At 46.6% G+C, this 50,772-nt stretch overlaps 5 protein-coding genes and 1 pseudogene across 7 annotated transcripts; 4 read left to right on the top strand and 2 right to left on the bottom strand.

The window, feature by feature from the left end:
- Nucleotides 1-4,311: 4,311 nt before the first annotated feature.
- Nucleotides 4,312-7,431, top strand: LOC127763323 (F-box/kelch-repeat protein At1g74510-like). The gene is made up of 2 exons (XM_052287986.1): nt 4,312-4,675; nt 5,660-7,431. Exon 2 carries the CDS (start codon nt 5,740-5,742, stop codon nt 7,018-7,020), a length of 1,281 nt encoding a protein of 426 aa, XP_052143946.1. The 5' UTR covers nt 4,312-4,675; nt 5,660-5,739; the 3' UTR covers nt 7,021-7,431.
- Nucleotides 7,432-13,789: 6,358 nt separating this feature from the next.
- LOC127763734 (RINT1-like protein MAG2) lies at nt 13,790-19,058 on the top strand. Of its 3 annotated transcripts, XM_052288527.1 has the most exons (5): nt 14,292-14,352; nt 15,111-15,192; nt 15,898-15,953; nt 16,908-17,005; nt 17,080-19,058. In XM_052288527.1, the coding sequence occupies exons 2-5, from the start codon at nt 15,185-15,187 to the stop codon at nt 18,943-18,945; spliced, it is 2,028 nt and encodes a 675-aa protein (XP_052144487.1). In that variant the 5' UTR covers nt 14,292-14,352; nt 15,111-15,184; the 3' UTR covers nt 18,946-19,058. The 3 variants fall into 3 exon arrangements, with proteins under 3 accessions (XP_052144486.1, XP_052144484.1, XP_052144487.1); XM_052288526.1 differs by lacking the exons at nt 15,111-15,192; nt 15,898-15,953 and adding an exon at nt 13,790-14,156 and having other exon boundaries at nt 14,257-14,352; XM_052288524.1 differs by lacking the exons at nt 15,111-15,192; nt 15,898-15,953 and adding an exon at nt 13,790-14,156 and having other exon boundaries at nt 14,248-14,352.
- Nucleotides 19,059-26,545: 7,487 nt separating this feature from the next.
- On the top strand, nt 26,546-27,834 carry LOC127761466 (transcription factor ILI5). Its single transcript, XM_052285760.1, has 2 exons — nt 26,546-26,931; nt 27,158-27,834. The coding sequence occupies exons 1-2, from the start codon at nt 26,821-26,823 to the stop codon at nt 27,311-27,313; spliced, it is 267 nt and encodes an 88-aa protein (XP_052141720.1). The 5' UTR covers nt 26,546-26,820; the 3' UTR covers nt 27,314-27,834.
- Nucleotides 27,835-35,526: 7,692 nt separating this feature from the next.
- Nucleotides 35,527-36,474, bottom strand: LOC127762653 (classical arabinogalactan protein 9-like; annotated as a pseudogene).
- Nucleotides 36,475-38,102: 1,628 nt separating this feature from the next.
- On the top strand, nt 38,103-41,720 carry LOC127762369 (AP2-like ethylene-responsive transcription factor PLT1). The gene is made up of 8 exons (XM_052286859.1): nt 38,103-38,686; nt 38,839-38,921; nt 40,534-40,542; nt 40,630-40,718; nt 40,788-40,861; nt 40,938-40,988; nt 41,085-41,161; nt 41,249-41,720. The coding sequence occupies exons 1-8, from the start codon at nt 38,124-38,126 to the stop codon at nt 41,404-41,406; spliced, it is 1,104 nt and encodes a 367-aa protein (XP_052142819.1). The 5' UTR covers nt 38,103-38,123; the 3' UTR covers nt 41,407-41,720.
- Nucleotides 41,721-42,099: 379 nt separating this feature from the next.
- LOC127762368 (HVA22-like protein a) lies at nt 42,100-44,597 on the bottom strand. Its single transcript, XM_052286858.1, has 6 exons — nt 44,393-44,597; nt 43,481-43,507; nt 43,278-43,400; nt 42,748-42,988; nt 42,453-42,585; nt 42,100-42,369 (listed from the first exon to the last, which is right to left on the bottom strand). The coding sequence occupies exons 1-5, from the start codon at nt 44,452-44,454 to the stop codon at nt 42,460-42,462; spliced, it is 579 nt and encodes a 192-aa protein (XP_052142818.1). The 5' UTR covers nt 44,455-44,597; the 3' UTR covers nt 42,100-42,369; nt 42,453-42,459.
- Nucleotides 44,598-50,772: the final 6,175 nt, after the last annotated feature.

Here is a 50,772-nt window from a genome sequence, read left to right as displayed (position 1 = left end):
CAAATTCGCCTCTCTTTTGTATATATGGTACGTTTTCCTTCAATGACACGGTCAACTTGTCCGGCCGGCGTGAGCGTTGGCTAGTAGCTATATTTAATTTGCGTGAAAGGAGATAAGAGTCCTCTAATTTAATCGCACCAACTGTAATCTTCTAGGTTTATTCTATCGAACAAGTAAAATCTGTTAGCTGCACGTCTATGCTGACAAATCACCACCTCAACATCTAACGAGACACTAAACAATGAGACGTCAAACAAGGTGGATACCACGGCACGCACCTTGCCATTTTGCCAAGCCAAAGATAAGAAATGCAACACAACACAACAAACAAAGGAGAACAATGATACAAATATCACCTTTCGCTCTTTAATTATATTTTTACATACCACACTCACAGCTTCTGGAACAAACAGTTTAAATAGACGGAGATCAGCCCTCCCTAATTCTTAAAGAAACGGATGAAAATATTGACAATACGTATATTTTGAAATTTCTTTAGGCCCGTTAAAAACCTAAAGGTACACGTTTATGCATAATATTCCAAGAAAATTCCAAAAAACTCTAGGCTCATTAAATTTCTATTCAAAACACACACATATGTATGTAATATTTATAGTCATCAAGATTGAACTCTATCAAGTCGAGCCATGTACCCATGACTTTATCATTGAATCAACATGTTTCCCTGTGTTTACTAATTTGTTCCTGAGATTAGCAGTGTTTATATATATGAAGTAAAATCTATGTGCTTGATATTCAAATTTTGATCTCCTCCAAACCCCGTACAAAGCACAGCCTAAAGAATTGGATCAGATATCAGTAGGTTAATATTTTTTTTTCAAGTGGTCCCTTTTTGTAAGTTTTGTATCATAACCAAGTTTTCTTCTTAATTATGTCCCAATCAGGAGACGGATGGATCCATGGGCGCTTACTTCGTCGTTCGGGTTTGCAAAAATTACAATGCATTTCCATCGATCGCGATCACGGTAGCTTATTTAATTTTCCCCTTTGGAGTAAGCAGTGGGTCCCATTACCACTAGGCCTCATAAAGCAAAACAGAAATGTGTTAATTTTTGTCTTAGTTGGTTGTATTGGACGGTTATTAATTCCTTCAAGAGAAGATGATGTTTTCTTCTGGAACAATCTAACAAATAATAACCAAATGTCATACTCCTGGAACAATTTAAAAAAGGGACAGTGGTAACAAATTATATTTGGGCGATATCAATTGAACCATCGATTATTACCTATTGAAAAAATGGATTATGGTAATTGGTAGGGGTGGGCAAAATAAGACCGAACCGAAGAACCGAACCGAAAAGACCGAGACCGAAACCGAAAAGACCGAGACCGAGAAATTTGGGTAGTAATTCGGTCTCAACATGTCAAAGACCGAAATTTGTTCGGGTAATTCGGTTATTGGGCTCGATTAACCGAATTAACCAAGAAAATCGAATTGTGGCTCAATAGATCCAGGAGGCCCAGTACACCACTAAACCCTAGAGACAACCCACATGCTGCATCCCCATCCATCCAGCCATCGCGCCGCCCTCCCTTCCATCCCGCGTGAGCACGCTTCCTCTGCCTCTATCGCATCGCGCCGCGCCGCCGCCTCCACATCGTCGGCGCCGTCTCCGCCCTCCGCCTCCATGCCGCCTCGCCGGTCGCGCCGGGCCACCGGATTCATCACGCCGCGCCACCACCTCCGCCCTCCGCCCTCCACATCGTCGGCGCCGTGTCCGCCTTCACGCTGCCTCGCCGGTCGCGTGGGCCGCTGGTCGGCAGATCCATCGCGCCACGCTGCCACCTCCGCCCTCCGCCTCCACATCGCCGGCGACGTCTTCGCCCTCCGCCTCCACGCCGCCTCACCGGTCGTGTGGGCCGCCGACTGCCGGATCCATCGGGCCGCACCGCCACCTCCGCCCTCCTCCTCCACATCGCCGGTGTCGTCTCCGCCCTCCGCCTCCACGCCGCCTCGCCGGTCGCGCGGGCCGCCGGCCGCCGGATCCATCACGCCGCGCCGCCACCTCCGCCCTCCGCCTCGACGTCGCCAGCGTCGTCTCCGCCCTCCGGCTCGGCTCCTCCGAATTCGGTCTGACCGAGACCGAGACCGAAAAAACCGAGACCGAATTTATCGGTCTTGATTTTTTTGGATGAAATTCGGTCCTGACTTTTCAAAAACCGAATTGACCGAAAAACCGAAGACCGAGACTGAAATTTTCGGGTAGACTGAACGCCCACCTCTAGTAATTGGCATGTGAACATTCATCAGGGAGGCGACTTACAGATGAACTTGGCATATATAAACAGTGCTGCTCTGTTTTGATTTCTTTGTAAAAGCCACATGCCTCTGCTGCTCTATGTGTATTGTTTCATACGCTAAAACCTCTTTGATGCTCACTCAACACAATCAGCCCTATTTGGCTACCAAACCGTGCAATCCCTTCTTTTACAGCAATTGCTTCTTTATATAGTCGGTATATGCCAAACTAAAGATCCACATCCTAGTTCTTACCTAACAAACAATTCCTTTAAAAACCATTGGAATCTACTTTTGCACCGTTTTATTTTAATGCTTGGTTAAGCTATTTATTGCAGGACACAAAAAATTGTTTAAATGACTACTATCTACTCCCGTTTCAGGTTATAATACGTTTTGACTTTAGTCAAAGTCAAACTGCTTTAAGTTTGACCAAGTTTATAGAAAAATAGTAATATTTTCAAACCAAGAAAAATTTATTATGAAAATATATTCAATTAGTGATTTGATGAAACTAATTTGTTAGTATAAATATTACTATATTTGTCTATAAACTTAATCAAACTCGAAACAATTTGACTTTTATCAAAGTCAAAACGTCTTATAATCTAAAACGGAGGGAGTATATTTCTATATATTAATAAGTATGATATCTATTTCTCTCCTCTTTCTTTATACTTCACATAATCATGAGAAAAAAAACATTATGTAGCATTCTCTCTGAAATGGTGATGTGCACCATTGTTTACGACCCTGGTGCTTAGAATAAGGGGTACATTCATGGTTTCATGATGCGCATAAATATGATGTGCATGTATGGCTAAAAGAACCCCCACCATATGACAGGTAATATAAAGATCTCTTAAATCTTTAATTATACAGTAATTTTTAGACCTTAAAAAAACTGAGTTTAGAGTTGTCTTTGTGATCTCCTGAGTAAAACATCGCAGTAGCACGTGCAAAGACGGCCGTGTTCATTTCCAAAAGGGCGCAGCAGGGTACGATTGATCTTTGAGCTATTGCTTGACAGTGTACGAGTACGACCGTTGCCCGCCCGTCGAACTGACGGATAACCATAATATCCACCATCGAAACGATATTGACCCAACTGCTGCCGTCAACTTTTTCTTTTCGAAAAAACGAAAGTGCTGGAGTCTAATAAGGGAAAAAAGAACCAAAACGAAGCAAGAATAAAGCAGGCAGGGAAGCGAGGTAGAGAGAGAGAAGAGGTGCATGTACTCCATGCATGTCCGTCCAAAAAGTACAGCTCATAGTGTGCGTGCAGAAAACGAACTCTAGAACGTGACCTTGTTCGCCTCTAAAATAACCCGGGGACTGTGCAATCAACGAGCACCCGAAGCCCCAGAGAAAGAAAAGGAGAGGAGATGGGTGGAAAGAAAAGGGAGACGCCCACTACATCTAGTGAAATGCTTTGATCTTAACCACAGTGCCGTTCTCTAGCCACCATCTCAGCAGCACCAGCAGCAATTTGCAAAACGGCATAGTGCTTAGCCCATGTCTACTTGGCACCACCACATCGATGCGAGCTAACTAAACAAAAGAGAGGGCGGTTTGGTTAGTGATTTCATTAGGCGGAGCTAACTAACTAACAAAACCGGTTCGCACGCCCAATGATCGTTAGGACGATTGGGCATTTTTAAAAACCGTGAAGTCAATCTGATGCAGACGTGGTAGCGGAGGAGCTCGCAGAAGCGGACGAAAGCGGCAGTAAACTGGCATTTCTTGTGCTCTGCTGGTTAACCGCGTCCTTCCTTGACGGGGACTCCAACCCCAACCCCCGTTTTTTTAAAAAAAAAAAATCATAGAGGAACCTAAAATGCTCCATGACAAGTACGGCGAGTTTATTTAATTTTCTCATTCTCGTGTTTTCGTGACAGGTGCATTTAAATCTCAATCATCTGCGTGATTTGATTGAGCGATGCAGGGGTGTGGAGGAAAAGTCTGAAACGGGCGTGACCGGCCAAACGACCGAGGGTCGGGACGCAAGCAAAGCCGCCGCGTCAAAATCCGACGCGCCCCCATAAACTCCACGCCTCCACCCCCACCCTCTCCGCCCCCGTAACCGCGCATCCTCCTCCTCTTCCACCTCTCCCCACCCTCCCTCTCCGCTCCTCCGCCTCCGCCTCCGCCTCCGCGTGCTCCCGTAACCGCGCCGCCGCAGCCTCCGCCTCCGCGCGGTTCCTCCCGCAAGCGGCTTCTCCGCCGCGCGCGTCCGTTTCTCTCCCGATCCCCGCCGCCCGGGGGGGTGCCGTGCACTCGTCGCCGTCGCTGGGCGCCTGCCGTGTCGGCGGCGGCGGGTGGGCGAACCGGAGGAGGTGTGGGGGGGTGGGCGAGATTTTGTCGCCGCGCGCGGGGCGGGGGCACGGTTGGTTTTGAGGCGCGATTGATTGCCAGGTAGCTGGCGTATTGTCTTATCTACGTTTGTCCTCGCTTCTCATCTCACCTAATTTACATGGTTTGTTTCGGTTGAATTGTTCATCCTTTGTTCTTGTATAATGGGCGACTTGGAGAATTTAGGTCAAATCAGTCGGATGAGCAATCCGTGGTTAATACCGGTTTGATGGCACTAATTGTAGCTTACTTGGAGGGGTGGAGTTTTGGGACTAAAGCATCTTAGGCATCAGATTTGCCGTCGAACTTTCAACCATGGAGAATTATATGGAGCAACATTAATTTTCCTCAGGCATACTGTTGCTGCACGATAGGATTTTTGTTCTCCGCGACCTGTTAGGCATCATGCTAATTTTATTTATTTTATAATTGCTTAGTTAGAACCGCCAGCCCTTGTTCATCTAGGAAGGGATACATCGCGAGACAGAAAAAAAAGCTAATTACACAGATAAGTTGATTTGCCCTGTAACTTGATTTGGTTTGGTGATAAAATAACCCGTACAAGAAGTATACGAACCATTTAGGACCCAATGAGAGCACCACTTTGTTCAACTTCAATTTCTATATCTTTAATCGCTATCCTCAATGATTAATGGCAACTCCTAAAAATGATTGGTTGCAGTGGTTCACATTTTAGTTCCGAAAGATCTGTGCTGAAGTGGTACCGTGGAGTAGCTTTGGGCATTTTCTGTGGTTTATCAGTTTCATGAGTTAAGTTAAGACCTAGGTTTGATTTAATGAATGCCATGTTCTATTTATTCACAAAAATGATGTTTCATTAATCGTTTGGCCAAGCCTTCATTATTAATCAGTTTTTGTAAAATTTAATTTGTCTTGTTCTTGGATTGTAAATTTTAATTATATAGATCTCATTCGACTGACCTTGGTGAAGCTCTTCACAATATCTTGCAAATTGAGTTATGTATACAAATGTGATCATCAATTTTTCCACACAGTAGAATGATATTAATTTATGATCTCTTGCAGGTTCACAATGAATACAGAAGGCCTGGATTCTTGTGTATAGGTTCTCTCTTCTGAGAGACATCACTGAAAATTCTCACAGAATGTTGGAGGGTCAATCTTGCTTGATCTCAAGGTCTTTGCCAAGCTCCTGTGATCAAGAATCCAGATTAGCATACATGACCTACCACCTCCTTGAGATAACGAGGAGTAAGCGCGTATCAGGTACTCCGAGGATTGAACCTGATAGTGTTGCTGCAGTAGCAGTACTGACCAAACGACCTAAATCTGCCAGGAACCATGAGTGTGAGCAGCTGGATTTTCAAGGCAGCAATGATCAGGGTTTTTCGGATTCAAGTACCCTAATAAGTTCTATCGGTCGAGATAACTCAATCAGTTGCCTCGCCCGTTGCTCTCGTTCAGATTATGGCTCCATTGCATCAGTCAATCGGAACTTCCACTCACTTGTCCGCAGTGGGGAGCTTTACAAGGAACGGCGTCAGTTGGGGATTGCAGAACATTGGGTCTATTTCTCCTGCAACGTGCAGGAGTGGGAAGCTTATGACCCTTACCGTTCGCGGTGGATGACACTCCCAAAGATGCCACACAATGAGTGTTTCATGTGCTCAGACAAGGAGTCACTTGCAGTGGGCACCGAACTCCTGGTTTTTGGCAAGGAGATTCTTTCCCACATTGTTCTGAGTTACAGTATTCTGACAAACTCGTGGTCGCCTGGTGTTGATATGAATGCCCCTAGATGCTTGTTTGGATCAGCTAGCTTTGGAGAGAAAGCAATTGTAGCTGGTGGCATGGATGCTCAAGGTCGGGTGCTACGCTCTGCTGAGCTGTACAACTCTGAAACTAAGAGATGGATAACACTCCCATGCATGAACAAGGCTAGGCGAATGTGTTCTGGAGTCTTTATGAACGGCAAATTTTACGTAATTGGGGGAATGGCCAGTAACACGGAGGTGCTGACCTGCGGAGAAGAGTATGATTTGGAGAAAGGTACCTGGAGGGTGATAGAGAACATGTCTGAGGGGCTCAACGGTGCAAGTGGTGCACCTCCCCTTGTTGCTGTTGTTGAAAATGAGTTATATGCTGCACAATATGCAGGAAAGCTAGTAAGGAAATATAACATAAAGGATAACACATGGACAACACTGGGAGAGTTACCAGAGCGGCCAGAAGCTGTGAATGGCTGGGGTATTGCATTCCGAGGATGTGGAGAGCGGCTCTTGGTGATTGGTGGACCAAGAGTGATGGGAGGGGGGATGATTGAGCTCCATTCATGGATCCCGAGGGAGGGGCCGTTGCGGTGGAACATGATCGGGAGCAAGCCTTCTGGTAACTTTGTTTATAACTGTGCTGTCATGGGGTGCTGATTTGTGCCACCCTCTTGCCGAACATACTGTGAACATGAAAGATTGTGATATTGGTTTCCTCAAATGTCATAAAGCACCGATTCGCCTGATGGGTAATCTCTGCCTTTCTTTTTGACATTTCAGATTTTACACGTGGTTCAATAGAGTAGTTGTTTCAGTGCATGCGTCACCGGTCACCCTTAGGTAAATTTTCCACATTCGATTTGCAGCTGGGAATTTGTACCTTGTTCTACCCTCTATCGGAACAAGTTCCCGATGGATGCATTTAGTCGACAAACTGTAATTGAGGCACCATTGTATCTGTACAATTGTATGAGGTTCTGATTTGGTGCCTGTCGATCCCATTACTCTTTTGTGCAAATGTTTCTTGACAGGAAGAACATGAATTATAATGTTCCTCTGTTCACTTTAGATGCGTCCTTTTTGCTCCCTTTGTTGAGTCATCTGACTGTTGCACCTTTCTCTGATTTCCTGATGGCCAAATTCATCACGGAACCAAAAGGATGTTAGGCATATAATTGTAGATCCTTTAAGTGTACTCATACATTGCATATGTTGCATATATGGACAAGTCAACACTTGGTGCCGAAGAAGTCGTTGCACTTACGTCTTAGTACACCAGGGAGGGATCACCCTACTCAATACTTGGCCGCTGTGCTTAGCTTAGCCTAGGTGATGTTGTTATCGTCTAGGGTGGGCAGGCACTCCTTCGGCTTTATTTCTGAGATGGTGACAAGTGTGGAGCTAATCAGTGGATCTGTGCCTGATGCGTGCTTTACGTCGTGGAAAAATGGGGGATCCATGTTTTGTTGTCGAGTTGTGCTGCGTACAATCAGCTTGATTGGTTAGTTTGCATTGATCATTTCGCAGCATATCTCCGGAACCCTGTTTCTTTTGAGCCCCCTTTTAAATTCTCTGTGTGTTTCTTTCACTAGTGATTGGGTGCTTGTCGGGTTGTCTTTTAGTTTTAGCCTTTAGGCCTTCATTGATAGATTTTAGACTATAATATATTTTCCAATTTATTTCCTGATAAAACAAAGCGGATAGAGTATTAGAAGGAACCATCCTACTACATGATTAGGGAAATGATCTGCCAGACCTAAAATACCTACTCTGCCCAGGGACCAGCCAGTAGCTAGTAAATTACGCCAGCACAGGAACAGAATGGATCTGATAATTTGTCCTGGCTTGTTCTTCTGCAGTGATCGAGCAATAGCTTTCGCGGTTCCCAGCCTCGCGGCTCACTGCCCAACTGATCCCTGCTGGTGCATTTGCCACGTTGGTTGCTCCTTCAATTTATTTGGTGCGCTGCTGCGGTTGTTGCATCTTGACCTGTCTATTATCAGCGGACACAACACACGCTGACACGCAGATGTGTAGCACCTGCATGCCGAGGACGGTACGTCGTAGTACTATGCGCTACTAGCAAGCAATGAAGACGACAGGACGGAGAAGCGGTTCATCGACGACGATACGAAGATATGGGGGGGTCATGATGATGAGGATATCCATCTAGCCATCCAGCTAGCTGCGGTTTTTTTACCTTTTTACGGTCCATGGCTAGTACCACTGGCATGCACGGTGCTTGCTGGGCGGTAGGCACGGCGCCGCCCGTGGGCAATCTCGCCTGCTGGCAGCTCTGGTCCCCCTTGAGAGCACGAGGACGGCGAGCGAGCCTGGCCTCCGCGTCCGCGATGGAAGGTGGCAGGGCGTGACCAGGTACTACTACTACTACTTGCAGTCACGTGTAGGGGTAACACGGGACGGGGGGGGACGGTTTACTACTACTACTACTACTCACCTGTGGCCGTGGGTGACGCACGCATTTTCAGTTTTTCACCGGGTGGGCACGTTGCCCTGTATCCTTCATTCCTTCATCCATTTTCGTCTGCATTTGCGCTGTGGCCAGCAGCTGGCCGCGCCTCCCGACGATGTCCTCTTTTCCGCGGGATCCCCACGTACGCGCCGGCATTCGATTTGCCCCCTTCCATCTGCCGTGCGTGGTCCGTCCGCCCGGACGCCCGCGGCCTCCTCGGCAGATTCATGCGGAGATTCTCCTCCCAGCAGCCGCCCACGCGGAGACGAGCACGAACTAGGCGCGCGGCGCGCGAGCTCATGTGACGCGCCTGCATCGCGCGTACGGCAAGGGCGGACAATCGTGGCCGCCTCTCTTTGCCCTCGTTTTCTGGGGAGTTTTTAGAGCAGGTACAATAGTATGCTATAAACCAGCTATAAATATATTTTAAAGAGATAAAGAAAGAGAGAAGGGCAGCCAGCTACAGCACGCGGACTCTAAGACGTAATGTGTGTGTGATAGATGGGACCAGGTATTAATTAGCTATTACATTGGCTATAGATGATTTGAAGCTAGTAGTGGGCTATACTATTAAACTTGCTCTTATACGTTGATTGATTCGTTTCCCCATCTCTTTTCACCGCGCACCCTACCTGCGGCCTGATAAGCTGTCTTTTCCTGTGTCAGTGGTGGCTTGGATTTCGTTTCGGACTTCTTTTGTTTCGTGATCCATGAAGACTGCTTCCAAATTTGATCCCCCTACTCCTATTTGACGTGAGCTTTAAAAGAAGTTGGCACAGGACATGTACTACTGTACTGCACTGTAGGATCGAATAACACGGTGAACGGGTGAAGGCCAGATTAGTTGCTATACTAACTTTCTATGGGACAGAGAGAATGTGGTTTTGTCTTATGGATGATAGGAAAGAGGGAAGAAGAGCGTGAAACCAGGATTGACATAAGGGCGTTCACAGTACGCCGAGGTGGCATTCAGCCTCGGAGCGAAATATGGAATATTCTTAGCCAGGTACGCAAACCGCGCAGCCTGCTCAAGACCGCGAAGCCAAAATTAGCCACCGGTTCTTCCTCAGTTTTAGGTGGGGCCCACACTCGAGCAACGCGTTAGAGAAGGGAGAGGGAGGAGAGAGACCTCCATGCCATAGTCGACCATCACCACACTCCATGCTGGAGAAGCTCGCTACTCTGCCGCCACTCTACCGCCCGGCGCCGTTGCCGCATGGACCGCCTCGCTGGAGAAGAGAAGGGGACGGCAACGGAGGTGAAGAGAAGCGGCCGGCCACACGGAGGAGCTCGTCGTCAATCCGCAACCGGCCGCATGGAGGAGCTCGCTGTCGACCCGCAACCTCCGGCTCCGCTCGGCTCGCAAGGGGGGAGGAGAGAGGCCGCCACCGAAAATGGGAGAAGCCGATGTGGCGAGAGGAAAGGGGTGGCCTCGATCGAGGAGGGGTGGATTTGGCCGCCCCTCTCTGCCGTCGACGCTGCCGCCCCCTGCTACGCAGCCGCGCCGCGCTGCCGATACCATCGCTGCTTTGGGGAAGGAGAGGAAGGGTGGATTTGGCCGCCCACCGCCGTCGTCGCCCTAATGCCGTTGCTGCCCCAGTGCCGTGTTTGTGCTATGGAGAAAGGAGGAAAGGAGAGAGAAAGGGAGATAAAAAGTGAAAAAGAAATACTAGTGGGACCCACTATAGATAACATGCATTGTGGAGTATGTGGCTAATGGGGTTCTTCATCTAGCTGGCAGCTCAAGTTCGCCAAAATCACACGGCGCACTGCGAACGCCCTAAGGACTAACAAGCCTAACATGAATGACAGAGTCAAAGGATATCGATGATGCTTGATCAAACAATTGACGGCGATACCATGACAACCAAGATTGATGTTTTTCTTGGGGCCACGTACGACTACAAATCGGCGCACCACGCATGATCCTAGTAAAAAAACATAAAATCATACGTTGTTACATTAGTTTAAAAAATCCATCACTTGATTAGATGTTCAACTTATTTGGTCAAAATGTCTGATGCCAAAGCACCTGACCGGAGCGTGGCATCGACCATTGCATATTTGCACTACGCAGTTGCTGGTAGAGCGAGGCTTGTGGCAGCTGTCAATGAGCCAAGCTCGAGCGAGCTCAGACTTTGTAGACTCGAGCTTGTGAAACGTGTGTCGAGCCTGTGTTGTGTAACCTACGAGCATTCAAGCAGGCTCGGCTCAAGCTCGATTAAGCCCGACTACCGAGTTTGGCTTGTAAGTACACATATATTAAAGGATAATCCCTTACCCAAAAATAATAATTTCCAGTTAATCACGTTAATGAAGAATTAAGATAAATGTATGATACCGATACATGCAAAATTTTCATGTGGATATGTACAATTTACTAGTAGTTTATTAAAAAACAATGAAAATCATATATGGTCAGGCTTGTTTAGAGCTCAAGCTCGGTTCAACAAAGCTGACGAGTTTTGGGTTAAGGTCGAGTTCAGCTTGTTTGGAGCTTGAGCTCTTCATGAGCCTTGAGCTTTCTTAACAATCTTGTTCTCACCAGGGCCGTGCGAGCTGAATTGAAGGGAGAATAGAGCGAGGATATGGGGGAGGGAGAGAGGGAGCGGTAGGGGAGAACATTCATTTCTTCTAGATTTTTCACCTTTTAGTCCTTTTGAAAAACTTATTCTAAAAATGACCCTTTTCGTGTCGCCAACGTTATTAGCATCGTGGTCCAGCATGACGGCATCAATGACGTTGGTGCCGTCTCTCTAGCCCACTGGTGGAAGCTAAGTTATAGTACTAAGGTGATCAAGGGGATGGTACCAAATGTTGTTGGCGCCGAGGACCACTTTGTAAGAAAAATTAAAAGAATATATTTGTAGCAGAAAAAGATCTATTTGTAATAAAGAGATAATTACAAATAGGTCCTTGGTGCTAATGACGTTGGCGCCGAGACCCTATTTGTAATTATTTATTAGAGTAAATTTCAGAAAAGTGCAACTTTAGTAACAAAACTATCGGTTTGCTGCAACATTAGCGACATATTTCAGTTTGCTACAATGATAGCGTGGGAAATTATCACAAAACTATAACTTCTACGTTATATGCTGCTGCAGTTGTCCCCTATATGTAATGTAGCAGCATATAACATAAAAGTTGCAGTTTTGTGATAATTTCCCACGCTATTATTGCAGTAAACTGAAACATATCGCAAATGTTGCAGCAAACTGATAGTTTTGTTACTAAAGTTGCAGCTTTCTAAAATTTACTCTATTTATTATTATAGCTAGATCTTTTTTTATTATTAATAGGCCCTTTTTCAAAATAAAAAAACAAATTGGTCCCTCACATTAGTGACTTAACTTTCACTGGAGGGCTAGAGTGATGGCGCCAACGTTTGGCGCTGTCATATTAGACCATGGTGTCAATGAGTTGGCAGCACGAAAAAAACTATTTCTAGAATAAGTTTTTTTTAGACATCTATTTATAGAATAAGTTTTCTAAAAGAATCAAAATATGAAAATAAGTTGGATCGGCCTTTCGTTGGCGGGCATTCTCTCATTTACCCCAACCATAATGAATTGACAGCTGGGCTGAAGGCCACATGCCATACATACGCGTGAGGCAAATCTTGCTGGTGTATATGGTCTGCTGGATACATGTACTCAGAATGATAGTGATGATTCACTAATAAGAACATTTGTCGGGGAGACGGTCACCGACGCTGGGTTTATGAGGAGCCACAAGGTATGACATGTGCCGTGAAAAATCTAACGTGCAATGGCAGTGATCTACTGATCACCTAGACATCATCGGAAAATGGCTGGAATCAGTGAATCACCGCACATGTTCCATTGCTTGCTCCATCGATTTGATGTGTAGGAGTACTACTCCGTGTCTCTGCCAAGATGCCAATTGTCAAAGCCTCCAAATCTCCAATAGCATGCTAAACAATCCGGGGACTCCTAGCCAGCGCATGCTCGCTTGCTAGCGAGCACTCCTACTCTATTAACTATCTCTATTAATACTATTAGTTAATATACTTAACTACATCTATTACATCTATTAGTTAATATACTTAACATTAATAATAGTAATTAGGAAAGATTCTAGAGATTTTTTTATTAATAGATTGAAAATTTTTTAAGTTAGATTTGAAAATTTTCGATTTAAATTTTAAATTTTAAAGTCAAATTTTGAAAACTTTTAAGTCAGATTTGAAAACTTTCAACTCAAATTCGAAAACTTTCAACTCGAGATTCGAAAACTTTCAAGTCCAGATTTGAAAAATTTGAAAACTTTCAACTCGAGATTCGAAAACTTTCAAGTCCATATTTGAAAATTTTGAAAACTTTCAAATTGAGATTTGAAAACTTTCAACTCGAGATTCGAAAACTTTCAAGTCCATATTTAAAAATTTTGAAAACTTTCAAATCGAGATTTGAAAATTTTAAGTCAAGATTTAAAAACTTTCAAGTTCAAATTTGAAATTTTTTAACTCAAAATTTAAAACATTCAAACTCAAAACATGCTAAAGATTAAAAAAATAATCAGAAAAAAAGGAAAAAGCGGAAAAAAATGGGTAAAGAAAAACGAAAAAAGAAAAAAGAGTGGGAGGCGCGCGCCGGCGCTGGGCCTTATGGGCCGGAAACAATTCATAGGCCTCGAGTGTAAACTACGTTTCAGATGGGCTGCGACCTGAGAAGCCCATATACCGTTCTGGCCCATACGAATTTTTTTTTATCGGTGGCCCATACGAATTTTTTTTTGATCGGTGGCCCATACGAATTGCCAACACCAAACTGAGCAAGAGCAACTGTGGCTGACCGAACCGTGAAAGAAGAACTCGCGTAGTCGGTGGTCTCACCACGGGCTCACGGGCAGTGACGGCAGCATCAACCGTTACCCGCTTAAATCAACGGCCGAGATTACTCGGAGACTCTTCGCACCTCGTGCCTTGCAAGTCGTCTTCGTCTTCCTCCTTGCCATCTCGCCCAATCTCGAGATTCTCCGCTGCTATTATCCCCGATCCAAACCCTAATCGATCCCGCCATGGAAGCGGCGGTGCTCCCGCGACCCGCGGACATCACCCCGGAGCTCCGCCGTTTCCTCGACTCCCGCTTCCGCTCGCAAGCAGACCTCGCCGCGGCCGCCGACGTCGAGGCCGAGATCCGCGGGCGCTACGCGGAGCTCGAGGCCTCGGTATCCGACCTCTCCGTCCGCCTAGCGGCCGCCGCCGCAGCTTACTCCTCCAGCTGCAGCGCCGCCGGCACCGCTCTGAGTAATGTCCGCGGCTGCCTCGCTGCCCTGAATGCCTCCACCTCTGAACCAGGTATCACAGATAAACACTTGTTACTGATTTCTTACATACTGTTCTTCGCGAGTTTATTTTTGCTCGAATTTTTGATTCATTGTTGTTTTAGGGGTCACAGAAGCGGTGGAGGTTGGGAGCGAGGAGATGTTGTTTGAGCAACTTTCTTCTCTGGCCAAAGAGGTGGCGAGAGTGGAGTTGGTCAGGGATTACGCCGGTGAGTGTGAAATTAGTTTCCTCGGACCTTGTATCCGTGCTTTGTTTGATATTTGATATTTCGGATGATTAAAAGCTGACAATGAGATCACTCCTATGACAACTCTTAACGCTGTCAACTCTTTTCCTCGTATACTTTTGTTTGTTTAGTTTAGCCATAATGTGTTGCGAAATACTGATGCACGATCTACTGCTTGCTTAAGAAATTTAGATTGGATAATTTTATTAGGCATGTAGAAAATGACGCTTACGAATTTGAAACCGACCAATGTTTTATCATGTCCATTATATTGATACAATGTGATGCCTTTACTTAGAAATGTACTGCACTAACATTTGATACAATGGGGCATGGATTGCTTAAAATTGGAGCAGACTGGGTGTTGGTGACTGGTTAATAATTGGTCTTGGTGGGTACAGATTGCCAATACAGTTGGGTAGGACGATGATATCTGTTCTGGCACTCACACGATTAATCAACAACTGGGCTTGGCAACCCTAGAAAGGGAGTGTCATTTTGATTAGGAATAAATACTCCCCTGAACTTTTACCGAGTCCTTCTAGCACCCTGAACTATTAATCGGATATTTAGCTCCTGAACCTGTTAATACGGTCCACTCAACCTCCTAAGCCCTTATTTGGATAGGCTGAAATCACTGCCGCATCCACATGTCTGGCTGGAATTTTGAAATCTTGGCTCACACCTGTGGATGGGCCAGGATCGAGGCACACTTAAAAGAGGCCTAAGCTGTTTTGCAGGCGGGTTTGGCCACATGGCATGTTGATTGGACGTATTTGCTACATCATCTTGCTGATTGGACCATTGATCAGATATGAGGAGGTAAATTTAGCTCACCGTAAATCTCCTTCCCACCTCTTACTCAATCAGTGGTCTAATCAGCAAAGTGATGCAGGAGATACCTCCAACTAGCATGCTACATAGCCAAACCGCCTTGCAAAACTCTGGGTGTTACGCAGATAAAATTAACAAGTTCTGGGGGCTTAAATACCCAGATTTATTGTTCAGGGTGCTAGCCAGACTCTTGGACAAAGTTAAAATCGGTATTTGTGCTTTTTCATTTTTATTATATGGATAGTTCTCCAATTTAACTGGAAATTATGGGGATACTATTTTTCTTGAGATATTATTTCATATATGCCCTTTGTCTACAACTGCAATTGCGAATGTAGAATCAAACTCCAACAATAGTGCTGAAACCAGAACATCCATTTTGTTCTGCTACCTCACCCATCCAATATGAGCATGGGATTAGGGTGGTTGGACATATTAACTAGATTTAGTCTGTAAAAACTAAGTAAATTCAATAAAACTTTGAATAAAGACAAAACAATACCGAGGATAAAATAATGATCTGATTAGATTTGAATGCTAGAGCTAGGCAAATATGATGGAACATGGAAAGTTCCAACAAACAATTGAGGGTGTGATTTAATTTGTTACTAACAAAGCAAACATCTGGCCACCTCAGAGTTTACTCTGGAAACACCTTGATTATTCTAAGCATATGGGTTTTCTCCTCTCCAGTGTTGTGCGAAAATGCGATGCAAGGAATTTCATAAGGTTGATCTGCTGGTCAGATGGTATTAGTTCTTGTTCTTAATTGCATCACTTTTATATGTTAGGTGTCACGATTATTCTATCTTGATGGATGTTTCAATTTAACTAGTATTGTAGGGAAAAAGGAAGCACCATAATTTGTTCCTCAAGTTGGTTTGCTATCTTTAGTTTAATACTCCCTCCGTTTTTTAATAGATGACACCGTTGACTTTTGAACACATGTTTGACCATTTATTTTATTCAAAAATTTTATGCAAATGTATAAGGTATAAATCATGCTTAAAGTACTTTGAGTGTTAAAACAACTCAACAAAATAAATTATAATTACATAAATTTTTTGAATAAAACGAATGGTCAAACGTGTGACAAAAAGTCAACGACGTCATCTATTTAAAAAACGGGGGTAGTATCTATTATTTTGTTAGTCCTGATACTGTGCTCTTTGACTAAGTTTCCTAGTGTGCATTGATTTTTTTTATATTATCCTGCGGACCTCTCACTGATATATCATTGCCTGATACCTGCATATTTTTTTTTGACAAAGTTTCTTAGAATACATAGTTCTACCCATTATCCATAAAAACCATCATCCGATTCATTCTTTAATTTAACCGAAGCAAACAACGTGGAATTTTAATTTTCTACTCCCGGAATTGCGTTGTTAGAGCTGAGCCAGGATTTCTTGGTTTCTGAAATTGAGAAACTTGTGAAATGACTCAGTTCAGAAAAAAGGAGGAGGCTTTTATGGACTAGCATGGGAACGATAAATTTGAGTGAAAACTAATTGAATGAATTATCGTGGGATACCCCAACTATTGTCCTTGACTTTAGATACTTAACATAATTTAAGTTTATATTTTCTCGTCCTTGTCTTGGCAATTGGCATTGTACTTTTCTTCAATTATGTTGCTCAAGCATTTGCTCTATACTTAACTTCAACACTGGTGGTTTTTTAACAGTAGGTTGTCTTATACAGAAACGGCGCTAAAGCTTGACAGTTTTGTCAGCGACGTAGAAGATGCTGTTTCATCTTCTGTGACCGGAAAACTTAAATCTCGTGCAGAAAGTTCACTGGTACGAATATTGCCATTTTAGTATGGGAAAACCAACATGTCAACTGCTAAGTTTGGATTTCGTTTTTTCTCCAGAAAACATATCATGTTCTTATTGGATATCTTAAAACAATAGAAGATATTTTATCTTCAGTCACAAAGACCAGACCACAATGGACTCGCCTTGTTTCTGCAGTGGATCACAGAGTTGACCGATCTTTGGCTCTACTAAGACCACAAGCAATTGTCGATCATCGAGCTCTTTTGGCATCCCTTGGCTGGCCTCCATCACTTTCTGGAACAAATTTTTCTAGTATTAATTCTGGGAAACCATCAGAGATTGTGAACCCCTTATTTTCAATGAAGGGTGACCTGAAAAGCAAGTATTCTGAGAGCTTTCTTTCGCTATGCAGTTTGCAGGAATTGCAAAAACGTAGAAAAGCTCGACAGCTAGAAGGGCACATTGTCAACAATCAACTACGTCAACCATTATGGGTAATTGAAGAGTTAGTAAATCCAATAGCTGCTGCCACACAACGACATTTCTCCAAATGGGTTGAAAAGCCTGAGTTTGTTTTTGCTCTTGCTTATAAGATAACTAGAGACTTTGTAGATTCCATGGATGAGATATTACAGCCCCTTGTGGATAAAGCTAACCTTGTAGGGTATAGTTGCAGAGAAGAGTGGATTTCTGGAATGGTCATCACATTGTCGACATACTTGGTGAAAGAGATATTTCCTAAGCATATTGAACTTCTTCAGGAAATTAGTTCGGCTGATGCTAGCAGCAAACAATCTCAAGCTAGAGTCTCATGGCTTAATCTTATTGACCTGATGATATCTTTCGACAAGCAAACCCAAGCTTTGATCTCAAGTTCAGGACTCCTACTTTCGGTGAAGGATGATGATAATTGGCAGAGGATCTCGGTTCTCTCCGTCTTCTGTGATCGGCCAGACTGGCTTGAAATATGGGCAGAGATTGAGAGACAGGATACTCATGATAAGCTGAGATTATCAATGGAGAATGAGAAAAACTGGAATACAAGGTTTCAAGGAACAGTGCTTGAATATGGTTCAGATGACTATAAGTCTCCAGCAATTACCGGTGTAATCCAAAAGGGCCTGTCCTTGCTAATAGATCGTGCTCGGCCCATTCCAAATATAGCACTTAGAGCAGAATTCATTAAGATTTCTACTTCACCTTTATTATCAGAGTTCCTTGGCTGGATGCTTCAAAGGTGCCAAGAAGCAGAGGGATTAACAGCTCTGGCAGATGATAATGCTCTTCTCAAGGTATCACAGTCCATTAATGCAGCTCGATACCTTGAGTCCACATTGACAGAATGGTGCAATGATGTATTCTTTCTTGAGATGGAAAATATAGATGGCCGTAGCGAATGTATCTTCCAAGTGGAGATAAATCAACTGAAAGATTTTAGAGTACAATGGACTGAAAAGATTTCTACCGTCATTTTAAGGGATTTTGATGCCCGGTCAAGGGATTATCTGAAAAATAAAAGGCAGTGGCAGGAGAAATCAGAAGGGTTAACATTATCCAGGGCATTCGTAGAATGTTTAGACTACATGCAAGGACGGATAGCTAAGCTGGAAGATGGTCTAAATGTCCTGGATTTTGTGACTGTGTGGAGAACTGTGGCAAGTGGAGTAGACCAGCTGCTCTTTTCTGGAATTTTCAGTGGCAGCATAAAGTTTAGTAATGGCGGGGTGGAAAGACTTCATGGTGATCTGAGTATATTGTTTGCTGCTTTTTCTGCGTGGTGTATGAGGCCTGAAGGCTTCTTTCCAAGACTGTCTGAGGGATTGAAGTTATTGGATATTGATGAGAAGCAGCTAAGAGATGGAGCTTGTACAGATAACAATCGGCTGAGGGAGTATGGTATAAGGCGTTTGACGGCTGCTGAGGTTGAGAAGATAATAAAAAACAGAATCTATGAGTCGTAATATATATAAGGACTAAGGAGTAACAGATAGCAGGGTTGAAGTTCGAAATGAGTTGTGAAAAACCATGATCACTTCGTACGGTTTTATTTCATACAAATTTTATTACTGTGCTAGTTTTTTTCTCGTTGATTGCTACAATTAGGGTATACCAGCAAGAAATGCGTTTAGGCGGTTTGATTTGAAATTCCAAGGGGTACTCTCCTATCTTTTTAAACTGAGAAAGAAAAAATAGCCACTTCGTGCAAGAATTTAACCAAGAAAGCAGCTTTTTCTCAAGAAAGTTGTACTGTGCTACATCGCTCAGAACTCAGAATATCATCAGAACTGAACACAGTGAAGGCCGATCAAATCATTTTGTTTTTGACAGACTGCCTCTTTTTAGTGAACCATGCCTTTCCGCCTGAACCTGACAGTTCCATTTTGTGTGTGTAGTTGGAAGGTGCCTGCTGGCTTTGCGCTTTTCTCAGACGACTTAAGCATCTCGCCAGTCGCCAGTGGCCAGAGTGCAATTACGCAGTTGTCAAGCGAGAGAAACCCAAACCACCCACCCCTATCCCGCGGCGTAAGCATGCAGTCGCGTGCGCTCCTCGGCCCCAAATCTGACCTGTGCTCGTGCCGCTCACACGTACATGGCTGGCCAAGCCAAGCAAGCACACCCCCAACCGAAACGTTAAAGCGTAAGAGGAAGCACCGACTTTTTGCTGCAAACGAACTCGCCCTAATCATGCACCCCTCTGCCTCCCGGCCCCAAACCTCCACTGGATAATGCTGTCACCCACCTAACCTGGGCCGAGAGAGAGAGAGATTAACGAGATGCGAGATTGATTTTGATCGGGACGTATCCATCGCAGAGACGAACATATGGTCGAGAGGTTGGTCGGCTGAGCTGCCTGCCCTGCATTGCTCCTGCCCCTGGCTCGCGCAAGTGCGCGCGGCACTATTAGGTGCCTGCCTGCCCCGCGCGCAGGGGCAACCGGACACGCCATGCCGTCCGCCCAGCCGTGCAGCCCGGCCACCACCACCACCGGTCCCCCGCCCCGGCCCGCGCGTTGGTCCCCCGCGACCGCTCGAGGTAGATCATCCCCTCCGCCCCTGTCCGCCTTCCAGCATCTGGTACACCTGCGCCGGCTGCGTGCGCCGATCAGGGAGCTTTGCGCCGCACTGGCTGCCGCTCCACCGGCAGCGGCACGGTGGCAAACCTAGCTAGTAGTAAGAAACGCACCATCACGTAAGCTATCCTCCTATCTCAGAATTTGAGATTTCAAGTTGGGTTTTCGACGGTGGATCGACCAACTGTCACTCATTCGATCGATCCCAGCGATCATAATCGAGAGGGCACATTTGTACTGAGGAGATGAAAGTTCCTAACGAAAATTAGGTGTGCAGACTGGATTTTGGACCAAGAATCTTGGAGTGTTGGTCCGCTGGTCCTTCGATCTCTGCAAAGATCGAGATACGCTCACTCGCTTTCGCTGTTCCTGCAGCTAATAGCCTACTGCTCCTGCATCCATCTGCTTTAGCCCCTGTCTTCGAACGACCATTCAGAGATCCAGACGTCTCGCTGTCCATCACCCTGTCAACGTTTACACCCAGGATACTTTTGATGATTCATGTTGGATCCACCGGCCGGACAGCCTACATACAGGCCACTGCGCTAGTACTACAGACAACTTGACGTGATTAATCGCACGGATCCTGAGCGTGACATCTACACGTACATATGTTCAGAAGTAGGAGTGGTACACCCAAACGCGCGCCTACTTCCACGTGCTATGCAATCAGCAAAGAGACTTTCTTCGAGATTACAGTGCTGTTACGTAAACACGTCTGGTTGATATGTATCATCTCCACTGCTTCTGCTAATTTCTCCCCAAACAAATCCACATGAGTTTGAGTCACACTCACGTGCTGAGTTCCTCACGTCCGAAGGATCGAGACGCGATCGAGAGAAAAGGCAAAAAAGCAAACAGATCGATCGTTGCCGACTTGCAGCAGTAAACTAATCAACCGAGACCACACGTAGGGAGCACTACTCATACATGTTTCGGGACAGCTCATGCACGCACGCATCGCAGCAGCGGCGGCTTCAATTCTCCTACTTGCTACTACCTCGGGATCCATTTCAAGGAACGTGTGTGTACTTTTTTTCATTAGTAGATTGACACGCACGCAATTAACTATCTGCAGTATGAAAAATGCACGGTCGGCTAGTCGTACTACAAGGCGAGAACTGAGCCCGAAGCTGGAAGTCACGTAAGACCCAGAGCTTGAGACAGTGGGTCATCCGTGTATTAAACCGGTCGGTTTCACACACGCTGTACGTTTTCTTTTACAGCGCGCAGGTTCATAGAACCAAATTAATCAGATCACTGTCAAGTTCGCCAAAGTTTTAATGATTTAATATAGTTGTACTTTCTTACATATAAATTAATTAATTACTATCTTTGAACATACTGGTTTATTATGGCTTATTTAACAGCCTCAATCGCATGCAGCTACGTCGTATATACTACTCGATCGTATACGTAGAGTACTGAGTATACTACAGTACGTGTTGTAGGCGGAAGGGATGGGCATGGCTGGGGAAGAGAGGAGTTGGTTGCTTCACACGTCGGGCACAGGCACGTGTGGGAGCCCACGGGTGCCTTCCGCGCGGGGGGGCAGCCCATGCAGCCGGGTCCGCACCATGCAATAAACACCGCGACGGCGACGTCCGAACTCGGTCACTTCTTAACCACATGCCAACTTGCCCTCTCTTTCTTCCTCTCCTCCTATATCGGTTGCAGTTTATTTTTTTTAAAAAAAAACATGACGCCTTGTATACGTCAGACTTTGTAGCTGAAAGACATGCAAGAAAGTATTGGTAAAATAGATGTTAATACATATGGAGCGAGTTTTGTGTTGATGGCCGTCAAAAGTGAGCTATAGCTAAGGTTAATAGTGGCCCGGACTAGGATGCATGTAAACATCGATCGACTTTAGTTCATCGTACATGCAGAAATCTAGTACCACGACTTTTGTGGTACTCCCTTCTCAGAAAAGTGGGGAACAGTACTGCCTCAGTACGCTACAATTACTGTTGCACAGGCAGCCTAAATATCACGTTCCGTTGGATGGATCGGCCAGCCGGAGGCAGCAGTGGTGCTGTAAATTAAAGCGACAGAGATTTCCGCAGGACAAGCTTTTCAGAAGCTTTTGGGCGCAGAGAGGACGGTGGATCGAACATGACTTGGCAGAGGGGCACGCAGCTACTGTTTCCTAACTTTACCGTACCCCCCCCCCCCCCCCCCCCCCCCCCTCCTCCTCTTTTTAGTCTTCGGCTAGGCCCCCAGCTGCTTACCACTGTACTCCCAGTTACTATTACTACTACTACCACCAGGGGAGCAGTAGTCCAGTAGTAGTTGTAGCATTTGCACACCACATCTGCATGGCCCACCCACGTAGTACTCCAGCTTTCGCGGCGATGGATGGATGGACCGCTGCGAGCACGTAAGTTACGTAGCCCCAAAAGGCTGGTTTTGGCAACGGCAGAAGGATAGGAGCCAGAAAGCTCTCATACCGGCATGCTCCATCCCCCCCCCCCCCCCCCCCCCCCTCTCTCTCACACACGCACGCATTTGCCGTGAGCCTAGTAGCCTGCCATATGATCCAGCAGCATACTATACTGACATATTGTACTGTGCTGCTCCATGTAATACTCATAGCGGTACTCTGTTACTCTCTCCGTCCTAAATTATAAGGACAGTAGCAGTGCAAGACACGTTGTGCGTGTCTCTGGCCCATGTAAGCGACGAAATTGGCCCGTAAGCCACGCTTCCCACAGCGCTCGTGGCCAATAAAGTAATCCTTGACCGGTAGACCGCACAGCCCACTACACCATCGAAAAAATCTGGCGCTTCTCCTTCCAACCCCGTGCTCCTTCTTCTCCCCAACCCACCGCGCGCTTCTCCCCCAAATCCGCCTGTGCCGCTTCTTCCCATTCACCGCGCGCTTCTCCCCCAAATCTGCCGCGCCACTTCTTCCCCAATCCTCCTCGCCTCTCTCTCTCAAAGCCGGGCGGAGCGGTGGCCCGAGCGGCGATGGTGACGACGCCGGGCTGAGCGGCCAGATCCGGTCTAGTCTCACTGGATCAAGGCGACGACGGCGAGCTCGGACGCGGCATCGACCTCGAGCTCCTCTCCTTCTCCGCGCTTTCCCCATTGAGCCAGCGAGCTTCTCCGACGAGGACAGTAGCAACGGCATGGATCGAAGCGGCACGAGAGCTCCCCAACGGTGTGGCGACGAGCTTCCCGGCGACATCGAGGTCGGCGCCACGGAGCGGAGCGCGGGGACGACGACAAGGTCGGCGACGCGGAGCGGGAGACGGCGACGAGGTCGACGCTGGGGAGGGCGTGAGGGGACGGCGAGTTGGAGGCACGCCCTCCACAGCACGGGCTCTAGGCGTTCCCTCTGCCTACCGCGAGCGAGGAATCGCGTTTCCTTGCTTGGGAGCGAGCGGCTCAACAAGGACGCGGTGCTACGCGACACGTTGGCGAAATTCCTAGCTGGCACATCGAGGTAACGCTCCACCTAGGAGCACTGTGAAGGGCCTAAGGGATTTTGGAGGAATGTAACATATCCTAGATCTACAAATCTGCACAAGATTATATCCAGATTTATAATCTTATGGTGTGTTCGCTACTCCCAGTTCCTAGCCTGAACAGTATACACGGAAAACAGAGTGGTCCATTAACACGTGATTAATTAAGCATTAGCTATTTTTTAAAAAAAGGATTAATTTGATTTTTTTAAGCAACTTTCGTATAGAAACTTTTTACAAAATCGCACCGTTTAGCAGTTTGTGCGCATGGAAAACGAGGAAGATGGGTTATAAAAGGGGCATCCGAACACACCCTAAGTATGTGTCACATTTCTCTAAAATTCTTTATATTATGCCAGGGAGTAAATATTTAGCACTGTGACCGGGTCGTGGCTTGTTAAAAATAGGGCCTGCGCGCAAAAGTATCACGAAGCGTAGCACGCCAATCTCCAGGAAATTCGACACGTACTTGTACGCTTCCTGCATTTATCCGCAACGGAGTTAGTGTTACCCCCGTACTACTAGTAGTAGCTCCCTAAACCTATCGGGCGTTTCTTCGGTTGGTCCGGTCATTTCACAGATCAGAGGGACAGATAGATACAGATGCTAGTAGCCGTAGGAGTGGCTACTGATCACGGAGAAAGATACACATAGAGCCTATAGAGAGCGACGAGTAGACACCACCGGTACGTGGGGCCTCTAAAGTAGTAATAATCTAACGGAGTGGAGGAGTAAACATGGAGCTATACATTCTCTACTCCGCTATATATGTGGGTGATCGATCGATCGATCGATCCATATTTAAGGCGCATATGTTGATGTTCCGTGGATATACCGGGCGCGGGCGACAACGGTACGTGCCGTGTAACGCAATCCCGCGCCAACGCCGCGTGTGAGACGGACCGGCGCCACGAGCCCGGCCTCTACCGATCCACCACCATGCACCCCTCCTCACCTCACGTGGGCCTCTCGCTCGCCCGCCCGCCACAACCGCCAGCTGCATCATCACACACGACCTATCTCCCCACCTCCCGCGGCCGCGCGACCAGCGGGCGCGTCGCGCGCGCAGCCGCGGTGTGCGCGCGCTCGCGCGCGGGCGGGGGACGGAGGACGCCAGGACGGGAAGGAGGAGGCGGACCACACAACCCCAGGTGTAGAGTTGGAGTAGTACGTATGTGCAGGGGGGGCCCTCGGTGGCGCGCGATGATTTCGTGACATGACGGCCATTTTCTGGCCGCCGCAAGGGGCTGTCGCTCGCGCGGCCCGCCGGACCGGCCGGAGCCAGGCTCGATCACATGCGCCACGCGACGGTCACGTGGGGGTTGGCGCACGCTGTCCGCCCGCCCGCACCATCCCATCTGGCACCGCCGCTGGGCCTCCACGTCGATCGATCGATCGAAACGCCCCGATCGAGTGCCCAGATATCTCTCACGTAGTACTATATATTTCTCAAACCATCCGGCATCTATCCGCTAATCAGAAGTACTCCGTTAGTTTAAGCCAGCGTACGCGTGTTGCGTCATGCGTCATCCCCCCTTAATTATCGTCTCACTTCTTGCCGTTGATCGTCCCTGGCTGTTCCTGTTAGGTATAGTGCTTTTATAATACACCCGCATACGATCCACAAATATGTCATACTATACTGCTGATTTGTTAGTTATAATTTGCAGACAATGCCGTGTGACATTGTGGACACGAGACAAAAGAGCGTGAGTTGTGTGCATGCATGTACGCTCTCCCGGCTCGGGCAGCCGGGGACAAGGGCATCTCTCTTGAGTGTGGTGATCGGCTTGTTTATGCAGCAGCGCGCATAAACAAGCTTTGGTCTACTTAAAGACTTCTGCACAGGTTATTAGATTGTTATTATTATTTTTCAAAACTTCCACGGGTTAGAGTTAGGGTACTGCACGTATGCTTGCAATACAATAGTAGCAAATGTTTCTCTTGTCCTTTTGCAACGGGGCTAGGGGTACAAAGACGCGCAAGCCAACAAGCGTTGTCCCCCTCGGCTTCCAATTTTGACGCCCCCGACGAATTGCAAATTTGCAAAGTTACACGCGTCGATCGGAACACTTCAAAATGGACTAATCGAAACATCTGCACTAACTAGCTAATGATTACTTACCGATCACAGTTTCAGGATATATAGATTGGTCCTTGGTCGACGTCAATTCATGATTTATTAGCATATTAGTAATCGATTAGTTCCACGAGCAAGCAAGAACAAAGTATGGCATGCATACATCAAATCGGAACAGAGCCAACCAAAAGCGAGACGGTTTCATGTACTACTGATGTATATAGGAGTAATAATGTAATATCCAAACCTTGGTTTCCATGGATTTTACGTGCATATAGCAAGCTTTCTAGGGTTCCCTCTTTGCTGGGTAAACCCGCTGGTGCGGCGCGGCATGGGCACGTGGCAAGTGGTGGGTGGTCATAGCTTATTATAACTGGGCTGGGCCCACAGGCTGCCTACCGGTGGTGGGCCACAATGTAGAGGGTCTTCTCCCGGTGATTAGACAGAGAGAGACACGCGGGCCCATCGCCCTTTTTCTCTACGGATCGATCGGTCGTTCTGTAATCTGTTCCGTAACAACTTTCTCTCAGGGCGGATGGAACTCCCTATGTTAATGGCGAAAATAAGTCATTGGCTAATTGCTACGAGGTTGTATAATAAATTACCAAATTAATTACCAGATTAATTAGAGTGATGAGAGATCGATCATGGTGGTTTCTGATTATAATGGTGAACATTAATTTAGAGTTGTATGCAAAATACAATTCTACTCATAGTAAAGAATAAAGTTAGAGTTAATTATACAAATGAATGCAGTGCAATCCTACATAAACAGTAGTAATCCCGTAATCGTGGATAATCATGCTGAAAAGCCGAATAGCTATGTAGTAATCAGTCATCAATCCTCTCCGGCCTGATCTCCTCTCGGATGCTAGCTAGCAGCCTATTTGCGTAGCGCATGTTAGCCCATCTCCTTATAAAAGACACCCTCTCCCTTTCTGTCTCCCTCACACACACTTCTCCCATCCAGCTAGCTTTTGCAGATCGAGCGAACCTTCAACACAAACCGGCCAGCTTGTTCCTCTCCTCTCTCTCTCTCTCTCTCTCTCTCTCTCTCTCTCGGTCGCAGCCAGCTAACTTCGAGTGTGAAGAACACTCACGCTAGCTAGCTTTCTCAAGGCCACATACGCTAGCTCCGCCTCCACGCGCGGCGTACGTCTAGCTTGATTGAGGGTGAAGAGAGTGCGTGTTTGGTAGAAGAGGCTAGCTGTTGACGATGTCGAGCAGAAGGTCGTCGCGTGGCTCCATCTCGGAGGAGGAAATCAACGAGCTCATCTCCAAGCTCCAGTCGCTGCTCCCCAACTCACGCCGACGCGGCTCCAGCCAGGTAGCTAACCACATTCATGCATACGCCAACTGCTTGTGTACTGCTAGTGTGCTGCCACTTTGGTAGTAGCTATAGGTTTGCTTTCGGTGAACACAGAAGTGGCTACTACTAGAACAATCCACACACTACTATAGTCGTGTGTGTGGGTGGTGGTTTGGGGTTAAGCCCGTGAGCGATTCGGTGTGTGTTTTGTCTGCACGAGACGAGTAATGTGGCGTTAATGCAGGCGTCGACGACGAAGCTGCTGAAGGAGACGTGCAACTACATCAAGAGCCTTCACCGGGAGGTGGATGACCTCAGCGACCGGCTGTCCGACCTCATGGCCACCATGGATCACAACAGCCCCGGCGCGGAGATCATCCGCAGCATCCTCCGCTCCTGATCGGCAAGCAGCAGCAGCAAGCGGCACCGGCCGGCCGGCCGGCCTATGTCGACGACGAGATAGGCCGGGCCGGCCGGGCAACGCCCGCGGCGCCAATTAATCAAGCGTACGTCCGGCCGGCGCCATTCTCCGGCCACCAGAGAGCATTTAGCTAGGGTATATATATCTACATATATAAAATATTTATGTCGTATGTCCCTCCCCAAATGTACGAGCCACGCTTACACGCGCGTGTATCGATCTCTCGATCTCTCTCTCTAAGCTCCACTCGAAGTAGGGCATTAGCACTAGGGGCCTAAGCAGAGGCTTATCCTCGCTTTAGCTCATATTTTCATCGCTTGATGTGTCCTCTCTGAACCCCCACATCTTGTCTTGTTTGGTTTTTCCCTCTCCCTTCCAATCTCTGTAAATTTAGCTGGTGTGGTTTGGATCGAGTTGTGTCCTCTACAGACAACCGACCGACCACTACTACCTAGAGGAAATTAATATCATCATGGGTGTACTGCTCCAGCTTTAACTTCAATTCAGTTGGCTACGTACTACGAGAAACCATACTGTATAGTAGGAGTATATTTTTCTCACATATGATTAAGATATTCTCGCGCGAGTTCCCGCAGGGAGATCGATGAGCTAGATCGGTCGTCGGTTCTACATTTTCTTCTATCTGTACGCACGTGAAACCGAGCGTTTACTCTCGCAGCTAAAATATATTTGCATGATAGGCACCGCACGATCAAATTAATGCTGCAGCTAGGTAGCGGATATTGTTACGGCTGTATCGATCGACGCTGCCGGCCGGTAAGTTACGTTAAGTTCGTGGTCGACGGCGACAGTCGACGAGAGCTTAGGCTGCAGGGAGCATGTGTACGTACGCTTCCACTTGGACTTGTCTAGTAGCTAGGTCTCTGATCTTTAATCAGGCTGAAAGAAATAGATGAGGGGATCAGGAAAAAGGTTGGCGTCAACCGCCTTGTTTTTGCTCGGCCGTTAATGCCGTGGTGGCGCTGTCGATCGTCCTTAATTTTCTCTCTGCGACGCGCGCCCCCACATGTTATGGTCGATCGTTCGATCGATGCACCAGACGAGACCAACCCAACCCCGGCCGGCAGGTGAAAGTCACCCTGGCTACAGTGACGTGAGGGCAAAAGGCATCCGGCTACCTTGCCTTGTATAGGACTACGTACGTGTACTACTTACACAAGTACTAGTACTAGTAACAATTAATCCTGTATTGATTTTACTAAGAGCAGTTACAATAATAGACTATAAGTCAGTTATAAACATATAAAGTAGATAAAAATAAAATAGAGAAAAGCAGCGAACCACATATTTATAGCCAGCTACAGTACGGATTCTAAGGCACAATGTGTATATTCATTGTATATGATAGGTACGATTATATATTAATAGTGTAGCATGTATTTATAGATAACTATTGTATAAATTAACTATAAATGATTTTGAGCTAGTTGGCTATACGCTCTAAGTACCGAAATTTAGCGTGACAATCAATTTGGCTTTAGTAACTGTTCATGTATCCGATTGCGGATATAAGTCATAAATTCTAGTTTGCTTCTCAGCTTTTTTCACAGATTAATAAAAGATATCTCTTCATTTGAGCAGTTTTCTTAATTATTGGGTACAAGTCTGAAATAACATGTATTTGAAATCACAGCGGTTAGCTAATTTGCAAGATATATACTTTCTCCTAAAAAACACACTATTTTAGATATCGGCATGTTGTCTTCGAATTAATTACAGCTTCAATCACTACATTTTTACTGTGAGAAAACATGCACTCAAAAATATATTGAAGACTATAGCATATAAAATGTGTTTTTCGTGAAAACCTCATTTATGATTTTAGTGTATCCAATCTAAGGATTTGGATCAGCTGCAGTCACAATAGTGGCTGCAGCTTAAGCAGTAGCAGTACTCATCATTAGATACAAATCGGGTGGCTCAGGTCATACACGATACTGTTTACAGTACAGTAGCAGTAATACTACAGCACGGGACATTGTTCACATGGTACTGTAGCTTTAGATCTGAACTGTTGATCACAAAAATGAATGGTTGATCACAAAAATGAATGGTTAAAGCTGTGTGCAGTTGTTAAAAGTGACTGCACCAGATCCCAATTCGTTTTCATGACCAGTAGCAGTACTTGCCGCATACGGCCGTCGCATATGCAACAAGTCAACAGGCTACGGACGAGGATCACAGTGATACATGTATCTTTGTGTGAACCTCATGCATTACTGTTATGTTTCTTCTCTCTACATCATAAAGGGTGTGTTTGAGAAAAAGGAGATTGAGGAGATTGGGGAGATACGCAAAATGAGGTGAGCTATTAACTCATGATTAATTGAGTATTAACTATTTTAAATTTCAAAAATGGGTTAATATGATTTTTTAAAGCAACTTTCCTATAGAAATTTTTTACAAAAAACGCACCGTTTATTAGTTTGAAAAGCGTGCATGCGGAAAACGAGAATCAATCTCCCCTATCTCCCCAGAACAGCCAAAGTCTAGATAGCCAGCAACACTGGCTGATGATAGCTAGGGCGCCGGACACCATTGCAAGCTTCTGCAAGGAACCCCACATGCATATGCATGCTACCAGCTGCGCAGCGTGTGATTGATCTACTTACGCTATCTCGACTAGAAGGCAGGCAGGGAAGCAAGAAAGGCATGACAATTGACTTGCTTTGATCTGAGGCCATTGCGTTGAGCACTTGACTATCTAGGCCAATGGATGGCACAGTACTACGTACAGCTTGGCGCTGGCAATATATGAAAAATCTAATGTTCAAGAGTTTGCTGTAAATGTTACTAGTAGTAGTTGAGAGCTATTGCTAATGTGATAAATGTTATATCAGTACTAGCTAGAAAACGGTGTACTAATAAACTGTAAACTGGAGTTCTAGCTGGATGCTCACTGTGAAGTACTACTACAGTATAATTCAGAAGCGGCTGAATTCTTACGCACAAGCTAAAGTGGAGCTCATCACATTAACATCTCGTGTGAATAAAACTATAGGAGTATTTAGCGTACGCCCTGAGCGGTCAAAAATGTGAAGACCAACTGCACATAGTCAAGATCTGACCACTCAAAGCTAACAACTGCCAGAAGCATCTTTTCACATGAAAAAGTACTGCTAGTGTAGTAAAAAAAATCTCTGTCTGGGTACATATATATGTTGCTAGCTAGGGCTGGACCAGCCTATGTTTCATCGGTGAACGCTCATAGGCCAGTGTTCCTGTAAAGATTTCATCTGGGAGAAAATATTCAGTACACTGCGTTGGGAAAATATTGATCGCATGTGTGCGAGCACAAGTGCACAACACATACAGTACGTTGGTCGAAAATCGGTTCAGCTCTGCATGAACCCCAGACAGTCAGATAAGTAACGTACGTACACTAGTAGTACGAGAGCTACAGTTACTTGAGCCATGAAATCGATCGATCGATCGCATCGAAACGAAATTTGCAGCTTTGCGCTGGTAAACAATATTCCTGACACTTGCAGTTCTGTTAAAGTCTCGGCGCCAGCTATCCTGGCAGCTTTCCAACTAAAAATGATTGCCCGTGCTTTGACTCCTCCACACCAGCAGTTCGTACGTGCCATCGATCTCTAATCAGCCAACGATCACGTATGCCGATCACTCGATATATATATCTTGCACTGTTTGCACGTATAGATCGATCGATCGATCCATACCGGTATACATGCATGCACGCACGATCGACGAAGAAATGGTACGTATAAGTACTTGGTAATATATAGCACGTACTACGTACGTATGTGTGGTGTAGCTGCGTCCCAGCAATGCAAGTACTGTGCGCGTACTACTACTGCTGCGGCGACTATTCGTGTGGTGTGTGGCTCGCACTGTTGACATGTGCAGGACAGTGGCATGTGCCGCGGCAGTGCGGCCCGTGGCCGCTGGCGATAGGCGATAGATCGATGTAACTCGCTAGCTAGCTAGCTAGCGTCCGCCGGTTGCGCGGCCCTGCCTGCTGCCCACTGCGTGCTCAGTGTCGTGGGAGCAGCGGGTAAAGTGGGGGAGAAGGAGCGGCCGCTTTCGCCGGCCCCACTCCGCCCGCCGCGCGGCACGCAGCCGGAGACTCGCCTAACGGCCGGCAGCCCCTGCGTCCAACCACAAACCACCGCCGGGACCCGCCGGCGAACGATCGGTTGATCGAGAGATACTATACTATACTCCTCCTCCCACAGCAACGTAACCGCTATACACCGCGGATGCAGCGCGCAGCGGTTAAAGCGGATCGTCCACCACGACGACGACAAGCGGCGCGCGTTAATTAGCGCCATGCGTGTAGTGACTGGCTTGCCCCTACGGGCTACTGCGACAGACTCGGGAAAAGGCTACCGCTGTGAGGGTCCGACTCGGGATATCGGGGAAATTGTCGCGAGTGGCCGGCCGTGAAAAATCAATTAAAAGGTCCCCTAGCGCACGCCGCACGGCAGGCAGTTACTCTTCGTTCGTGCAGCTCAGGTTCAGGAGATCGTAGGGCCGGTGGAGCATCGAGCTAGAGTAGCTAGCTACTCGTACTAGGGGTGAAAACTGAAAAGGACCCCCAGGTTCATGCGTGCAAAAGGTGCGTACGTACTCCCTGTACACTGGTAGTACGCGTACGATTCTGGAACCTATGATAAAATGTGAGTAGTTATACGGAGCAGTAGTAGTAGCTTTTATTTTAGCTTGAGGGTACATATATATGCGAACTACTCCTAGGTACGTTTATCTTGGCTTGTCACGCCCCTGCATAGTCTTGGCATGTTGTTTTCTCATGTGTACGATAAATGTGAACCTATGATATGTTTTTTTTTTTCCTGGATAGCATGGGAACCCTTACTTTCTGAGTAGTTTCTAGGCGTACCGGAAGAGCGATACCTGTGAGGCGATCAGACGAGACCGTGCTCGTCCTAAAAAAAGATACTACTACGGCCACAGTCGTCGCCCACACCACACACGCGTACGCGATCGAGAGGGCCGGGGTCGTGGAAGCCACGTTCGGTTGTCAGTCAGTCCAGCGAAGAGAGAAACAGGGCGCCGAGGCAGCATGCAGATGCAGATGCGGGCAGGTAACGAACGGACTGAAACTTCCATGTCCTGCTGCCTGATGCTGCCGGCCGATTCGCGCCCTGACCCGGCGACTGGTTTTCGGGGGAGATCAGGTCCTGGCATGCGGCATTGCGGCAGCGGGGAATAGTATTATGGACCGAGGAAATCGTTGACCGCGGCGAAGGATACAGGGATCGTTTTGGACGCACGTATGGGTAGAATAGTACGTGATCTCTCCTGACGAGCTGTGGCTCTGGGATTTCTATCGGTGGCCGGTTTGGGCAGGAGCAGCCGGGGATGGGCAGGTGGCAGGAGCACGATCCGTTTTTTGACTTCCGGTTTCCTCTGCAAACTTCGCTTGTCTCGGCTCGTAGTCGGCTCGTAGTCGGTGCTCAGATACATGTATGCTCCTAGTCTCCTACTCCGATCCTACATGATACTACGTACGGAAGATCCACGTTTTATTGGTGGAGGGGATTTTGAAGCAATCTGATTGGGTTTCTTCCACTTGCTGGACATCTCCTTCGCTCTCCCGCCATAGGATATAGCCTAATAATTTTTCTATACATCTCTCCATAAATTTTCTATAGCCTAAAAATTTATCGAATATTTTAAATACAATATGGATATAATGTTATTGCATGTAATTGCAAAGTGCGCGCATGAGTGAGAGAATTCAATCCCACGAATGTCTGCTTGATGGCAACAAGTTTATTGTTGCAAGTTTTGGAACATAACATATAAATTATGTTATAGTTACATCCAAACTATAAGGTACAATTACACTATGATTGTACATTTGTACTGATAAATTTTGAATTATGGATATTCCCAAGGCAGGATAAACACCTTTGCAACGGTATTCTCTCCTTGTTTGCGAGCGCAGGTAAGGCCCTATTTGATTCAGCTTAGGATTATTATAATCTAACTTATTAGGAGTAAGCTGAAACAAACAAGTAGATTATTATAGCAGATTATTATAATCTATAAGCCAGATTATTATAATCTAATAAGCTGCTCTAGAGGAGCTTTTTTCAGATTATTGAGTGGCTAAAGACCCACTACCCCTACATACTTGAGAAAAATTACCCACCTATACCATCAACCGAACAGATAGCTGAGGGCATTATAGACTTTATCCTTTCAAACCCAATAATCCAGACAAACAAACAACTCACAGCTTATTCTATGTCAGCTTATTATAATCCAGCTTATAATAATCTGGCTTAATAATCTAGATTATAATAATCATAAGCTAAAACAAACAGGGCCTAAGGGGTATAGCCTTTCAACGGCCCAAGGTCACACTGTTTTATATGGCCTTGACCCAACAATCAATTAAAAACAAGAAGGAAAAAGTACACAGAAGGTCCCCCAACTTGTTATCGAATTATAAAATCGTCCCCCAACCGCAAAATCGGATACAACGCAACCCTTAACTTACAAAACCAATGCAAACTAGGTCCCTCGGTGGTTTTGACTCTGGTTTTGACCGACGTGGCAGCTGACTTAGCGTGGGACCCACGTGGACCCCACATGTTAGCCTCTACTTCCCTTTCTCCTCTTTCAACAGGCGACGAGAAGGCTGGGTACGGCCGGCGCGGCGGATGGCCGGCACGGAGGAACTGGGCGGCGCCGGCGCGGCCCGGCGGCGGGGGAGGAACTGGGCGGCGTTAGCAGCAGCGGGGGAGGAGCTGCGCGCGCGGGCTGCCGTCATCGTCATCGTCGTCGTCCGCCACCACCCCGCTCCGCGCCACCGGCTTCCCGCGCCACCACCTCCCCGCCCTTCTCCGCCCACCGCCGCTTCGCCGGCTTCGCATCGGAGCACGAGCACGAGTCGCCGCTCCCTGGCGTCGACGGCTTCCTGATCCAGCTCTGGCCGCCCGACGCCGCCGAGGTGCTCGCCTCGCGCCTCGGCATCCACCCCTCCCTCCACACCCTCAACTTCGCGATGCGCTCCGCCTTCCGCGCTGCACACCCCGATCTCGTCTTCCGCCTCTTCTCCCCCAACTTCCCAGGTGACGCCACCACCGTAGCCTTCCTCGTGCGCGCCTGTTCCTCCGAAGGCCGCCCGCTCGACGGCCTCCGCGGGTGAGGAGCTGGGCGGCGTTGGGGAGGATGAAGGAGGAGTCGAGCGACGAGAGCGGCACAGATGAGCCACTCGATGGACTTGCTTGGTCGGTTGACGCCGAGGCGGTCCTGGATGTCGTAGAACGCGATGTACGTTGGCACCGACAGTCTGATGCGGCGGTCATGGAGCCCCCGCGACGTCACCACCTTGCTGTGCTTGTCCTTCTCGCCCGCACGCCACCGGGCTCATCCGCCACATCGCTGCCGTGGCCGCCGACGCCGACGAGCGCGCAGCGCGGGCGCTTGCGCTCCTTGCCGACGACAACCTCCTCCATGGCCGACGCTTGCGCTAGCTCTTGCGAAATCCGCCTCGGCTTCGTCTGCTCGATTTTAATGGAGGCTGCTTTAGCACCTCGTGCTCCTGCCGCCACCTTCCCTCCTCTTTTCCCGTGTCGCCGCCGCCGCATCGCCGGCTGGCCGTCTGACCTCCTCGTCCTGGTGACCTCCTCCCCACCACCGGCCGGCTTGCCCAGAGGGAGATGAGTGAGAGAGAAAGAGGAGGAAGGGAGAGGAGAGGAAAGATGGAGATGATGACGTGGCGTCCTTATATGTGGGGTCCACATGGTCCCACGTTGACTCACCCGCCACGTAGGATAAAACCGGGTCAAAACCACCGAAGGATGTAAAAATTTGTAAGTTAAGGGATGTTATATATTTGGTTTTACGGTTGGGGATGATTTTGTAATTCGATGACAAGTTGAGGGACCTTTGGTGTACTTAAACAAGAAATCCGCGGAGGTGTGTAGCTCGCTCGCACTAAGCCCAACTCCACATGTTCACCACAGATAGGCCCATCAACATGGCAGAAACTTTGGACTCAACCGAGGAGTAAAGCCCAACAAACGGCTGCTACTGCTGCCGCGGCGCAGACGTGCGGAATAAGTTCACTTTGGGTTCCTCTATTTGTCGCCCAATTCAATTTTCGTCCCTTGGTCGCAAAACCGGTACGACGGGTCTCCCAACTTACGAAACCGTGGCTCCTTTTGATTTGGTTTTTGTCCAACGTGTCATTGACGTGGCTTATGTGGCAACTAGATAAAAAACCATGGGACCCACATGTCAGTCACACATAAATAATAAAAAATGGTGGGCCCATAAGGACCCACACGCCATCCTCCCTTTTCTCTATCCCTCTCTATCCTCTCCCTCCCTCTTCTCTCGCTCTGCAAGCATGGGCGGCATGGGCGGCGGCCGGAGCGGACGACGGCGGGGCGGAGCGGCAGCTGGAGCGGGCGACGGGGGGCGGATCCGAGGGGCGAAGTGGGTCAGGCGGCGGCTGATCCTCGCCGACACCTCGATCAGCAGGGCGAGAGAGTGGAGGCGACCGTTCCGCGATCCGCTGGAACCAGTCTGGCGGTGGCGACGGCGCCACCGCGGAGCCGAGAGCGGAGGACGATGCCAAGTGGGAGGACGATGCCGGAGGGGACGACGATGAGAGGACATCGCCGGCGCCGCGCGGTCCCCCTGACCCGCGCTGGCCCCCGCCGCACAGAGGATGGGGGCGTCGGCGGGGGCGGTGATGGAGGACGGAGGCAACTGGATCGAGTAGGCGGAGGAGGAGAAGGAGAAGGCGCGGCGCGGGAATCGGCACCCATCGTAGAGATGCGCCCCACCGGCGGCGAGTGAAGCCGGAAAGCGGGAGGAGGAGGAGGCGGGACGGTGACGGTTGCAAGGTCGACGGTCTGGTCGCCGTCGACGAAGACGATGGGCAGCACGGCCGTGGGCGGCGGGGGCGGTGGGGGGAGGCACGTGGACGCGCCCGCGCAGACCTTCGCCTCCGAGGACGCAAGGACGCAAGCGGCCGTGACTGGCGGCGCCGGCGCGGGAGTAGGGTGGCGGCGGCGTGCGGGGCTACAGGGCGCTAGCGTCGGCAGCGTCGAGGAGGGCGTCGGCGGCGCGCGGGGCCCCAGGGCGCAAGCGAAGGATGCCGCCGCCCCCATCTCTAGTCTTCTCCGCCGGCGCCCCCAACTCGCCACCGAGGCACCCTCGCCCCCTCGAACTCGTCGGCGGCGTCCGCATCTGACCCTACCTCGTCCTGGTGGGAGACGGCGAGGTCCCACATCCTCGCGCTCTCCAACATCCTCCCGCCGCCGGCCGATTCTGACGTCGCGGCGCTCGCCGACTCCGACCGCTCGGCGCACGCGCTTCTTCAGTCACCCGCGCGCCAACGGCGCGCTTCGGTCGGGGGGCGGCGCCGACCACGCCCGCCGCAGCCGCTGGAGCTCGCCTGCTCCGCCACCCAGAAGGAGAGAGAGAGAGGGGAGAGGGAAGAAGAGAGAGAGGGGAGAGGGAAGATGAGAGGAGTGAGGCTGACATGTGGGGCCCACATGGGCCCACCATTTTAAAATTATTTTTTGTGTGCAGCTGACATGTGGGGCCACGCTTTTTATTATTTTCCGGGATATAATTGGCACGTAAGCGCCACGTTAATGCCACGTGGGGCGAAGACCTAGTCAAACAAGCCACATAAGCGCCACGTCAGCTAAACCACTTTCAAAACCACCGAGGGACCTTGTTTGCCCGGTTTTCATAAGTTGAGGGATGGGTTATACCCGGTTCGGTTTTGCGGTCAAGGGACGAAAATCGGACTGGAAGACAAATAGAGGGACCCAAAGTGAACTTATTCCCAGACGTGCAGCGTGCCCTGACCCCCCTCGATGCGTCCGCCACTCGCAGCCGTCCAGCGCGGCGGGGGTGCCCGCCTCGAGATTGGCTCCCTGGGCTGCTCGCCTAGAACGTTCCAGTTCACCCCCCCCCCCCCCCCCCCCACCAACGCCAAACGGCGCGGATCCGCCCGCCCACGGAGAGCAGCACATCACGGCTGTCCACGTGGCCGGGCTGCACGGGCCGCGCGTCTCATCCATCCCCTCCTCTCTCCCAGCCTGGCACGCATCACGAGGAGGGCGTCGAGCACGAAGCGGATTACACGAGTGATAAACCTTAATCCGGATTTATAAGCGCGGATTAATTACCTACCTGCTTACGTCCTCCGTGCTTAAGCATCGGATCGTATAAAATCCGCCCAAGGATGAGGGGGGAGATAGAAAATAATAATAAGAACAGATTGTATAGTCTGGGTATTTTTCTCCCCAACTTTCCTCTCTCGGTTTCCCCGAGAAATTTCTTGTTGTTTCCCGCATCACTCCCCACTGAGCCGCCTCCTTGCTCGCCGCTCGCGTTCGTCGTCGTCTCGTCGTTTCCACAATCAATTTGACGTCGCCCCTATTTATGTCCTGCCTCGGTAGTTGATTCCTCCCCATTTCTGTTGCCTCTCGCGGTTGTGGTAATCGACGCTGTAGGATTTTTTTTCTTCTTCTTCTTTTGGGTCTTCGGAGGAGGCGTCCGGATCTTTCGTCCCCATCGATCCCTTCCGGCCACGGGTAAGTGTTTCCTGATTACTATACTTGTTTGATTCTTGCATGCTCTAGGTTTCCTGCTGCTCGATATAGTGATTATGTGGTTTTCGTGATAATTTGTTTAGATCTAGCTGGATGATTCTCTTCGTAATGATTTTTTTGCTCTCTTATCCTGTAGACATTTCGTGGGTAGAGCGATTGATTAGTGGCTTAGGGTTAATATTGGGCAGGAAATGGAGAGCTCTTTGAAAGAGGAGAAGGCTGCGGGCGAATCAGGGGATGATGAGAAGGCGGAGAGGAGCTCCCCTATCAATCTGAATTCGTTGCCAGCAACTGCGGCGTGTGCGGCGGCCGCCCCGGATGAGGATGGCTTGCACTCTGCAGTGGAGTCAGGAGCTAAGGATTCGAACACCACGAAGGGAGTTGAGTCTCTTGGTACTGGTCACAAGAAGATCCCGAAACGTGAGGTAGTTGATGAAGTTGATGTTCAGACCTGTGCCGAAGGAAAGAACGATTCAGTGGTCCCTTCAAGCAGCAAGAACCCTATCAATGATAAGAATGCAAAGGCAAATGTGGCAGAGAATGGACAGTCTGCTGATGGTATCCCTGAGGATCAGAGAGTTACTATTCTTAGTGTTGTCAAGAAGGATGAGCCTGCTGATGATGTTAGAGATTCAGTTAATCCTGTAACAGTCGTAGGTTATAGAGATGAGAAGGGTGGAACTAGTGGTACTGCTGGAACTACGGCTGTGCGACCTGCAGGCACCCGGTCATCTAGTTTCCATGGTGTGACCAGGTGAGGTTGGTGGTTGTGTTCTTGTCATTAATAGTTGATCAAGTGAGGCAAAACGATGCATTCTGTCTGTCCCTTTACTGTCTTAACCAGCCAAATCATTCCTGTTCTAAGCTTAGAGGGAGGCACTCACCAAAGTAGCACTGATTCTGCAGGCATAGATGGAGTGGAAAATATGAAGCTCATCTGTGGGACAGTTCGTGCAGAATGGAAGGGCGGAGAAGAAAGGGAAGGCAAGGTATTCCATCTATTTTAAAACTGTCGGTGCAGCAGTAGATGGTTTATTGGCTGAATGGTTAGTACTACCTCCTTCCCATAATAAGTGAGTGCATCTCTAGCTCTGGGCCTCTCCAGGTACAGAGCCAAAGATGCCATTCTTATGGGACAAAGGTAGTACTACTTTTTGCATCTAATTTATTTACAATATCTGTTATATTAAATTATTTGATGGCATTGCCAGAACACATATGATTAACCTATAAATAGAAATAATTGTGAAAATTTTAGATTATGAAGGGATTATAATTAACTTGCGTAATATTTCGACCATCACTTTCTCTATATTCTATTTATGCTTTGTCACTTTGCAACCGTTATTGGCTAATGTGGTCAGCAATCAGTATCATTGTAACAAACGAATCAGGATGACTAAGAATTAGAGCACAAGGGACACATTTGGACTGTAATTCTTGGGACACATTTTCGTGAATATGAAATAGATTCTCCAAAGGCATTGTTTTTCTGTTTATGGACTTTTGGTGATATGTGGGACATGAATTAATTTTTTGTTCAGCATTTTACAACTTTGCTATCTGTACTAGTTGCTCATTTGCATTTTGAGACATTCCCTAGCTTTTATCTGATTAACTCACTACCAGTTAGTTACGGGCTGCACACCTTAGCTACAGTACAATTATTGCTTACTGTTGGGGGAGCGGCTTCGACCTCGCCCAGAGGGGGATGAAGGGCCTCCTTCTTCTCCCGCTGATCTTGCTCTCGATGGGCTCAGAAGCGGAGGCCGCCCTGCCGGGGGGGGGGGGGGGGCTCCGAATGCTCTGTCAGGCTCCGGAGAATGTGACCCGTAGGGGGACCCTGGAGCCCTGCGTCTACCCCGGAGGCAATGGCCGGGACAGGATCACGAAGAGCCTTAATGGTGCATTGAAGGCGGCCAACTATCTTTGACACCAGTGGCTCAGCACGCTGGGTGGAGGGCGAGGTACCTCGTTATCGTGCCTTGGCCTCGAGTAGCGCACCCCGGGAAACACGGGATCCCCCAGGGATGCTGGCTTAATGAGCGCAATCCCATCCGATGTCTACCAGACTGCCCCTGAGTGGGGCCACCTGTCGGCCACCACTCTTGAGTTAAGCCCAGAAGGGCCACCCCTGTCATTTCCCATACCAATGTAAGACTATATAAGGATGTAATACGTCCCCCATTGGGGGGGGGGGGGACGGTGAATGAATAGAGAAAAAACACATCCCTTCTTCCCCTGTGCTTGATCCCTGTTGGATCTTGTTCCAACACCTACCCAACCAGCAAAGTGGAATGACTCAAATAACTGTTGAGCAGGCCACAAAATAAGTCTGATACACCTAGCTTCTGGCCCTACATTTTGATTCGGTTGGTAGAAATAATACAAATAGTCATAGCTACAAAAGGAATTGCATTTAATGAAACCATACATTTTATTGGCGCGTGGTGCAATCTAAATTCCTACTTTCTATTTTTCCCCTTTCTGTTGCAAATGATAAAATATATGACTTATATACACATTTGGTTATTTCTGAGTGGTTGGTTACTAATGATTTCTTTGTTTCTTGCAATGATGTTCCCACATGGCGTGCTTCAGTTTATTTAGGTAAGCGGTGTTTATTTCAGCTCTGTTCTGTCCTAATTTTGTATGTGTAGGGTCTTTTCTTTTCCCTCAACATTTCCTACTATGCAGGAAGTTATGATACCGAGGAAAAAGCTGCCAGGTCATATGATGTTGCAGCTCTTAAATACTGGGGCCAAAATACAAAGCTGAATTTCTCGGTAAATTCTTAGTTCTTTTCCTCCCTTTGCTTTTGCCTTCCAGTGACCTTATGAGTCAATATCTTCCAGGTTTCAGAATACGAAAGGGAACTGGAGGACATAAGGGACATGTCTCGAGAGGAATGCGTAACATACCTAAGAAGGTATGTAATGGATATATTTATTCTTTGTGCTACTCAGATGGTTGATTGTGTTAACAGTTTTTTTTTTCTCCTGCAGAAGAAGTAGCTGCTTCTCAAGAGGGGCTTCTATTTATAGAGGAGTTACTAGGTGACATCTCTTTTTCATTCCCTTCAGTTTGTTGCCAAGGCTTGTTTCTTATTTAAAAGTTTTACTCAACTCTGCTAAACCATGCCCCTATTATAGAAGGCAGAAAGATGGGAGGTGGCAGGCACGCATAGGACTGGTTGCTGGAACAAGAGACATTTACCTGGGAACTTTCAGTACGATGCACATGCCTGCTTCTAATTCTTCCTGTTTTGTGAGAAGGAAAACTATTTTTCTAATGATTTTTCTCTTGTTTGTACCAGAAACTGAGGAAGAAGCAGCGGAGGCTTACGACATTGCTGCTATTGAGATCCGTGGCAAAAATGCGGTGACCAACTTTGATCGAAGCAACTACGTGGAGAAGGGTATGCACTGTATAGAAGGGGCAGGCTTGAAGCTGCTTGCGTCTAAGCCAGAATGAAAACTTGACTTGGTGGAGCCGCATCGCATATTAGGGTTGTTTCAGTCATATTTGGAGCTTAGTGGTACATACAGATACAACTGGTTGCAGCTTGTTAATATCTCTGCGTTATAATCTACAAATTACAGCTCAATTTTCGATTGACTAGCAAATTCGTCTCAGCAAGAAAGATTTTGAGCATGTATTATAGGTTGAGTAGGGTAGATCTGTACAACACCTGAGCAACTCAATATTTATGTTCTGCTCAATATAACCTATCATTCCAGATTGTATGTTCCCCGTTGTCATTGAAAATGACTGCACGTTTGTGGGGATTCTTCTGTTCAGAGTTCACATTCTCGATGAATTTCGAACATCCTGAGCTGGCTCAAAATGTGCTTCTCAAACAGTTTTGTTTGACATCTGTTGAAATTCATTCAAAATTAAGGAAAAATTGATGTCTTGACAGGGCTGGAAATTCAGTAGCCAATCGGGAGTGTTTACCCTGGTTTTCTGTCCGGTATAAGAGTATAAGATGTCATTAACAAAACTGCTTATGCATTATATTGCTCGGATTGGTGGCTTCCACGATTGAGAACCTTTTGGAGTGTTTGAAACAAACATTTCTGATTAGAGTGCTATCATACTCGTAAGTCGTTCTTACGTTGGAACGGTCCATCCGGCAAGAGCGGGGCCAGCGGTACAACAGAGTAATTGGTGCTAATTCTGTGAACAGATCGCCTCATATGTGTTGCTAGACAGGACCAAACAAAATTCCCAAATCAGTTGTCTGCAGATGCTGTTGTTCATTCTAGCATTTTCATATGATAGAAGCCAAATCTAGTTCACTAGTATTTATTACTTCATGGCAAGAACCCTGCATCAACAAGAGTAGCAAGAATACTCGAATCCTAGAACCTATTTACACTAATCCATGATCGTTTGAACACATACCCCATGAGCATAAATTTGATCCTATGAACCCTGCATTAAAGTGAAATCAAGGCTCCCCATGAGTATTGCAAAAGGCACAGGTAGTACAACGAACAAAATGAACCAGCGCTCACCTGACTTCTAGTACCGATAATTTTGATTGAAGAAAGGATTCTCATCCCTTGCTTCTGCTTCTAGTTCAGCCTTGGCTCTTCTTTCAGCCTCTACCTCCTCCAGAATGGAGCGCCTTGTGTTTGAAGCCTTAAACTGCATGAATTGAAATGTTATGTGCCAAAGATTAAAACACATAAGCAGGTTGCACTCTGATATGACACCCAAAAAGAAAGGTCGCTAGCAGGAGACAAAAAGGGGACTACTTCGGTTCACAGAAGAATTCTAACTTTAAATGGATCCATATGTAGATAATACCTTGTTAACCAGACTTTCAAACGCTTTTGATCCATTTTGTTCAATGTATCTCTGCGCAGCTGATATCACATCATCGGGTCTATCTGACTCATCCTTTCTTGGGATGTACCAGATATTAACTATTTGCTGGTTGACAACCATTGGCCTCACAAAGTGTTCATAGACATGTGCAGCACCATTGAAGTAGGGCAAGACCAACCAGCAATTGAAAAACAATTTAGCATAAGACCATAAAGGAAGCCTGCAAACATTCGTCTAGAGTAAGCATATCTTTGTGCATTACGAACACCACTCCCTAGTCTTCAAATAATAACAAATTCTACCACTAAACCAGACAAAGTGAAGAACAAAGAAATTCATTTGGTAGAAAATGGTACTTGTATTTATTGTTCTGCCAAGAATGTTCTAAAATCACAGGAAATATTTCACGGAAGTAGTAAGATTCAGAATGCAACACACTAGACTAAAGGCACCAATCAAGAACAAATAAATTATGAAAATAATCCCCCAAGCTGTGGAAGAACCTTTACCATTCAAGTACCGGAGAAAAAGTGAGCTCAAATAGAGTGATAAACGAGTACAACACCCAGTATGTGAGCCATTGCTGATCATCTACAGCAGATTTTGTTTCTATCGCTCGAACAGATGCATATCTGTAAAGGTGTCCAATCAGAACTAGAATGCAAGAAGTATGTATTTATTACATACAAAAGAAAGTGCTGGAGTAACTTACAGTGGATAAGCAAGTGAAACTATAGGCCTGCCAAAAAAAAAAAAAACCCAGCTTAGTGCAAATAGAACTGAAACTTCCTGAAAACCTGCATCAGCTGCATTTAGCAACTTACAGCATGATGATTGTCCCTTAGCTAAAAGAAAGAAAGCTAACTATTGTTTAAAGGTTATTACTTCCAGTAAGTTGGGAAACACCATTGGTGTGGTGGTGAAGTCGTGAGTGCATGACTCCACCCACCATGATTAAACTCTTGGTGTCCACACACATTAGTTGGTGCAGAGGTTAGAAGTTATAGTCCTTTGTCCAAAAAAAACATCAAGTAAGTTTCGTATAAGTTGAATTTTTTTCTTTACAATTCGCTAATAAACTAAATGTATGAGCAACATCTTCATGATGGTAGGCAATTACTATTACATCAACAATAGAAAGGCACTGCTAACTAAAAGCTGTATACCAGCATCCTATGGTTGAACATTGTGAGGAATCTTATTGTCATTTTGTTTTGGAAGTAGGCAAAAGGATTGCGTGTGAGAACTCTTACTAGATGCTGGAAATACTACGAACAGCATAATCAAGTCAAAAACTCTTATCCTTGTAATGTAAAATCCTAAAAATTGCTAAGTCGTAAGCTGCAGGCCTGCAACATTGCATAATTATATGGCCTGCAGGCCTCACAATGTCCAGCTGCAGGCCTGCAATATGTTCTCGTAGCTTCATCCAGTAGTATGACAAAATCAATCCTCTCAGCAATCCCTACATGGTCTTCCGCTAGCTATCCCAAAGAGACGGTTACTTTGGACAAAATCGCAGCGCAGAACACAAATCCTACCAAGAACACAAGAGGAATCTACCAGGGATCTCCGCTAGAGGCTAGAGAGAAACCAGAAAATCTTTCAGATCAGAAGAGCATACCCCGCAAGAACATCCAAGTTCTTTACCACCACCTTGAGGAAAGATCCGGATCCGGAACCCATTCCGCCGCTAGTCCTGCTCCCGGTCTCAAGCTGCGAAGTGCGAATCCAAAGCAGCGAGGAGCAATGCAGGTCGGTTCAGCCGCTGGGCGACCTTTTCCCCTTTTTATCTTTTTCTTATTTGGTTTCTTCACCCTTTAGCCAACCCACTCCTCTTTCTTGTTCTTTTGTGTTGTCTGCCTGCTTTGCTGACGAGCACCTCCGGTGAACACGTGCACGACGCGTGGACCTAGGGTTCTGTAATTCTTCTGCGGTGTACCAGATGGGCCGAGAAGCGCATGAGATGGGCTGGACCGGTCCAAATAGATGCAGATGCAAAGTGTGGGGCCCAATGCGCATATCAATATATGGGCTAATAAATTTTCGGGACTACCTATACATTTGTCGACAAATTTTCTCCTAAAAATTTGACAGATGTAATTATAGTATAATTATAGTATAATTACACTGTAACTTATATGTAATTACATTGTAACTTGCATGTAACTACAGTGTAACTTATATGTAAGTTTCACATAATTTTGAATCGTTAGATCTATTACAAGATTTGTTTTGGTAAGGAAGAAAACAAATCATAGCACACACATATGTGAAAGAATTTGTTCTCACGACCTCCACTTTACCAAAATAACATGTTACGACGAGATTTTTAAAAGTTACATACAAGTTACACTATAGTTACAGTGTAATTACATGCATATTACAGTGTAATTACACTACGATTGTACTGTAATTACATCTGTCAAACTTTTGGGGGAAAATTTATCGACAAATATATAGCAAAATCGTAAATTTTCTTCCTTTCTGATGAGTTTACACGGCCACTTAACACGCATAAAAACCCTAGTTTTTTTTTTTTAAAAAAAGAAACTAAGAACATAGTGGCGATACAACACACTTCTTTATGGAATATTTTATTAGGAACGCAGCGTTCCTAATAAAATAAAAGACTATAAAAACCTAGTGGTGATACATTACACTTCTTAATGGAATATTTTACTACAATTAGGAAACGGAAACAGATAATGACGGATGCTAATCTAATCGTGCCTATGTACACCCGTTACCCCGTATAGCATCCGATCTGGCTCTGCTGTCCCAACACGTCTACTCTGGCATGTACCACTGACGACGACAGATGGCCGGCCGGTCGCACGGCCGGTTTCCCCCAGTGACACCAGCGAAAGAGAGATTGGCTCGAGCGAAAGGCGAAAGCGACTGGCCCGCGGCCCGCTCGTGTTTGGTCCGCGGAAACTTTCCAACCTTCCTCGGTCGCCGGCCTCATCTAAAGATCTCTCCTACTCCTCCTATCCTGCATACGCGCGCCGAGAGTGGGGGCGCGCGCGGAGATCGCGCGAGTAAATTTACGGTGGAATGGCGCGCGGCCGGGCGCGAGGAAGCTAGCTGGGTCGCGGTGCACGGTCATCACCAACGTACCGGGCCGACCGCGCTAGCTGGGGATCGGAGCAGCGCTGCTCGTCTGGTGGTGAATCGGCGATATATAGTTCTCGTGGCAGCAGCATGCAGCCGTGCTGTCGGCTGTCGCTGTGGCCATCGATCAATCCATCATGCATGCATGCTGCGGCCGGCCGCGCGCTCCCCACTTGGATCGATCGATCTCTCGATCGATCGACCGCGACGTCTCTTCACGGTCGATTCCTCGATCCATGTGATTGACGGCATATCAGCATATATGTAGTAAATGCATGTCGGAGTAGCCGGTCCATGCATGGAGCATGGTTAGCGTTCTTAATTCAGAGGTGCTGTATAGTTGCATTAGAAGACACAGCAGGTATGTTACCAACGTTGGATCGTCTATATATCCAACTATGCACAGATGCGTGCGCGTAGCTCAATATCTAGCTCCTCCCAATTACGCCGACTTGTATATAGCTATCTGCTGCGATTTTTCCAGCCCTTTACCCTAGTAATATATATATGCCTGCAGGCGGCACGGAGTACACGAACTAGACTAGCTACAACCATCTTTTTTTTTAAGAGTTGTTAACATACTAACATGCATACGGGGTGAAACTGCATGCTTGAGCCCACGCGTACGTAACAGACACGCACGAGCCCTAGGTTAATTAGCAGAGCGAGTATATATATGTGTCATATCATCTCTAGCTAGATCTGCTCTAGGTAGGAGTTGATTGATTGATTACGACAAAGAGAGTGCACGCCCGATCGATCGATCGCCCGGGCGGGCGCGGCAGAAAAACACCCGTACTCTACATCTTTCGCTTTTGCGGCCCATATAGCTAGCCCCTGCTCCTCTCATCGTGTTCCGAACTCGATCAATCCGCAAAGGGATCGAGAGGGAGCGGGCAATCATGCCGCCGGCCGCTCCTGTTTTTGATTGATTACTTTCCTCCCTCTCACCGCGAGTAGGTACGATCGATCGAGCTAGCATGCGGATCAGCGAGCGTGGACCTTAATTCCCGTCTTAATGCGCTCTCGTGTGTCTGATCAGTGTCTGGCGACTGCAGCTAGTAGCTGCTATCTTCATATATCCGTGCATAAACGCATTTAATCACGTCGCATGTTAGCTAAGCTAAGAACAGTACCGCGCCTTAAGTTTGTCTTTATAATTTGCAGGTGTGTCGTTCAGTAATTCAGGCATCCAGCGGGTAGTCCTTCGAACAAAATTCGCGTATATAATAATGCCTTTATATTTTCTCTTTTCCTCTTCTTGTCTTGGAGATGCAGGGTGGGTCTTTTGGAAATGGGAATAGGCATCATATTTTTACCAAAAAAAATCATTTTTTAACAATTACACTCACACTTATATATATTTTCTCCGTTCCAAAAATATAAGATACAACCACCACTAACGCGAAGAACAATAAATAATTATTAACATATTATCATTTGCATCACTTCAATAAATATAATCAATTAATGCATGCGTTCATCCAATATTAATTGAGATCTTGAGGGTAGATGATTTTTAAAAACAAATTAAAAGAGGGAGATGCATGTGCTCGTTAATTGCGTGCTAGCGTGTATGCATGCTTTGTTTGTATTATGAGATATAAAAAAATGATTATGCTGTAGGGAGTAATTAAGAAGGCACAAGGCTTGGGAGGTCTACAATTATGGTTGTGTGTATCTCTAGTTAGTGGACACTCTCGAAGTTGCACTTCATATCTATAAATAAAAAATCTTGCATATAAAAGGGAGGTAGCGTCAAATATTCCTATAAAGGGAAAGAAGTGGAAAAAATCAAGTCAAATTAAGTGTGGCGTCATATACTCCCTCCGTTTTTTAATAGATGAAACCGTTGACATTTTCTTATATGTTTGACCATTCGTCTTATTCAAAAAATTTATGTAATTATAATTTATTTTGTTATGAGTTATTTTATCACTCATAGCACTTTAAGTGTGATTTATATCTTATGCATTTACATAAAATTTTTGAATAAGACGAATGGTCAAACATGTAAGAAAAAGTCAATAGCGTCATCTATTAAAAAACGGAGGTAGTATAATTTTAAGCAACCATTTGAAGTTAAGCTATTCTTCCAATGATATGCCATAACCATTAAAAACATGGATATATGCGTTTTCTCAATTTATGTATTTTGAACTGAAGATTTTAAAGGACAGGATTGCACCGGTCTGTTCTAATTAAACGATATGTACGTATTAAATGGTCAGGGGTACAGTACTACGCCCCCAAGTTTAATAGGCTTTGGGGGGTATTCATCATTTAGAAGGCCAATTTGCAGAGTAGAACTAACCGATTAATTGTATGATGGGTTGTCAGCAAAAAGGTTAGCTCCACTAATTGTTCCAGCTGTGTATTAGATAGGATGCTTGTTTTTCTTTTTTAAAAGTGGATTAAGGACATTGATGATCTGGGCTAATGATTCATTTTCATGGAAAGGGATCACCTTTAACTTAAGTCACATCATCTTTGCATGCAATTCAAAGAAACCAATCCACTTCCCCCAGATTATTAAACCAGTTTAATTTTTTTGTTAGTTATTTGAGTGGATATGAGAAAAATTTATATGCCAAAAGTACGCTGATTTTAGAAGAGATAAATTAATAAAACCATACGGTTCAACGACAACTTTATCTTGATTTCGGTCGTGGAAGTAGCACGATAGTCGATTCTCGTGAAAGAGATCGAGACTCGAGAGGAATCATATATATATGTATGCCAACGACAAAATGGACTACGTACTAGTTTTAGCTATAGTCTAACAAACACCTAATTTGTTGAATTACGTACTACGTGTTAATAAAGAATTTTTTTAAAAAACGTGTTTATGTCCTGCAGGGGAGCAATATTAATTATTCTCTGACGGGTGTTGGGGAGGGCATGCGTTAGCAAACGTACGCATCTCTTCAATAGAGTCAGAGGCCCTAATTGATACTCTTCAGATAATTTACTTAGTCCTCTTTATAGTATCTATTGCACTAAACACCGAAGCAGCAAGGACCACTGACATCTGTTTTAAAAAATCATTAGAGTGTTCTAATCACATTATAATGACCTAGAGGAAGACAAACCTGCCTAGGAATGTTAGCATATGCATGCATGAGGCCAGTATCTAGCATATACAGGACAAGAATTACAGTCTCCCAATAGTACAACTAAAACAATCCGTATAGATGATTCAATTCCTAGCTTGATTCCTTCCTGTTTGGCGCCATTTGTAACTTTTCTGAAGTATTCGGTCTCTGAATATCTAGTGTGTTCTTGCTAGCATTCATTTATTCAGGCATAGGAGTAGATGTGGGTGGAAAATTCATTGCAATGTGGCAGGCAGTCGCTGGTTGAAACAAATTGTGGTCAGCCGAAATGATGGGTTGAATTGTGCAATGAAAGACCATCATCGGTCCATCAAACGTAAATCATGGCGGAGTCGATCTCGAGGAGCAGAAAGGAGATCGAGAGGGGCAGCAAGCGCGACAGGCGAGGATGAAAGTTCAGTGAGACACAAAAACCTTTCTGAAAAAGGACTACAGGGAGACGGGGAGCAAAAGAATTATAGCATGCACTGCGAAAAAGCCACTAAGGTGGTGTTTGGTTGGAGGGACTAAAGTGGGGTTAAACTTTAGTCTCTCCCATAAAAACATAAGTCCCTATGAGAGGGACTAAATTTAGTCCCTAGTTCCCAAACACTCCCTAATATGCATCGCACACACTACACTATGCACAAAATCTGATCGCATAAAGCTGCTGTTTTGAGGTCGAAGACTGCATGCATCCGGCCCATAAAGAGATAAAGAGAGAGACGAGATGAAGAGAGCCCCCTGTTATACAAGCTCGATAGCTAGCTATGGCTATAGCCATGGCCGCTCTGAAGATTCAATTCCTTCTCCAGTGAAGAGACCATGCATGTCCAAGGTTCTCCAAGCTAAGTGATGGAGAAAAAGGCGCGCGATGCGATAAGTTAGTTGTTATAGTAGTACTTTACACTACTCATGATCCCTATGAATTCTCCCTGTAATTTTGGTGTCACCTCGACATACACGCACGCACCAGCTGCTGCTATCTTTTGAAAAGAAAAATGCGCACAGCCCTGACAAAAGCGAGGTCAAAATGAGAGCTCTCGCTTCAAAAGCTACCTAGCTTGCTCTTCAACTCATCAGCATGCAGCACATACGTACGGTTACTGAAATACATGCTGTATATATATATATATTTATTTATATATCTATGTACGCGCTGATTTCAAGAAGAACAGCGAGAGTACCTGCAGGGAGATGATGAGCTAAGCAGGATCTATGAATGGTGCATGAAAGCACTAGAAAATGTCGCTGCCCCTACTTAATCATGAAAATGCGTATACTAGATGATTGATTTATGCATGAACCTTTGTTTTTTTTTTCAAAATTATTATTCGTTCTCGATCTCCTTGTTTACGTTGGTGCTCTTGAAGTGGGCGCTGGTGCGTGGAAAAGCCAGGCAGTAGACAACTAGACCAGCACAGTAACAGTTGGGTATTTGAACTTGTTCGAATGGCCTCGTTTGCTTTGTGTCCACCATAACCATTTGTTTCCCTCCTTGTGAGCCTACAGTGATCTCTCTCTGTCTCCCCTTCTCTCTCCCCCAGAGAGAGACATTAGCACATTACTGTCAACTGTCAAGTCCTATTCTTGATGACCCCTGTTGTCTCTCAGTGAGTGAGTGAGTGAGAGAGAGAGAGAGAGATGCTAATCAAAGGACAACAGTGTCATGCTAAATTGCGAAGCCTGTGTGTCACGTATATATGTACGTTAAGTCTGATCGGAGAGAGCATCGTCTAAACAGGACAAGAGCACATGTGTTTAGTGGCTGGACGATTACTACTACAGCCTCTAC

This window comes from Oryza glaberrima, chromosome 2 (genome assembly GCF_000147395.1).
Source record: "Oryza glaberrima chromosome 2, OglaRS2, whole genome shotgun sequence".
Taxonomy (NCBI): domain Eukaryota; kingdom Viridiplantae; phylum Streptophyta; class Magnoliopsida; order Poales; family Poaceae; genus Oryza; species Oryza glaberrima.
The sequence above is the reverse complement of the archived record's forward strand: the minus strand, read 5'-3'. Positions and strand labels throughout refer to the sequence as shown.

Excerpts from the sequence above, each read along its gene's own strand:
- LOC127763323 (XM_052287986.1), top strand. The coding sequence starts at position 5,740 with ATGTTGGAGGGTCAATCTTGCTTGATCTCAAGGTCTTTGCCAAGCTCC.
- LOC127763734 (XM_052288524.1), top strand. The coding sequence starts at position 13,877 with ATGGAAGCGGCGGTGCTCCCGCGACCCGCGGACATCACCCCGGAGCTC. Across the intron at positions 14,157-14,247 it reads TGCCTCCACCTCTGAACCAG|GGGTCACAGAAGCGGTGGAG; the intron begins GTATCACAGATA and ends TTGTTGTTTTAG. Across the intron at positions 14,353-16,907 it reads GTTGGTCAGGGATTACGCCG|AAACGGCGCTAAAGCTTGAC; the intron begins GTGAGTGTGAAA and ends TGTCTTATACAG.
- LOC127761466 (XM_052285760.1), top strand. The coding sequence starts at position 26,821 with ATGTCGAGCAGAAGGTCGTCGCGTGGCTCCATCTCGGAGGAGGAAATC. Across the intron at positions 26,932-27,157 it reads GCCGACGCGGCTCCAGCCAG|GCGTCGACGACGAAGCTGCT; the intron begins GTAGCTAACCAC and ends GCGTTAATGCAG.
- LOC127762369 (XM_052286859.1), top strand. The coding sequence starts at position 38,124 with ATGGAGAGCTCTTTGAAAGAGGAGAAGGCTGCGGGCGAATCAGGGGAT. Across the intron at positions 40,862-40,937 it reads TGCGTAACATACCTAAGAAG|AAGAAGTAGCTGCTTCTCAA; the intron begins GTATGTAATGGA and ends TTTCTCCTGCAG. Across the intron at positions 41,162-41,248 it reads CATTTACCTGGGAACTTTCA|AAACTGAGGAAGAAGCAGCG; the intron begins GTACGATGCACA and ends TGTTTGTACCAG.
- LOC127762368 (XM_052286858.1), bottom strand. The coding sequence starts at position 44,454 with ATGGGTTCCGGATCCGGATCTTTCCTCAAGGTGGTGGTAAAGAACTTG. Across the intron at positions 43,401-43,480 it reads GTTTCACTTGCTTATCCACT|ATATGCATCTGTTCGAGCGA; the intron begins GTAAGTTACTCC and ends ACACCTTTACAG. Across the intron at positions 42,989-43,277 it reads TTTTCTCCGGTACTTGAATG|GCTTCCTTTATGGTCTTATG; the intron begins GTAAAGGTTCTT and ends GAATGTTTGCAG.